The 72,089-nt window shown below is 33.0% G+C and overlaps 4 protein-coding genes and 1 pseudogene across 8 annotated transcripts; all 5 read left to right on the top strand.

Annotated features, from left to right (window-relative positions):
* Window positions 1-9,823: 9,823 nt before the first annotated feature.
* LOC120124407 lies at window positions 9,824-10,631 on the top strand (annotated as a pseudogene).
* A 1,480-nt stretch (window positions 10,632-12,111) lies between these two features.
* On the top strand, window positions 12,112-14,603 carry LOC120124406 (extensin-2-like). The gene is made up of 2 exons (XM_039143096.1): window positions 12,112-12,323; window positions 13,428-14,603. The coding sequence occupies exons 1-2, from the start codon at window positions 12,112-12,114 to the stop codon at window positions 14,248-14,250; spliced, it is 1,035 nt and encodes a 344-aa protein (XP_038999027.1). The 3' UTR covers window positions 14,251-14,603.
* A 5,834-nt stretch (window positions 14,604-20,437) lies between these two features.
* Window positions 20,438-26,069, top strand: LOC120124476. The gene is made up of 12 exons (XM_039143139.1): window positions 20,438-21,467; window positions 21,765-21,967; window positions 22,064-22,261; window positions 22,893-22,964; window positions 23,189-23,284; window positions 23,468-23,547; window positions 23,735-23,810; window positions 23,976-24,186; window positions 24,336-24,532; window positions 24,739-24,844; window positions 24,971-25,054; window positions 25,149-26,069. Exons 1-12 carry the CDS (start codon window positions 20,954-20,956, stop codon window positions 25,892-25,894), a joined length of 2,583 nt encoding a protein of 860 aa, XP_038999070.1. The 5' UTR covers window positions 20,438-20,953; the 3' UTR covers window positions 25,895-26,069.
* A 17,785-nt stretch (window positions 26,070-43,854) lies between these two features.
* Window positions 43,855-46,440, top strand: LOC120124335 (transcription factor bHLH122-like). 5 transcript variants are annotated; one of them, XM_039143042.1, is made up of 8 exons: window positions 43,855-43,974; window positions 44,102-44,990; window positions 45,110-45,183; window positions 45,265-45,378; window positions 45,480-45,656; window positions 45,805-45,870; window positions 45,954-46,022; window positions 46,261-46,440. In XM_039143042.1, the coding sequence occupies exons 2-8, from the start codon at window positions 44,483-44,485 to the stop codon at window positions 46,312-46,314; spliced, it is 1,062 nt and encodes a 353-aa protein (XP_038998973.1). In that variant the 5' UTR covers window positions 43,855-43,974; window positions 44,102-44,482; the 3' UTR covers window positions 46,315-46,440. The 5 variants fall into 5 exon arrangements, with proteins under 5 accessions (XP_038998973.1, XP_038998972.1, XP_038998971.1 ...); XM_039143041.1 differs by having other exon boundaries at window positions 43,856-43,974; window positions 45,104-45,183; XM_039143038.1 differs by having other exon boundaries at window positions 43,858-43,974; window positions 44,102-44,314; window positions 44,480-44,990; window positions 45,104-45,378.
* Window positions 46,441-62,021: 15,581 nt separating this feature from the next.
* LOC120124332 lies at window positions 62,022-65,776 on the top strand. The gene is made up of 4 exons (XM_039143036.1): window positions 62,022-62,594; window positions 64,501-64,784; window positions 64,901-65,128; window positions 65,207-65,776. The coding sequence occupies exons 1-4, from the start codon at window positions 62,183-62,185 to the stop codon at window positions 65,714-65,716; spliced, it is 1,434 nt and encodes a 477-aa protein (XP_038998967.1). The 5' UTR covers window positions 62,022-62,182; the 3' UTR covers window positions 65,717-65,776.
* The last annotated feature ends 6,313 nt before the right edge of the window (window positions 65,777-72,089 follow it).

Below are 72,089 nucleotides of genomic sequence, written 5' to 3'. Positions count from 1 at the left end.
TACTTCACCGTGGGGAGCTCCAGTTCTATTCGTGAAAAAGAAAGATGGGTCGCTAAGATTATGTATTGACTATCGAAAATTGAACAAGATGACGGTCAAGAATAAATACCCATTACCCAGGATTGATGACTTATTTGATCAATTGCGAGGAGCTACTGTATTCTCTAAGATTGATCTTCGTTCGGGGTATTATCAATTGAAAGTTAAAGGATCTGATGTTGCAAAAACGACCATTCGCACTAGATATGGTCATTATGAATTTTTAGTGATGCCTTTTGGTTTGACGAACGCTCATGCAGCTTTTATGGATTTGATGAATCGGGTGTTCCGACCATATTTGGATCAATTTGTGGTGGTCTTCATTGACGATATTCTGATCTATTCTCGTACTGAGGAAGAGCATGACGAGCATTTGAAGATCGTTCTGCGGACTTTGAGAGAGCATCGTCTATATGCCAAACTAAGCAAGTGTGAGTTTTGGCTTCAAGAAGTGTCCTTTCTGGGGCATATTATTATTGCGCGAGGTGTTCAGGTTGATCCCAGCAAGATAGAGGCTATTATGAATTAGAAACGACCTAAGAACGTATCTGAAATCCGCAGTTTCTTGGGCTTGGCTGGTTATTATCGATGTTTTGTTGAGGGCTTCTCGATCATTGCTTCTCCTTTGACAAAGTTGTTAAGGAAGAATGTGGTGTTTGACTGGGGCGAGGCACAACAGGAGAGCTTTGAGAAATTAAAGGCGGTTTTGACTCAAGCACCGGTGTTGATTCAACCAGAGTCAGGGAAGGATTTTACAGTGTATAGTGATGCTTCACATTCAGGACTTGGTTGTGTTTTAATGCAGGAAAATAAGGTGGTGGCTTATGCATCCCGTCAGCTGCGGCCGCATGAGAGTAACTATCCTACTCATGATTTAGAGTTGGCAGCAGTAATTTTTGCCTTGAAGATTTGGAGACACTATCTTTATGGAGAGAAGTGTTACATTTTCACAGATCATAAGAGCTTAAAGTATCTTCTGACCCAGAAGGAACTTAATTTGAGACAGCGTCACTGGTTAGAGCACCTAAAGGATTATGATTGCGTGATTGATTACCACCCTGGTAAAGCTAACATTGTAGCAGATGCTTTGAGTCGAAAGACGGTATCAGAGTTGAGGTCTTTAATGGCCAAGATGAATTTATATGACGATGGCACTTTGTTAGCAGAATTGCAAGTTAAGCCGACCTTGGTTGATGAGATCAAAGCTAAGCAGCCCCTTGATAGCTCATTGCTTTCCATCTTTGAGCAAGTAGAGCAGGGGACAAACACAGATTACGCAATTGATCAGGATGAAGTTTTATGCTTTAAAGGTAGATATTGTGTGCCTGATGATGCTGAGTTGAGGCAGACTATCCTTTCTGAGGCTCATAGTAGTCCATATGCTATGCACCCCGGAGGAGATAAGATGTACCGGAATTTGAGAGAGAAGTATTATTGGATTGGTATGAAGAAAGACATATCTGACTTTGTGGCTAGGTGTTTGACTTGTCAGAAAGTTAAGGCAGAACATCAACATCCATCAGGTTTGTTACAGCCTATCAAGATTCCTGAATGGAAGTGGGAGCGTATTACTATGGATTTTGTTACTGGCTTGCCGATGACTCCTTCGAAAAAAGATTCAGTTTGGGTGATTGTTGACAGACTTACAAAGTCATCTCACTTCATTCCGGTGCGAGTAAATTATACTTTGGATAAGCTGGCAAGATTGTATATTTCAGGGATTGTCAGATTGCATGGTGTTCCATTGTCTATTATTTCTGATCGAGATCTGAGATTTACTTCGAGATTTTGGAAGGCGTTACATACGGCTTTGGGAACAAGATTGGATTATAGTACATCCTTTCATCCACAAACTGATGGTCAATCTGAGAGAGTAATTCAGATTCTGGAGGATATGTTGCGGGGTTGCGTAATCGATTTTCATGGTAGTTGGGAGAACTTTTTGCCGTTGGCTGAATTTGCTTACAATAACAGTTATCAGACCAGCATTTGTATGGCACCCTATGAAGCGCTCTATGGGCGTAAATGTCGCACTCCAATCTGTTGGACTGAGTTGCGTGATAGGAAAACGTTGGGACCTGAGTTAGTGCGAGAGACGGAGGACACAGTCAGATTAATCCGTGACCGTCTGAAAGAGGCATTTGATAGGCAGAAATCCTATGCAGATCAAAGAAGGAAGGATATACAGTTTGAAGTGGGAGATCGGGTCTTTTTGAAAGTTTCACCCTGGAAGAAAGTATTGAGATTCGGGCGTAAGGGTAAATTGAGTCCAAGATTTATTGGACCATTTCGTATCTTGAAGAGGGTAGGACCTGTTGCATATCAGCTTGAGTTGCCTTCTGAGCTAAGTCGTATTCATGATGTCTTTCATGTATCAATGTTGAGGAGATACCGTCCAGATCCGGGTCACATTATTCAGGTTGAAGAAGTAGAGTTGAGACCTGATTTGTTATATGAAGAGGAGCCCATTCAGATCTTGGAGAGAGATGAACGAGTTCTTCGGAATAGACGAATTCCAATGGTCAAAGTTCAGTGGAGTAATCGAGGCCCCTCAGAAGCTACTTGGGAGACATTGGAGTCAATGGAGGCTCCGTTTCCTCAACTATTCTCATAAGGTAAATTTCGAGGACGAAATTTCTTGTAGAGGGGGAGAATTGTAACAACCCGAATATTTACAAAATAATATTTAATTGAAATTGGAGGTTAATTGTGAAAATTGGTAAATTGTTGGTGACTAAATCAAAATTTATGAGAGTTTATAGGCCATTTTAGAAGTGAAGGAAATCCAAGGACCAAGCCTTGAATTTACCCTAAAACTGTCGGCAGCTTTGATTATAAGCGTACATTTGGTTCTGATTTTCAGAACCAAAATGCTCCCAATTTTCCTTTCCCATACGCAGTTTCCAACTCCGATTCCGACGCCGTCCAAATTCCGATCATCGTTTTAAACCCACCGTTGTGTTCATCATCGAGCGAGGAACAAACCCTTCAAATTAATTGAAGCGAAACGCGGCCAAACGTCGGGAATTTCCAGTCAAAGTAGCGACGGTTTTGTTAGCTCTATCGCCGAGGAAATCTTAAATTCACCGCTGATCGTTGCTCCGTTTACGACACCTCCCGCACCATCGTGTTCCTTGTGCCGTTCCGAGTTCACCGGTGTCAACCTTGTCCGCCGTAGACGGCGGCGCGTGAGGAGGTGGTGCAGTCAAAGATTCGGCCGATTTGAAATCGAGCTCTCCGCCGTTCAAAAATTTGAACCGATCGTTGTAAGTATCTTGAAATCGCTCAAAATAATTTTTAGAAAATTTTCCGGGATTTTTAGGGCCCCGGAGGACGCCTCACGCGCCACACGCGCCGCCGCAGGGCGAGTGGCTGCTGGAAACCGGTTTAACCGGTTTTCAACCGGTTCGAACCGGTTTGACCGGTCTGAACCGGTTTGACCTGTTTGACCCGACCCGGCCGTTGACCCGACCCGACCCGACCGTTGACCGTTGACTTTCTTTGACAAAAACTTAAAATGGCTTTGACCGAGCATTAAACGACCGTTAATCTTTTCCGAGTATACCTATCCTGATAGTTTTCGACGTGCCAAATCCGTTTTCGTGGTCCGTTTTTTCAAATTCGAATCCGAAGGTCTCCAAATCTACGGTCAAAGTGGTTGACTTTGACTTTGACCAAGAATTTGAATTTTCGAAAAGTCATACTTTATGTTTTTTGACGCCCTGATTCCGATTCCGCAATCTGTTTGGCCAAATTCAGACTCGAAATACCTCAAATTGATAGTCAAACCCGAAAAATGCGTATATACTTAAGAAGTTTAGCTTTGAACAATTAAATAGGATTTGAGACTGATAAATATTATTGTTTGAAGGTACAAGAGACTCTCCGGATCGTTCGACAGCTCGACCCAGCTTTTCTAGATCAGTTAAACCACGTGTGCCAGTATTCACCCGTTCGAAAACTGTAGCAGAGCGTGGTGAAACCAGCAATCAGTAGATTTGTTATTTGAATCTATTGTCGAGGTGTGTTCCCTACTTATTATTGAACTGTTTTATTGGTTTTAATATGTGGTACACCGAATTCATTGGTTATTGTTTTATGGATGCACCAATTTAATGTGACAATTTATGGAATATGGCTGCTATCTAATTTTTGTTTTGAAATGGTATATGATTACCATGTTTTTGGATTTATGGAATTTATGTCACGGTGCAATTGAATTTTTGGAATTGAATTACGATGAAATAGCTCTGATCAAGCTAACTGGGCCTAATGTGACTCTTGAGGGCCCCAAGATGTTTCATTAGGTCGGCTTTCCTTTGCTGTGTGCTTAGGGTAAGCTATATGGACTTATTGACTTGGGCTTAAGGATACAAGCTTCAGAGCATATCCTTAAGTCGGCTTTTTTTTTGCTATGTGCATAAAGTAAGCTATATGGAAAATAATTTTGGGAACTACTGATGGTGTACCAGAAAAGGGTTTAAACTATGATTTTCAAAAAGTTAAACTCTTTTACGAATTTGTGAGATTACTGGACTATGATTTGTACCTATTGTGATTTTATGGAAATGTTGGGATACACTGAGCCTAGCTCACCTTTTGAAAATGTTTTCCCCCTTTCAGATACTGTTGGGTAGATACCTTGGTTCGAGCACTTGGAGGATCAACATATCTCTTGAAGTAAATCAGATTGTAATGTTTTTATCTGGCAAGTTGACTTTATTTTGGTGACATGGACCTTATTTTAAAATATCGGATTTTATAATGATAACACTTTTGCTACTACTGCTCGGTTTATTGTGATTTTGAATTTGAAGACATGTTTTAAATTAAATTATTATTTATTTGTACTATATTTACGAGTTGGATTTTGATAGTATAAATTGCTTATAATTTCATGTTATTTATAATGTGATTTTATATTGATGGAATAACGGTTGCGAAAAATGTCTTTAATAATTATAATGTGATCAACTAGACTTAGTCGAAACGCATAGGCCGGGTCTAGGGGGTTACATTTGTAATATTATTGTCGAATGACGCTACTATATCTATACTTGAAAATTACTTCTTTTAATTTGTATTAAAAATTAAGATAATATAGATCAGAGTCTCTTTCTTCGTGACGTGGAATATTTGTAATAATAATTTTAATTAATAATGTCATTCATAAGTAGAAATAGGTATGAGTCGGGTTTTTTTTCCACCCTACCCAAGAATAAGGAGCCATCCATCTAAGACCTGATCCAACCAAAACAAGTTTTCACCTGACCAGAACCGGACCAAAACAAGTTTTCACTCGACCCGATATATAACTTAAAAATCTGACCCGACCCGAAATAAAAAATTATTTTTATTCAATAAAAATAGTGACTTAATTGAAAAAAAATAATATATGAAGGGGCATTATTGTAACTATTCCTAAATATATAAGGTAAAATTATATATTTTTTCGGATCGGGTTGGGTAAACCCGAAACCTAGCCCGACCCGACCCCGATTTTTTTTAAAATCCGGCTCGATCAGATCGGGTCGAAACTCGTCAAGTTCGGGTTCCATGCTCATCCCTATTCATAAGGTTATTATGATTATTTATACGTCAGTAATTTAGATAGATTTAATCTTTATATCTTCAATTTTGCATTGATAAATCACATGTGTATGTCATATGTCATATGTCTTACCTTATGCATTATAGATGCTCTAGGGACTATGATATTAATGTGCTCGAATGACATAAATTTCTTAAATATTTCGATCGAGTGTCAAGAAAGACAACAACAACAAAACCCAATTCCCATATGTAATGGGATAAGGGGGAAGGTAGGGTAGTAGGCTGCCCCCAACGCCAGTTGAGAGTAGCTTCCGTGGAAGACCTCCGGCAATCAGAAAATTAAAAATATAGATAAAATGCAATGCATGTATAAATAAATACGTAAATACATAGTTGAACAATATTCATATGCAGTCATTAATATCATTAATATCATATGCGCGTTTGTAATGGGCAATAATCTCTGTAAATAAATCCCTGCGAAAAAATCTCTGCATATAGACAGAAACGTAAGACCCGACTAAATTTAAAAGTGAAGAGAATGTTACACAGAAGTCAACGATAGCAAGCCCAGTTCTAAGCCTTCATAAATACCAATAACAGAAACGTATAAAAAGTAGAAGTCATGGAAATTACTACAAAGGTATTAAAAGAAGACAGAGATGATACATCCTAAAGATGTGACTCACACTACTCGACTACCCTAGTCTTAAGTCTCTATACTTTCCTATCAGAGGTTATGTCCTCAGTAAGGGCTAAATCCATCAAATCAGATCTCAAGCAGTCTTCTCACTTCCGCTTTGGTCGTCCTCTCCTTCTGGCACCGTCGACTGTAATCGACTCTACCCTCCTGACCGCATCCGACGGTAGTCGCCTAAGGACATGCCCAAACCACCGTAGTCTTCCCTCATTCAATTTTTCGGAAACAAGCACCACCCCCAAGGACATCCTAATAGCAGAGTTTGTTGTCATATCCCACAGAGTCCTACAGTATGTCCATCGAAGAATTCTCATTTATGCGACCTCTATCCTCCTTACATGATCCTTCTTGGTTGCCCAACATTCTGATCCATACAACAGCGCTGGTCTTATTGCCATTCTATAAAATTTCCCCTTAAGTTTTAGAGGCACCTTCTTGTCACACAAAACTCCAGTAGCGGCCCTCCACTTTAGTCATCCCGCCTTTATACGATGTGTAACGTCATCATCTACACTCCCATCTCTCTAAAAATCTCGAATTAAAAAAAATTTTAAAAATAATTTCCGAAAGTTTTTACTAATTTAACATAAATTTTAATTGATATAAATTTATTACTATATCAATTTAATTTTAATTCTTTTGCGTGATTAAATTCAATGAAAGATGACATATCTTTGTTCCAATTTAATTTTCCAAACTAAGATTTTGGACCAAAATTGACCCCAACACCCTTTTTTACAACCACATATATTACTCTTTATTGATAAACATTATTCAATTATTAAAAAATAGAATAAAGTACACAAATGGTCCCTTGATATAGAGTATTGTTTTATTGAGTATTCTAACTATTAAAAGTTACAAAGTTGTCTTCTGACTATATGACGCTGCTTTTTTATGTCCCTTGACTATTAAAAGTTACAGAATGACCACTCGACTATTCATTGTGTTCCAAACTCATCATTTTCTGTTAAAAAATTGATGTCAATTTGAGTTGGACGTTAACCTAATGACTGAAATGTGATATAATATGAACCCATAACCTCAAACGACTACCATATTCCACTCAGCATGTAACGTCTAGTTCAAACAACAATCAATTTTCTAATGAAAAAATACGAGTCTGGAACACAATAAATAGTCATGTGATCGTTTATAACTTTTAATAGTCAGTGAACTTAAAAAGCAACGTCCTATAGTCAGATGATCATTTTGTAACTTTTAATAGGCAGATGACTCAATAAAGCAATACTCTATAGTCATGGAGTCATTTGTGTACTTTACCCTAAAAGATAAAAATATATTAGAAAAGACATAATAACAAAATTACCCCAATATTTGCACAAATAGTTACTTTACCCCCGATCTTTTTTTTTGGAAGCATTAATCGCTAGTAAACTAACGATTTTCTTCCAATCAAGGGTTATTTTATATTAAAATGAAACGTTCAATAAAATGCTTTAAGAAAAAGATGAGGACAAAATAACTATTTATACAAACATTAAGGATACTTCTATTATCATGCCTTGAAAAACCATTAACGTGAGCTTCAACTGTACACTTTACTCCGAGCACTAAATGTTTTCTCGATAATATATGAATTTTCATAGCGTGAATGAAGTGGAAACCGCGTATGCTGCATTGATAATTTCTTTTTAAGAAGCTGAGATTATATCATAGGCTTAACAATTTTTTTTTCTAATTACACTAAATATAATCAGTGATCAAGTTTATTAGTGTAATTTCACAAATAAATTAAATCTTGTTTTATACATTATATTATTTTAACTTATCAATAGAAAATAAAATAAAAGAGATTAAAGACAAAAAAATATGTTCGTTTATTATTTTATCTAAATAATTAAAATTAATAAATGAATGAAAAATAAAATAATTTTGACAAAGTGTGTTTGGCTTAACCATGGGGAAAAGAACAATTATTGTGGATACGTAAAATCTAAAAGGCGGTAAATGATTGTGATTCGTAACGTAAAAAATGGTGAGAAGCACAAATCAAGAAATCTCGATGATAAAATAATTATTATTATTTTTTGAGGTCTTGAATTCGAACATCAACAACGTTAGAGTTGTAAACGTTCAAATGTCAAATTGTAAACGATTCTACCCACGCCATCTCCTACTGGTCCATACTCCCCTGTAAAATATTAAACTACAAAGATTGGGTTTGTTTATTTAAAAAACCTGAACTCGCACTACCACTTCCACTTGCAGTAATTCTAAAATATTAAATCTAATACTATATTAGAAAGTGAATGAAAATATATACAGAAAATGTTTAAATATTAAAAAAACAAGTAGAAACTTATTAAAGAGAGGCATGCTAATGGCATTCACTGTTGTTACCAATGAACTCTTTTTATATTAATACTTGAACCGATTCAATTTCTACTCCACTTGTATAATTAGAGATGATCAAAATATTCGAATCCAGGTCTTGACCCGATCTTATATAATACTTGAACCGATTCAATTTCTACTCCACTTGTATAATTAGAGATGATCAAAATATTCGAACCCGGGTCTTGACCCGATCTTATAGGAGCTTTTTTTTTAATTTCGAGGCTTAGGACATGGCGAGTTATATGATATAAAATTTCGGAACGGGTCGGGTCAAGTTTTATATCATATAACTCGCCATGTCATATAACTCGCCATGTCCTAATACTCACAATTTTTACTGTAACTGCATCACCATAAACCAAAATACTCACATTCGAGCCAACAATCTTTCATATAAATGCAAAATTTGTGGTATTGCTCTAATTTGTCCACTTGCACGTCAAATGCATGTTCTTTTTCCAATACTCTCTAAAGCCCAGCAGTAAGATTATTTCTGGAAGGTAAAGAATCATAGACAAACCTGCTTTCGATGTGAAGAAGAAGCTGTAATCTCCAAAGTTGGGTGAGAAATTGTTGTAGCTCATTGTTTGCAACTTTTAATGACTACTTGCCTTACTACGAGCTTTCCACCAGATGCCTCCAACTCCGAGCCAGATGATCAGATTCTCGATGGATATCAGGAATCCATGACCCCACCATTTGGCTAATGGTACATACCCAGCCCCATAGAAAACTGGTGCGGATCCGATGCCGTAATGAGTAATGCCGCCCTTAAGGTTGGAGAGGAATGATAGAACAAGGGCTCCCAAATACGAAGGAGTACCCAAAGCACTAGCCACAGACAGGAAGGCCTTAAACATCGCACCGATATGAGCGTCTACACAGGCAAAGAAGTAATGTGTGTAGAAATAGAGAAAAACCAGAATGCCAAATGACATTTGCCATGAAAGACCTAATCCACCAACAACCTGCAAAAAGAGCATACCATAGACATTAACGGCAATTCCAAACATCTGGATTTTAATTTTCTTCAAAATTGTGCTACTACCCTTTTTTTTAAAAACTTAGTTTGATAAAAGTATTGTTAAGATTACAGGAAAGATAAGAGGAACTACGATATGTCTGATTCAAATGATTTGAACATATATATGAAATATGCTATAAAAACCAACAAGAATCCTTAAAGGAAAGAATGTTCCACTATTCCATTGCGACTTTCATAGATTTCTGCAGGAATCATTGGCACGTTCTCATGGCTCCCAATGTGGGTTTTGCAGTCCTGGATTTATCATGTCATTGTATGCATTGTTGCGGTCAAGTAAAACACCTCCTACCGAAGAGCTAATTGAAGAATCTCTTGCTGGAAACTTGTGTCGTTACACTGGTTACAGATCAATTGTTGATTCATTTCGAATTTTTTTCTAAAACTAGTGATGCATTATATGCAGATACATCTTTACTTAGCCTTCAGGAAGGTTCGTTTATTTGTCCTTCAACAGGCAAGCCATGTTCCTGTGGGTCGAAAACTGTACATGATGTAGACACCAACGATCAATCTGTCGATGGTACTAGGTATAAACCTTTATTTAACAGTGAGGTAGATGGAAGCACATATACAGATAAAGAACTTATTTTTCCTCCTGAGCTGTTACGAAGGAAATTAACTCCTTTAAATTTGAGTGGACTGGGAGGCCTTAAATGGTATCGTCCCTTAACAATTAGAGATGTGCTTGAGTTGAAGGAGAAATACCCGAATGTAAAATTGCTAGTAGGTAACACTCAAGTTGGTATCGAGATGAGGCTGAAGAGAATTCCATATAAAGTTTTGATCTCTGTTGCACATGTTCCTGAACTCAATATTTTAAATGTTAAGGATGATGGAATAGAGATAGGTTCCGCAGTACGACTGACTGAACTCTTGAATTCATTTAGAGAGGTTGTAACTCAACGTCCTGCTTATGAGAGATTAGCATCGTAGTACTAAATTGCGGCCACAACGCAGCATAATGCCCGTATTGTAACGTTTTTTAAGGTTACCGCGACGCAATATCAGCGCAACGCGATAAGGAAATCGTATCATGATTGTTGCGGTCAAAAACCGTTACCTAACACCGCAACACGCTATAAATTACGCCGCAACAAATTTTAAATTATCTGAAAGATAAAATTACATATATGAAGTGTTCTAATATAATTCTTAAAATTGGATTATAAATATATATCATTAATAATATCGTAATAGTTATGTTTAAAATTAGTTACTTAAATTTGAATTAATTAAATTATTTATTAAAGTTATTTTAAAATTAAATTAATTTAAATTTAAATTAAATTTTTCTCATATCTAAAATTGAAGTGATTAATTTTAAATTAAATTTTTATATTAACATTAAGTATCATAATTATATGTTTATTTATTAATTAATTTAAGTTTTAATAAATAAAATTTTATATTACTGAGCAAAAAACAAAAAAAATTCGAGTTGAGTATTTTGAAATCGAATTGAAAAAATCGATTTTTGAGTCGAGTCGAGTTTTAATCACCGATAATAGTTTAATGGTAACCAGTGTAGTCTACCCTAGAATTAAAGCTAAAATATAGCTCAAGTAGTTGATTTTTTACAAATAATTTTTTATGCCACTAGTGGCTTACCAAAACGCAAGTCTTCTATAATTAAGTATGGCGAAGTTTGATTTAAATAATAAAATACACTTTCAAACAATTTTTAGAGCCTGCACATTCCTACTGCTTCAGTTTTATGTCACTCTTAAATATTATTTTAAACCCAGAAAACTGACGACTTTTATTTTACATTGACTGTGTCTAGGAGCGAACTGGTTCATAAACGTAACACCAAATACAATTAGTTATTAAATAAATTAAGGTCAAGGAGAGAACTGGTTCAGAAATTTTCAGACTGCTTCAAGGTTCAATTACAAAAATCTTACTGAAGCAAGTGGGATGTGACATCCATTCCTCAAATTTCGTATCTCATATTAAAATTCATTTGGTTATCGGATATTGCACTATAAAGATAGGATAAATTATATGTTTAATGCTTAAATTATCCGTTTTTTATTCGTTTTAATACTTAAGTTTTTATTTTTTAAAAGTTATATTTAAAATTTAATTTTTGTTTCGTTTTAGTACACTGTTCAAAATTTAATGTTAATTTTGAAAAAATGGAAGTTTATGTACTAAAACGGATCAAAACTAATAGTTTAGGTACTAAATGGATTAAGTTTTCAACAGTAGGATGCTAAAATGAAACAAATATTAAACGTTAAGTATCGTTTTAAAAAAATTAAAAGTTTGGGATATTAAAAGGGATCAAAATTAATAATTTATGTACTAAATGTGTAGTTTATACTAAAAACCATCAACCTCGCCATTGTTTTGCGCACAATAGAAGTGCAAAGTAGTGAAAATTACATTTAAGTGTCTTGTTCTGCCCTAGATGGAGAAGATTTGGCCATACTTGGCATTTGCTTTGGTAATGTGCTTGATAATCAGCAATGTAGCGGCCGATCACGATTCTTGTGGACGTGATCCACCACCACCGTACTACTATGCATCACCTCCTCCACTTCCATACGTGTATCCATCACCACCTCCTCCACCTCTATACAGGTATAAGTCACCACCGCAAAATTCGATCTGGATTAATCGGTCAATAGATTGGATATCAGTGATTAATTAAAAAAGAAGAAGAAAGAGGGAGATTCTTGTTTGATTAACTATAATAAAAATTTCTCTAGTAATATTGTTGAAATTGTTAAAGACTTCCTGTTGGGTAAATGACTGAAGTTGTTTTAAACTTTTATTCGACGTTTTTGAAATGTTAAACTCTTAATTAAATAGTATATTAAAAAAATTGTTATTTTACGGAATAATTATAGGACGTGACCTATGAAAACCAGTAATACTCTAAATACAATGTAAATTAGTGAGTTGAACCGATCAACAGCTAAGAGTCAATGAATTGTATCTCCAAAGCAAAAGAAATGAAATAAAACAAAGAAGTGCTTAGCTTTTCAATATATCATCTCACACCCAGCTTTGTAATTTTACGAGACATGTAAAATGAGACACTTATATCTCCGAATATGACTTCCATAAATTTTTAAGTTTTCGACAAATATAATCTCTCTATTTATCATAGTCAACAAAAAACTCATATTCTTCGAGCACGGAACCTCACATCGAACATATTATATAAACAAAACATCTGACAAACTCATATAATCTATCAAAATGAAATTTAAGATTTAACGATCATAACTATTTGGTCGTTTGACCTACAAATGACCAAAATAATCCTACATATTAATTCAGTTTTATAAACTCTCTACTTGTATACAAGGATGAGCATGATAATTCAATTAAAGCTAGAATATAACTTCGTTGAATTTTTGCAAATAATTTTTATTCCACTAGTGGCTTACCAAACCGAGAACAAGTCTGGTCTAATTTTTCTTGCATGGTAAAATTTGATTTAAATAATAAAGTACTCTCTTAAACGTTTTTTTGGTTAATCAAGAGCCTGCACTCTCCTACTGCTTCAGTTTTATGTCACTCTTACATATTATTTTAAACCTAGAAAACTGACAACTTTTATTTTACATTTTGACTGTGTCTAGGAGAGAACTGGTTCATAAGTTACCTAACACCAAATACAAGTCAATAATACATTAAGGTCTAGGAGAGAACTTGTTCAAGTACAAAGATTCATTTTAAAATTACTATTATCAATAATACATTAGGGTCATGAAGTTTCGCACGTCATTTTAAAATTCATTTGGTTATTGGGGATTTCACTATAAAAGCTATCAAGCCCACCCGTGTATTGCACACAATAGTAATGGAAATCATCCTTAATTTGTGTAGAGTAGAAGTGCAAAGTGGTGGAAGTTTTAAGTGTCTTGTTCTGCCCAAAATGGCCAAGATTTGGCCACACTTAGCATTTGCTTTGGTATGGTGCTTGATAATCAACATTGTATCGGCCGATGACAAGCCTTATGGTGATCCTCCTCCTCTTCTATCACTACCACCACCTCCGTACTTCTATGCATCACTTGCACCTGCACCATATGAATATGAGTCTCCACCATCTCCTGAGTACTACTCACCACCACCGTACTACTATGCATCACCTGCACCTGCACCATACGAATATGAGTCTCCACCATCTCCCGAGTACTATTCACCTTCTCCTTCTCCTTCATATGTTTACAAATCACAAACACTTATGCCATATGAGTACAAATCGCCAACACCTTCTCCGTACATGTACAAATCGCCTCCTCCCCCTCCATATGAGTACAAGTCACCACCACCTCCTCCATATGTATACAAGTCACCCCCTCCACCTCCTTATAAGTACAAATCACCTCCTCCTCCTCCATATGAGTACAAGTCACCACCTCCTCCTCCGTACATATACAAATCACCTCCTCCACCTCCGTATAAGTACAAATCACCTCCTCCACCTCCGTACGTTTATAAGTCACCTCCACCTCCTCCATATGTTTATGAGTCACCTCCATCACCTCCATACACGTACAAGTCACAGCCACCTCCCCCATATTACAAGTAATCTCTAGTCTCTCCCTCCGTTTACAGGTCCCCACATCTTTCCATCTTGTTTCATCTCCAAGTTTCTACCTCTACCTCCTCAAATTTTCAGGTCTCCGCTCCCACCATCTATATTCCGTATGACAAAATATTACTACAGTAGTTGCTTCTTTACTCGCCTTGCAGTTCCACTTTTATTTGGTTTTATCCAAGATGGAGGCATATGTTTGTTGTTGGTGTAATAAGAGAAAGGCATGCCTTTATTACCACAAGCAATCACCAGTTGGTTTTCAGTAAACCCTAGTGATTACCGAGGGTTGAGGTTTCGCTATGTTCTCCATAAACTTTCATTTATATTAATGATTTAGACTCTCATGTTTTGTTTTATAAGTTTATCTGTGCTTAAATACACAAGATCGCCACTTATATTCTCAATCTCCTTTAAAGATCCATCTTTGTGGGTCGTGGAGGAAAAATAAGAACATATACCGCAAATTCAAAAAATTTAGATGAAAATATTTGCTTCTTAACTGAAAAATTATTTGTAATGGGGATAACTTATGATAATCTGTTAGCCTTACATGACTTAAATGAATTAGGGATGTTGCATGTAATATTGATATATCACCGAGAAGAAACCGAAAGTTGGGATTTCATAAGCAATGGTCTTACAATTAATTGAAGTCGTTTAATGAATAACTTTTCTATATAGACATAAGCTACAAGTAGCACTCTAAACGAGTCAAGTCAAGCTCGAGTATTACTGAGCTCTAGCTCTCGCGAGCCTAAAGTTTTGAAGCTCGACTCAAACTCGAAATCATGAAATGAAGCTCATAAAAGTTCGAAAAGAAAAAATATTAAACTTAACTCAATTAAAGTTTCAAACTCAAACTCGAACATGAACCTTAAGCACATGAAAATCTCATACTATACTTAAAAAAAATCAACACATAAATGTTAATATTATTAATAATTTACTTTTAAAAAAAATAAAATCTTAATATTTTATATTTTAGAGCTGCTCACAAGCTTTCCAAGTCGAGTATCAAGTAGCTCGTTTAGACTCTTTAAGAACTCGAGTCGAGCTTGAGCTCGAGTCCATTCGATTTAAGTATTTATCGAGCTTTGACCGAGTATATCTTGAGAAACTTACGATCTGTCTCGTCTCATTCACAACCCTGACTACAAGATATTCAATATTTATTCCAATAGACATGTAATAATAATTGAAAGTTTAAGATTTGGATTCACCAACATTATCAAGATGAGTTGTATTTATGAAAAAATCTAAAAAATGTACTCATAATTTGATGAACTGAGCAAATAACCTTGCAAACGACAAATTACAAGTTGATAATAGGGATACATGTGATGGGATCAACTAGTCAGCGTAATTATTAAAACCGTAACACATATAAATGGTCCAACAAGAAGGATATATGTGCCTACAAATATCACCCTGTGATCGTTCTAAAAATTTAATAGATTCATATTATATCTTTGCCGGTGATGACTGAATAATTAATTTATATTTAGAGCAAGTCTCGCATGAAAAAAAAATATTTTGAAGAATTTATTTGCATCAATTTTACAACTCGTTTTTGTTTTGTTTGCTTGTGCATGGTGACTAACAATGCGTGAATCATTCGGGAACCATCGTCTCTTTGGCGACTGGCGCGAACAAATCTAGCCTCATGTGTGCTAATTTGTTAGTTGAAAATTGGATTTGGGATCACTGGTGACATGTCCTCGGCCGATGGGAAAAAAAAAACATGCATCACGATCGTTGGATCTTATTTGGATCAAACGGTTAGGGCTTGCCGACGGCTGCTCTCATCTTCTTTGACATCTAGGATTTTCATCTCAACCATTAAATCATCATCAGATCCAATGATTGAGCTCGGTAGCACATCATACTAAGTAGGGGTGAGCAAAACGTAGACTCAAAAAATTAAATTTTTCGACTCGATTCGAAAAAACTCGAATTGACTTCGAGTTGAAATTTTATAAACTAGACTCGACTAGAAAAAAAGTTAAGTTCAAATCGCGAATAACTCGAAATTTTTAGTAATTAATGGATTTATTTTCATTGAACGATAATTTTATATCTAATTTATTTTAAAATGATTTTAATTTTCCCCCAAACACCTCACCACCTCCATTATATTCATGGAACTACCCTTTAAATAGCACCAACCCAAGACGGCTTATTGATCGCCGATGAAATTGTTACCTTGATCGAAGACTACCATGGCGGATGATAGAATCTGCAGTTGATTTTAGAAGCATCGATGCAGTTGATTTCAGAAGCATCGATGCAGTTGATTTCAGAAGCATCGATGCAATTGATTTGCGAGGAAGGAAAATAGTAGAAATCATTGTTCAAATACCTATTTGTTGTTTTATCGTTAGTTTAAGAATAAAATTAAATATTAAGCTTTTTATTACTGTCAATGAAAAATTTATTACTTTTAAAATTTTAATAGAAAACGAAAGTTTATTCAAACATTAGTGACTGTTGTGTAGTTTACCTTTTTAATTTTTTATATTTATTGTGTCAGAATAACAATTTGTTAAATGTTAACGATAATTAACTCTCAGTTACCACATTTTAATTAAAGAAAAATGAAAATAATCAAATATTATATATTTTTAATTCGGTAAAAAAAATTAAAAAATTTAAGGGCTTAATGCAAAAATAAATGCCCAGACTATATTCAAAATTGACTTTTGGTGCTTAAAGAGTTTTTCGTTAAAAATATATGTCTAACGTTTTTTTTGTTACACTTTTTAGTGCCCACCGTAAAAAATTACTAAGTGACACGTCTCATTTTTATTTTTTTAAAAATAAAATATTATATTTAAAAAAAAATTAAACATGAAACGTTTTATTTAACGGGATTTTAACGGTATGTACCTAAAAGTGTAACGAAAACAACGTTAGACACATATTTTTAACGAAAAATTCTTTCGACACCAAAAGTCAACTTTAAATATAGTTCGAACACTTATTTTTATATAAAACCAAGTTTAAGCGAAAGTGATAATTATGTAATTTATTGTATATTTTACTATTTTGACTTGAGAGCACAAGTAATCGGTTGCTTCTACCATGGAAAAAAATAAAATAAAATGGGAAATATATACTTATAGCCCATTCTATGTTCACATCCTTTTCCATTGATGTTCATTTCTTACCTACAATATTGTTGATAATTCAATTAAATGAATGTGTTTCAACAATTTACCCCTTTGTTTTTAGTTGGTAAAAAAGAACATGAAATTAAAGAATTTCTAAGTAGAAATATGAACAATAAATAATTTATTTATACAATTTATACATATTTAGTCACTCAACTATTCATGTAATTCTGTTTTAATCATCCAATTATCTTTTTTTTTCAAAATCATCATTAAATTTAAATATTTGATCCGTTTTGATCACCAGTTTTTTATCTAATTGCTTTAAAAAATGATGATCATGATAAATCGGAATAGCTACTGACATACAGGGACAAAATACGTGGGAAGAGTCCTTGTCCCTCCCAAAATTTATAATATCGTTTTAGGTCTTTATTAATTTAAATTTAAGAAAAAATAAAATTTTTCCCCTTCCTCCCAATTTTTTAGATTAAATACATAATAAATCTTTATTATTTTAAACTTATATACCTTATCCCTTCCGATATATGATCATGACTCCGTCCCTATGACATATATATTTTATTTTATCGATATATATCTTCGACCTACACTTTATAATATATTCTTTTGAATTTACTAATCATATAATTATATTTTGATAAACTCACTCTTCCATATAATCAAAGAAACTTTTAAATATTTATCTTTGAAGTCAACTAAGGCGACAACCCGCTGTTCCATCAAATGAACGACTGACCATTTACGAAAGTGGAGCGATAAGGTTTTGAAGTTAAATCATCAATTATGCACCCTCCAATTTGCTTTTAGGAGTTTACTTGAGTTAAAAGCCTAATAGATTACCAACAACAAGTTGGTGTAGTGGGATGAGACATTAGATTCTTTAAATAAGGTTAGAGGTTCGAATTCAGACGTTTGCGAATGGAGCAAATTAGGTTGGAGCGGTCGCCCTCGGCTCTCAGTATCCGATTTAGATTAGTCGGGTAATAGATCGGATACCAGTGATTAATTTAAAAAAAAATCCTAATAGATTGTCAAAAACATATCTTAATTTGCTTCACTAGAAACACGTCGGTTGAACCACCTAGTTTAAGTTATTTGTTTGCTGCAACACTCAAAATTAATTATCGAAGCATATCTTAATTTCGTGCTACCAATGTGCATTTTCATGGATCACACTTGTAAGGATTGTGTTTTGATTGCGTTTAAGATATTATATATTTATATTTTTGAAATATCTAATTATTTACATTATATATTGTATTTTTTTAACATAAACAAGGTATTTTATTTATTGATTAAAATCGTATCAACAAACGTTTTGATAAGTACAGATTAAATAAATACAATCGTGATTATTGAAATAACATATAATAATGATCGCGTAGAGACAAACTATAAACAAAACCATTAACAAGTAAAGCAACGGCGTATATAAATCCGAACACACTATCGGCTCCTAGCATCAAATATGGTTACAGTTTTGCCCCTGGGTTTTTGCTTCGCCAATTGAAAGCCCCCCGGTGGTCCATCATTTCTCATCTAATATAAACGTTGAAGAAAACCATGGAAACCCAACAACTTTTTCCCTTAACAATTTTATATGGCCACTATTACTTGAGATATTTTTCATGAGATTATATGTGTAATAACTTGATTGTTCATTTAAGATTACGATATTTGATTTTAAAATATTTTTAAATCTTGGTATAGTATTGACATTATAACAATGGTAAGTTGATGATATATGATGGATGACGAAAATGTATATCATACTCATGATAATTCGACTATACATAATTTTGATATAGTCACCATCATCAAAATCAATCAATGCAAGCATTGAAGCTAAAGATATTGACAGCTTTGATCATTTATTTGTTAATCATTCATGTTTTGATTATATAGTAATATATAGGGTAAACTATTTTTATAGTCATCCAACTATTATTTTGATTTCATTTTAATCGCCTAACTATTATTTTTTTCAAAGACATAATTAACGTTACATTTTTGTTTCATTTTGGTCACTAACTATTAAAAAAATAAATAAATTACTGATGTGATAGTTTTATTTTTTTAATGATGATGTGACATTATCTCTTGATGACATGTCAGCATCACCATTAATTTTTAACTACATAATGACTAGAACAGAATCAAAATATAATTTTAGTTATATTTTTGGAAAAAATAGTTAAGTGATTGAAACTGAACCAAAATAATAGTTGAAGGACTAAATACGTAATTTACACACACACATATATATTATATGGGTTAAATTCACTTACACTATGTAAAACTAATAAGTTTTACACCAATTTATAGCCATTAGATTTAAATAAATAAATGGCTTAGATTTAATTAAAATTTATAACTCATAAATAAATATTTCTTTAACTCAATAATCAATATTTTTTTAGAGTATGAGTTTAGGATTTAAGATTTAAGCTTTAAACTTTAGGATTTAGGGTTTATGATTTACGATTTTGGGGTTTAGTATTTAGTGTTCAGTGATTTGGATTTACAATTTTAAGTTTAGTGTAGGGGTTTTAGGATTTAAGATTTTAAGGTTTAGTTTAAGATTTGAGATTGCGGTAAAAATGATATATTGCTTTACTTTAATTTAAAAGATATTTATTTATGATTTATAAAGGACTAGTTTTTTTAGATTAATTTTCTAAAAAGAATTACACATTTGGTCACTTGATTTAAAAAAAATTATTTTGGCCATATAACTTTGGAACTTTCCACCTATAATTTCTAAAAATTTAGATTTTTTTCTTATTATTTTAAATAATAATTATAATAATCTCAAAATCCACTTGATTAACATAAACTCATTTCAAAAATATAAAATTATAAATGTAGTTTACCCTTATTTTTCTACAGCGTGTTATTAAGGTAAATTAGCATATATGGGCATAGCCTAACTAAAATATCATAAATAACAGCCGTGGAAGTTGAAATAAAAGGTAGGCTTTCACTTTAAATAACAGATTTCTCTTCATCTTGCTTCATGAATTCCCTCTTTCACTGCATATATATGTACCCACTCCCTCTCTCTCTGTGTATCAGTCAACAACATACCCAATACCAAACCAAACCCGTTGAAAAATGATTCAGTATCCGTGATTCTTTTCTGTCTCTTCTTCCCCTAGTAAATTTTCCTTGTTTTCCAAGTGTATAAATCCTGTTTTTTCTTTGTTATTTACCATGCAAAGACAAAAAGCATTTCTCATCTTTCACGGGATGGTTCTTTTATTTGTCGTTTGATTGTTTGGTTTTTTTGTATAAATACAGGGAATTGAGAGTCACATGTTGCTCTATCCTTTAAACTATTACATGAAATAGTATTATTCAAGTTTCTGTCTTTGCTGCCTTTTTCTACTCTTGTCCTTCACTGAATTCTTTTATAGCTTTCTGGGTTTTTTTGTTGATAAAGTTGGATTTTTCTTTGTGGGGGAATATCCAATTCTACAAGGTTTTGCTTTCTGGGTTTTGGATAATCATCATTGCTTCTCCTTAAAGTTTGAGAATTTTCGCTCCTGATTCTAAGAAAAATGAAGGGATTTGTTCTGTTTCTAGCCATTGGTATTTTTTTACTACTTGGAGGTAGTGTTGTGAGTAAAGAGTGTACAAACATCCCGACTCAGTTATCATCGCATAGCTTTCGTTACGAGCTGTTGAAATCCAATAACGAAACATGGAGACAGGAGATGTTTTCTCATTACCACTTAGTCCCAACCGATGACTCTGCTTGGTCTGATTTGCTACCGAGGAAGATTTTGAGAGAAGAAGATGAATTGAGGTGGCAAATGATGTATCAGAAAATTAAGCACCCTGGTCGTTTCAACTTGGCTGCAGATTCCTTGAAAGAGGTCTCACTTCATGATGTTCGATTGGATTCGAATTCGATTCACTGGCGAGCACAGCAAACCAACTTAGAGTACTTGTTGATGCTTGATGTGGATAATTTAGTATGGAGTTTTAGGAAAACTGCTGGTTTGCCAACTCCTGGGAAGCCATATGGAGGGTGGGAGGCCCCGGATGTCGAACTCCGGGGTCATTTTGTTGGTAATCATCGCTTTAGTTCGATTTCATTGCTATCCAGTTTCCTTAATTATATTGCCTGTTATTGTGAACTATTGTCATATTTTAGTATGAATTTTAGTTACTTGTTGCTCTTTTAGATGGAGTTACTTTAGAACCTTTAGAAGCTTAATGAATGGATGAAGTTGATTCTATTAAGTATTGTTGTTGTTATAATGTGCTTGAAGTGAGTTCGATTCTCGAGTTTATTGCTACTTTTCGAAGTTTATTTCATGTTGATTGTGAATTTCTAATGCTGAAACTGTCTTTTGAATGTTGAAGGGCATTACTTGAGTGCAACAGCACAGATGTGGGCTAGCACTCACAATGACACTCTCAAAGAGAAGATGACGAATGTCATTTCCGCCTTATCTGCCTGTCAGAAGAAGATGGGGACGGGATATCTTTCGGCATTTCCGTCTGAACTTTTCGATCGTTTCGAAGCAATAAAACCCGTCTGGGCCCCATACTACACCATTCACAAGGTGAATTCTATAGTTCAATGGTTTGGAAATATACTTGTGGGGTTCTGTTTTAAGGAGATGCATAATAATAACTCCGAACTTGGGTCGATTCTGCAGATCTTGGCAGGTCTGCTGGATCAATATACATTTGCTGATAATGCCGAATCTTTAGATATGATGAAATGGATGGTCAAATACTTTTATAGCCGTGTTCAGAATGTGATTACAAAGCACAGTGTGGAGAGACATTGGCTGTCACTAAATGAAGAAACTGGTGGCATGAATGATGTCCTCTATAGGTTGTTTACCATAACGGTGAGGAAACTGTTTCTTATAATTCCTTTAGCTACCTTAGTTCTTTACTTCATCGGCGTGGTTTTAAATTGTCAATCTCCTTGGTTGATTTGACTGCTTTCCAGCATAGCCAGATTTTAACGCATTTGGAACTTCCATTGAGTACAATATTCAGGAAACATAAATTTATTTGTGCATATCGTAATATGCTTCAAATGTTCACTTGCAAATGGCTGATGAGAAGCAAGCTTTGAATGTTAATGGCATGTCAATCGAACTAATCCATGCTTATGAGCTTGATAATCAATTATGAAGAAAATACACAACTTTGGAAAAAGTAGTACCATCGTTGCATAAAATTTTCCTAATATGACCGATGTTCAGTGCCATCTTACCAGATTTTAAGGCTTGTGAACTTGATAGAAATTTTCATGAGGGTCTAATACAAATAGAATTTGCTATTATGCTATGCGTTAACCCTCAAAATTTATTCAAAAGGAGAAAAATTGTTTAATCCAGAATTTTTCTAGGGTGTAAATTTTGTCATCTAGCATTCAGACTTGTCGGCATTCTTAGCACTCTCATTCCCAACGTAGAGTTCTTCGATAATTATGATTTCTATGTGATGAGTTTTTCATGTTACTTTGGGCAGGGAGATCCGCAGCATTTGTTGTTGGCTCACCTTTTTGACAAACCTTGTTTTCTAGGATTGCTTGCAGTTCAGGTAACTTTCATGACTTCTCGTCTAAAACCTCTTGATTTTTATGTCAGTCTGCTGGATTTGTATGTATGCAACCAGATGATTTAGCCCAAACCAACTTTATGATGTTCTGTAATTCATATCTAAACCATTGAGAACTCGGCAATGTCATGGAGCTTCAGTATGTACATGATACTATGTACATTAATTCCTGATCTTTTGAAAATTTCTTTCTTTTTTACTTCTAGGCTGATGATATATCAGGCTTCCACGCTAATACACATATTCCGATTGTTATTGGAGCTCAAATGCGATATGAAGTGATGGGTGATCCACTTTACAAGGTAAATATCTTGATATGCTTTTATTCCATATGATGTACTGTACCGTTTATTATACAACCATAGCATTTGAGGTGCTGTTGGGATTTCTTTTTCCATAGTTTAGTGGTTCTTCATTAAATGACGGTGGTTATCGATGCTTCAGTAAACATTTAATTGCATTTTTTTCATCTTTTTTTATGCCAGACTATAGCAACTTTCTTTTTGGACATTGTTAATTCTTCTCATAGCTATGCAACAGGAGGAACATCTGTCAGCGAGTTCTGGTACTAACTTTCTCATTTTACCGATTTAAGTTGCTGTTTCATATCAAATAATCTTTTTCACGTACTTAGTTCAATGTGCTTTCCCGATGAATGGTTTAAAGCAATTGTCTGTAGTTTAATTTAATCACCTTCGTTTGTTTGTGTTAACTCTACCTTCTTGTGGTTTGCTGCATATACCTACGAGAAGGTCTAACCCAAAACGATTGGCAGACACGTTACAGACAGAGAATGAAGAGTCTTGTACTACTTATAACATGTTGAAGGTATGTTCACCACTCTTCAATCCTTGAAGGTCCTTCGCCGATATCCTCTTATGACCTGACTTCTATTTAACTAATGAGATGTGGCTTATATCTATATCAATTGTATGGCATCAATGTTCCTTTCTTCCTATTTGAAATGAATAACATGTTTTTGTGGCGTTTTAGGTCTCTCGCCACCTGTTTAGATGGACCAAAGAAGTGGCATACGCAGATTACTACGAGCGTGCCCTCACAAATGGTGTACTTGGCATCCAAAGGGGAACAGAGCCCGGAGTGATGATTTACATGCTACCCCAAGGTCGCGGGGTGTCTAAGGCTGTAAGCTACCACAAGTGGGGAACACCATTTGATTCGTTTTGGTGCTGCTATGGCACAGGTTGGGGATCATTTCCCATAATTTAACTACTACTTTCATGATGAAGGAAGTGTGATAAAATTTTCTCCTAACATCATTAATATATCAGTGATATCTCCAGTTCTTCACATCATTAATAGTTTTTTTTTTCTTTCTTTTTATCTTTGCAGGAATTGAATCATTTTCCAAGATAGGCGATTCTATATATTTCGAAGAGGAAGGGGGTTTTCCTAGTCTTTCCATCATCCAGTATGTGTCAAGTACTCTTGATTGGAAATCCGGAAATTTTGTGCTCAACCAGAAAGTTGATGCAGTTGTTTCTTGGGATCCTTACGTCCGCGTCATGTTGACTTCCTCTTCGAAAGAGGTATAAAGCAACTAATTTATTTTATAGTTCAAGCAGCACTTCATTGCATATATACACACCGATATATAAACATATGCGTATTTACATCCATCCATCCATACACAGATATATACATATGCTCAACTCCATGCAAGTGTGCACATACTTGATTACTTATAATATGGAAAGTAAACGTATATCTATCGTTTGGAATCTTATTTATGTAGGGAGCAGCGAAATCATCTACCTTGAATTTAAGGGTACCAATCTGGACTCGATTGAAAGGGGCCAAGGCAACATTAAATGGTCAGAATATAGCCATACCAGCACCAGGTATGAAACATGGTGCTCTTCTTTACTATGAACATAGTCGGTTCCGTTAATATGCCGATGGTTTTTGTGTGTTCTCTTTCTATTTTATACGAACAACGGGAAGTACTACGAATTGCATTGTTTCAGGTACCTTCCTACCAGTAAAATGGAGTGTTGGAGATAAATTAACCCTTCAGTTGCCAATTAGTCTGAGAACCGAACAGATTAAAGGTATTGTAGTTGTATGATAAATTCCCGAATTCCTTATAATCTGTAAGTGGTTCTATAATCTGCAAAATTTTAACTTCTTTAGATAATGTTTCAGATGATAGACCTGAATACGGTTCTGTTCAGGCAATACTCTATGGTCCTTACTTGCTTAGCGGTTATAGCAGTGGTGACTGGGACATTAAAACTGGTTCAACAGTTTCATTTACGGACTGGATAACTCCGGTTCCTGCTGCATATAACAATCATCTTGTTACTTTTTCCCAGAAGTCGGGTGACTCGACTTTTGTCATAACAAACTCAGACCAATCAATCCAAATGGAGAAGGTCCCTGAAGCTGGTACCGATGCTGCTTTGCATGCCACATTCAGGTTCATCTTTGATGATGCACCGGAAAAAATTTCAACCATCGGAGAAGCCATTGGTAAAACTGTTAAGCTTGAGCCATTTGACTTGCCAGGAATGGTTTTAGTGCATCAAGGAACGGAAAACAACCTTGCAGTTACCGGTTCTCCTAACAGCGATGCAACTTCTAGTTTTCGTTTAGTTGCCGGATTGGATGGAAATGGTAATAGCGTGTCCTTGGAATCTGTAAGCCAAGAGGGGTGCTACATATATAGCGGTGTAAACTATAGTTCCAGTCTTGGCATGAAGCTCAGCTGCAATTCAGCACCCTCCGAGTCCGGATTCGAGCAGGCAACCAGCTTTGTAATGAACAGCGGAATAAGCGAATACCATCCGATCAGCTTCGTTACAAAAGGGCAACAGAGGAATTTCCTTATGGCACCATTGCACAGTTTCAGAGATGAATCTTACACCATTTACTTCAACATTCAACCGTAACATAGTCTGATACGTATCGAGCCGGAACAACACGTCAATACTTCCGTTGCCTCGGTCTCGGCGGAGTCCATTGTAACTCTGATGCTGTGCAATTGTGTTTTTCATTCATTTACATTCAGTTGATTGTGTTACAAATGAATCAAACAGCACAGAACGAAGATATTCTTTAATCCAAGTATGTGGTCTCAAAGGTTGAACAAATGATGAAATCTTTGATATTTGGTTGATAAAAGGGAAGATGGCCTTAGAGAAAGGGCAAAGCCCTACAAAAGGGGTTCACATTAGTCATTATGAGCTTTAAATGTACTATTGAAGTGAAAGTGACACGATGCTGACTAGAAAGGACATTGATCCAACTTGGAATAATGGCCCAATATACATGCATTCTCAATTCTCAATCTCACTTCTTTTAATAAGCAATTGAATTATGCACAATCTTAATCAAGAGTATTTAAAACAAATATTATTTTATAATCATTTTAATTTAATAAGAAAACGAGTTTAATTCGAATATCAAAATTCACACTATGTAGTCATGTACATAATAAAATTTTAATTCAAAACATTCGAAAGTATTTTTTTATATATATTTCAAATAATAATTTTAACGTCTGAATCTGTAACATCCCTGAATCATGAATTAGTGGCAAAGAAAGAATGGGGGTTCAAGATTTGATACCAAAAGTGGAAATACTGGGCATTTGGTGGCATTTACATTTAGGGTGAGAATCTGTTCCTGTTGTATTAGTCCATCCAACATTGTGGGAATCTACTTTCCCTACTTCTCTATCTCACAACTTTACATTAAGATTTATCCAAGTTATTTTTTTGATTTTATTCATAAATAAAATAAATTTCGGATTTTGATATGATTTATTATTTTCTAATAAAACTTATTTATATTTTAATCCCAAAATATATTTACCATAATCATGTCTCAAAATATACTTTTTAAATTTAGTTATAAATTTCATCTTTTTACTTGACGAAAATTAATAAGTAAATCATTATTGTACTCCTTAATTAGCAATAAATAGTTTGTTAATCTTGTAAGAAAGTCAATCATTATTGTCCTCCCAACCATTTGTTAGTGACGACAATGAGTGCTTTGGTCTACACGTTAAATTCACCAATTTAGGTCATCAAATTTGAAGCAAAGAAGGAGAAATAAAATGGGAAAGTGTTTTTTTAAAGGTTAAATCTTGACGTTAGTGATTGTATTAGGCACAAGTTATTGATTTAGGCTCGGTATTTAATTTGATTAATTATAGTTATGTATTTTTCAAAAGTTAAGTATCAGTAGGGATGGCAAAAAAACCCGAATCCGACGGGGAAAACCGAAAATCGAATTAAACGGGTCGGGTTTGGGGATGATAAACGGGGACGGGGACGGAGAAAACCTATTTATTTTAAATGGGGACGGGGATGGGGACGGGTTTGGTAATCCCCGCCCGATTACCCGCCCCGATACCCGACCCGATAAATATTAAAAATAATTATATATATATATATATATATATATATATATATAATATTAATAAATTTAATTTAAATAAAAATATATATTTAATTTAAATATATATATATACCCGGCCCGATTCCCGGCCCAATACCGACCCAATACCCGGCCTAATACCCGTTTAAATAACCGTTTATGCTAAACGGGGATACCTGTTTCCCCGCGATTTTCCCCGATTACCTGACGGGTATCCCCGTTTAAATCCCTGCGGTTTTTTAAATGGAGACGGGTACCGGTTTTTTAAACGGGAACGGGGACGGGGGGACCAATACCCGGCCCGAACCCGGCCCGTTGCCATCCCTAAGTATCATTACTAACCCAAATAAAGACAGTTAAATATGTTAAGTCAAATTATGTTATCAACCCCTGTATTATGCATAAGTTATAGATTTAAGTCATATTTTCTAATTTGATTATTTTAAACAAAGATCAAGTTGTAAAGACTGTTAAATGTTCCCAACCATACTATAGTTGTTTATATTTAAGATGTTTTGTTGATTTTTAATTGTACTGAGATATTCTTTAAATAATGTAAAATTAACAAATTAATTTATTATGAATGGTTAAGGTTCCTAATTTTGATCATATGAATAAGAGACGCTTAATGTCAGAGTTAAGTAATATGGTTCTCCTTCTAAATCAAAAGGGATGGACCATTCATTATCGTAACCACCTTAAGATTTTGTTAACTCAAACATATTCACTTAATTTTAAATTTATTGTGTCATTGTATACACTTTCTCACAGGATAAGTGATACATTTTTAATAAATAATTAATATATATGAGACCTATTTGAGTTCTCATTAGTCACTATCAAAAGTCACTATATAACTATCATTATATGTATTGAGAAGTGAATGAGAGGAAATTTTTTTCTCCCTTAATAAAAGAGGACACTCTTCTATTTTCTCATAGAGAGGTCTGAGAACTATTTCTCTTTTCTTTTCCTTCCACACCATAACATTCATACAAAGGATTAATTATATCATCATCATCGATTCTTCGTCAAAAAATGGTCATTCGACGACAATCACCATAAATTGTTATCTCTTTTATTGTATATCAATAAATATTAAAATATATGTTGTGTGTTGTGAGGACTATAAATTGGACGTAAATTATGTGCAAGTATACACAATTGCACAAGTAAAAAGAGTGAGTGAGTATCGTTCCCATGAGGATTGGAGGAAATTTCAAGTTAAGTTGTGCGGATGGGGGTTTAATGGTATTATGGAAATATGATGGCAATGTGGCAGTGTAGCAAATGGAAATGTCGTGACAATTGAATATGTATTTGAAATGCAAACAACTGGATATGTTATGCAAACGAGTTTAGAATTCAGAAATAAATAAGCAAACTTGATAATCCTCAATCAACAAGCTACTATGGGAATGAAGGTGGGGTTACTAAGGAATCCTAAGTTTTCCTCTCAGAATGATTCAAGCTTCTATGATCTATTTGTTCGAAAGAGTTTACTAAGAGTTCCCTTACGCTATCTCTAGTCATGAGACCTGACAGATAAAAATGCTACGACAATACATCTCAGTGTGAACAATAACATCAAACCTATCAAATAAGCACTACTCCTTTTAGTTATTAAAATCTTATCATTATCTCTAAGGTGGATTAGGTCTTAGTTTGTAGCTAAATCCCATTACTCACGTCGATCATCCCTTAGTTTTTCTCAAACACTAAGGATCTTTCACCTAGTTTCTCTCGAACACTAAGTGTTCTACCTAAGAAAACACTACTCTCATAGCTCTTACAATCCTAAGTTATTAAGCACAATGAGCAAAACAAATAGATAAACATAAAAACTCAAGTCATTCATTAAAGAAAATACTTAATCATTTATAAAACATCACACCATACAAGGTTTAGTTCATGGAGGGTTCAAAATATCCATGACAATATTACAAACAATACAACCTAATAAATCAAAAAAAATGAAGCATAAGGGTGGAGAACACTCTCAACGCACGGTATTGGTTGCTTATCGGACCACCACGAACGACACCTTAGCGTGCTAGCTCCTCTCAGACGTCTAGCTCTCCACTAGGTGAAAGATGAAAAGATGAAAGGAGAAAGAAAGTTGAGAACTGTCGATCGTCTATTGCTTAGCTCACTATTTCCCTAAAAGAATTCTCTCCTAATTTATGTGGCCACCTTTTCTATATATACTAGGGAATACCCTAGGTTTTAGTGCAAAAGTTCTCATAGTACCCTAAGGTACATTCCCCTCACGTAAAAATGAGTGCAAATGTGGTTGTGGTCCCCTTCAAGGTGGTTAACAACAAGCAACACGTGAGTGCAAGACAACTGACAGGTCCCATAAAAATATATTCTTCAATTTTGTCTTTTTCTACGCACATGAGTAATCCTGAATTACCTTGGTAATTCACCTTTGTTCACCATTTGGAAATACAACAATTCTCCATGCTCACTCTTTTCTTCACTAACCTACACATCATCAACAAAACACAACAATCCCCATAAAATAGCATCATTTACAAAATAATATGCCACGACAAATATAAACTACCAAATGCAATTATATGCTTCTAAATGCATCTATATGAACTTATATATTCTTTAAGATAAATAATAAATTAAGTGAAAAGACCCTAAAGATAACCTTTTTACTGAGTTATCACACCCCCAAACTTAAGCTATTGTTTGTCCTCAAGCAATGGATAGTATTTAGCAAAAGAAAAATGTCATGGAAAAGTTCAGTTTCAAGACACACATGTGGGAAAGATTTTCAGCCCTCAGAAATGTATTGGCTTCAACAAGTTAGACAAGTGGAGGTTTCAAGAATATTATCCTAGGACAAGGTCTTTTGTGAGTGTGTATGTGTGACTGTATCCAATCTATGCTTTGTCAAGTTAGAAAAATTCTAAAGAAAGTTTATTATTCTGCCATAACATGTTTTCAAATTTAAGCAAAAGTTCATTACTCCCATTTCCTTAACACTTAATGATTTTTTTAGCATTGCTACAAAGGGAGTCAGCATATCACAACTACTATCCCACACTCTAGATGAATGGGAGCATACCTTCCATCCCCGAGCTAGTTAGGTAGAGTCATCCCGTAACTAATTTCATTCACTCATATGCCCATGGCTTCCATTTATTAAAATGCGGTATTCAGGTAATGTCATGGCAAAGAAGAGTGTTCCTCTACAGTTATGTCGAAGCATTTATTCATGATTAACCAAAATTAAAAATATATAAGGGAGTTTAATTTAAGCAATTAAGTTCATTCTCATTAATACACACTAAGGTATTCAAGCTTTCTTTCCTAATTTTTTTAAAAATTCCTAAGAATAGAGATCATACAATCGTGTAACAATTTAAACACACAAACAACCAAGTCCTAAAGCAAATCCTATTCAACTCCAAATTCATGTACATTCAGTTCATAATAACCATAAGAATTCATAATCATCGGGCATCATCAAGTTATTCAAACAATCTATCTTAATTCTTACTAATGCTATGGCAAATTAATTCTACTAACACTATCATGCAAATGACCTAATAAGAACACTACCTCCCCCAAAATTGAGGGATGCATTATCCTCAATACATAAAATAAACTAAGTTAAAACTAATCTACATGTATACAATGCAATGCAAGGTACCTTGACTTATCTAAGATGATGATGGTGTCGTGGTGGTTGTGTTGCCCCTGGTATGCTTCTTCAATTGGGGTAGGCTCAGCTCTGAGTCTGATGCAGGCTCAATGGGTGGGACTTGAACATTCTCAGGTGCCTTAGCAATTGGGTTCCCACTCATCCCGCAGACTTCTTTAGTTTTCACTTGGTTCTGCGCACGGGCAATTATTGTTGTATTTCGGTTTGTATGGGTACTTACCCTTGTGGCTCATCAGCAGTAGCGTGGGTCTCCATGGGTTGTGTAGGCACCTCTTTGGAGAGTTATTTCAGCAGTAATGAGCGGTTGTATGGGCTGGTACGGTTCGGATGGAGCTTGCGGCTGGTGGTCTTGCTCTTGGTTCTCATCCTTAGGCCTCATCGTGGTGTGGTTATTATCTTGTGGTTCTAGCATTAAGACATCTGGAAATGTCGATACATCTTTGTATTCAGGTAAGATGGAATTTGGGAAGACTCTACAACAACATCCAGTCTTGCCGCGACATTTGACCTTGTACCAGTCTTTGGCACTGCCTCAAGCTTGTTCTCATCGAACCCTAATGGTACTGACAACTTCTCGGTAGTGATTCCCTTCAATCTCGGTAGGACTTCATCAAGTTCATTCTCTATGACTTTCTTCTTACAGCAAAGTGTCGTAATGAGATTTGGAAAAAGTAAGCTACTCATCGGTCGCTTCAAGTATGAATGTGCTTGCTTAATGATGATCTTATCGAAGTCCTTAGAGCGGCCTATGAGTATCGCGTGTAGTAGCAACATCATCGGCAATGAGACCATGGTGTTATGGGTAGTTGGTATCAACTTATGCTTCATAAAACGGTTCTATAATTTCGCCCTTGGTTGAAGTCTTTCCGATTCATTGAGCGATAATTAGCTTGTGTTCCATTCCATTTAGAGTTAGCAAAGCACATGTCTTCCATAACTCCCATATAGGTCTCATAATTGACCTCATCCATAAATTTGGTATGACGATTAATAATGCATGCAGTTTAAAGTAACATTTAATGGTGGTAGATGAAAAGTGACGTTTTTACCTCGCACATAAACTTATCTTTGCTCTGGGTCAGAGATGTTGGCATAAAACTCTCTAACAAGAGAGGCATTGATGTTGTCGGGATACCGTGCAAACTTATTTTATTTTTTATTTTTAAAAATATGTTTATCAAATATTTTTAAAACCTTAAAAATATGTGTTATTACTTATTTTATTTTTATCAAATATTTTTGAGTTGATTAAAATGTTTTTAAAGTATTTAAAAATGGTTTTAAAGCTTTTAAAACATACACTATTATGTCACTATTTGGCACTATTTATGACATTGTTCATGAGCGGGTATTGTGTAACACCCCAACCCGTACCCGACCCGGATACGAGTCTGAGATGTCACATTAACTTTTAAAAATGATATTCTTACAAAATAACAAAACTTTTGAACTCTTTTTAAGAAAATACCACAATATTCTATTAAATTATGTTTCGGTATAAAAATTTGAATCAAAATATTATTTTTGAACAGTAAAATATTGTATGAACAGTACCGTGAACAGTACCAAATTCTAAAAATTTTCTAGATTACTTAAGGGGTATCGATTCCCCTGCTACAGGGAACCGACACCCTGCTACAGTACTGCTACAATACCTCGACAAAACATGTATAAAACTCATAAAATGCTAAGCTTTCATTCGTATAAATTTTCCATGTACAAATACACATTTAAATCTTTACAAAATTCAATCATATGATTTTTCGAACCAATAAAAACATATCGAATTCAAATCTTTATTACATGCCAACCACTATCATTATTACAAAATACATACTATTTAATTCTTTTCTGATCTTATCTTTGGAAAGGAGGAACTGACCTGTCTTGCATAACTTTTATCAATCTTCCTCTTCTCAAAACCTACGCGTGAAACAATCACACGTTAAGTCGTTGACTTAGTGAGGCATATAAAACATATTATATTACTCTATTCATATCAATGTATAAACAATTAATACTATCATATCATATAAAAGCATATCTCCCATTGTATAATCAATGCACACATATACATTTATCATGAACATATTTATCAGTAATCATATTATTATCACTAATTCCTTTTTATCATATAAGCATATGTTGAACATTTCCATATACATCATGGAACACATATATCATTTCATAACAAACACACATAACATCATATAATGCATTTCATATCATCAAAAACATATACATAATATATATATATATATATATTGTATTTGATATTATCTCTTTATTAGCCCATGGTACACTGGTGAGAACTAAAGATATGTGAGTACATAGAGGTTGTGCACTATTGTTGTCACCACAGCTCGTATAAGTCCCACTGAGTGACATATGAAATTTGTCCAGAATGACCTATGTATTTGTCCCGAATGACCACTATATATGTCCCGAATGACCGCTTAGACCCTCGACTCTTGGCATGCCAACTATACTTATAGCTCTCGTATCATATTACATGGGCATTTTTCTTTTGCTTCATATATTCATGTACTCATATCATTGCTCTTATGATCACATATCACATGTGCATATAATCACGTAGTTTACTTTCATGTAATTCATGTCACTTTTCATATGAATTTATACTCATATGTCACATAGCTCGTATCACTTTGCATGGATTCACATAAACATGTATATCATTTAATTCATGTCTTATTCTTATATCATCGTATATATATCATTTATGTTTCATCACTTAATCTCATATCATATAACATGTATTCACATACACTATTTATACCAGTTCACATAGCTTATCACACTAACATGTATTCACACCATTCATGTAACATATGCAATAATATATATATATCAAATACACTCATGCCACATAAGTGTCATATCAATCACAAATCGAATAATATTTTAGGAGTCACTTCTTACCACAATAACTCCGTCAATGGCTCATCGCAAGCCAATGTTTGTTCATTAACCTAAGTACAAATTAAATTGCACTCACCTTAGCCTTTCTTGCTTTGACTTGATCCTAATTCTTTGATTGTTCCGGAACTTGTTTAGGCTCAATATCTACATAAACATAATTTTCGAGATGATTATCAAAAACCTAAACCTTATAACTTGATGTTAATAACTTAAGCTAGTTTAATGAACCAAAATTTTATTTTTCCTTTAGGGGGTATCGATACCCCCATAGGGTATCTGTACCCTCTGCATAATCTGTAAAACCCATAATTTTACTGTTTAAACCCAAAAATCATCAACTATTCACTCAATTCTTCTATTTAAGCCCCTATCATACCATTAAACTCAACTACCATTACTTAAACCAACTTATATCCATATAAACCATCTTTATCTTCCATATCTCATTATGATTCTTAAAATTAAAAATCATACCAAATTTTCCACATGTTCTAAATTCAATTCTAAAACTTCATATTTCTTAATTTCACTTATGACAAGTCAAATTTGACTTCCACTTCTAATAATGAACTCTATTCCAATATTTCATTCAAGAACTCAAAATCTTTAATATCTCCTATACCTTTCATCTTGTTGTTTTAGAACAAATTAAGCTTTCCTTAAGCTTAATTATCATCTAATGATCATAACCCAACCTTTAAACCAACAAATAAACAAGAAATCAAAAACTTACCTTTGAGCTTGGAGATACGAGAGGAAGAAGAAGAAGAACAAGAAGAAGAAAAAAGAAAAAAAGAGTTTTAAAATAACTCTTCCCCCACCCCACGTGAATCATATTTATTAAGGAAAGAAAATATATTTCCTCTCAAATGACCATTTTGCCCTTTAATTCCTTGGATAATTACTAACAACTTTCCAGAAATATTCTCAAATAAATCATTGAATTATTCAACTATTCTACTTTAATCACCAAATTTTGAAATTTTATAATTTAGTCATTAACCCGTAATTTGGGATGTTACATACTGTTTATGAATAGTGAGTATCGATACTACTACTTATAGTATCGATATCAGGCTGCCAAAAAGTCAAATTTGAGCTTGTAACGACTATATTTTGAAGAAGTATCAATACACATACTTGAGTATCAATACCACTGAGTGCATGGGCCTAAAATTGCTTGAAAATTCACCTCCAAACATCCTCCAACAGTTATACACAGTTTCAAACTCATTTATTCTTATAAATGCACTTCAATGACACTTCAAGAAGTAAGAGATGAACATCTAAACCTAAAGATCAAGAGGAAAGGGCTTCAAATCTTTATTCTTTTATTTTCTCTTGTATTTTTTAGAGAGCTTCATTGTTAATCTTTAGTGTTCATCTTTTAAGAGCTTAATTGTGCAAACATATTTGCCTTGTGAGATTTTTTCCTTGTTTGCTAAATTTATATTTCTCCAAGGGAGAGTGTAACTCAAAGTTTTGGGGTATAAACTTTGAGGGAAATAATTCACAAGATTTTGGGTATAAATCTTGGTGAATTGTGTAAGGGTACTCTTTGTCCTCAAAGGAAAGATAAATTTGTGAATCTGTGAAAAATCCTTAGTGTGGATAGTTAAGGTAGCCGATGTAGACTTTATTTAGGAAGTCGAACTACTATAAATCATTACATTAATTTTTTATCTTTCGGTTGCTTCCACCACATTATCTTGTTTGTGAATTCAACAATTTCTTGGTGGCTTTCAATTGATCGGTTCGAGTTCAACATACATCTTAGTTTTGGAGGCTCAATGACTCTTAAACAAAAGAATATAATGTATGGTCTTCCTTGCATTGAAGTTTCTTCCCATTATTGTGAAGTATGTGTTGTTGGCAAAAACCATTGGAGCTAATTTTTCACACATAAAATTAACTAGAGCATAGAAGCCTTTGGAGTTGGTTCATTCTGACATTTGTGGATCGATAAATCTAATCTTAGATGAAGGTAAAAGATATTTAATAACATTAATTGATGATTAATATAGGTATACTTTTTGCAGGAAAAATATGAAGCTTTTAAAGCCTTCAAAAATTTTAAGAAGTTGATGCTCCGATTAAAGTTCTTCGAATTGATCGTGAAGGATAATTTAACTCGTATGAATTTGTAAATTTTTGTGAGACACATGGAATCAAGAAACAACTGACGGTAGCTTATACGCCTCAATAAAATAGTGTATGTGAAAGAAACAATCGCACAATTATGAACATGATTCTCAACCTTTTGATGAGGAGTGGAATTCGTAAAGCTTTTTGGCCTGAAGTAGTAAATTGGAGCATTCATATTTTGAATAGAAATCTTACGCTTGTTGTTCAAAATATGACACCTGAAAAGGCTTGGCACGGACTTAGATCAGTCGTATATCATTATTCAAATTTTTGGGTATATAACATATGCCCATATTGCAGATCAAAAGAGGAAAAAGCTAGATGACAAAGATGAAAAGTTCATTTTTCTTGGTGTTAGTGATCAATCAAACAATCAAAGGCCTACACATTGTATAATCCTATCACTAATAAAATTATTAATAATCGTGTCATTGTTTTTGATAAAGACAAATTTTGGACATGGGAAGAAATTTGAGTTGGACATCAAATTCCAACTAGCTTTGATGTAGATAAAGATGATAAAAGTGACCGGCAAGTGGAGCAATAATCAACAGATTTATCGTCCACAAATCCACAAAATCTATCGATCGCAACTGTTGATATTTCACCTAGAGAACAATCTGGTGTAACAAGTAGTTCACGCTCTCAATATGCTAGAAAATAATCAGCTTGGATGAAAGATTATAAGATTCAAAGAATCATCAATAATGAAGATTTACTCAAACTTTATCCTTTTGTCAAATTGTGATCTGTTAACTTCTAATGATGTTATCAAATAATCAAAATGACGGAAAACAATGGATGCTAAGATAGCGACTATTGAACAAAATGACACTGGAGAGTTGGTAGAGCTTTCAACGTGACAAAAGACCATTGCTGTGAAATAGGTAAGCAAGACCAAGCTAAAAGAAATCGGAGACGTTGATAAGTACAAGGCACGTTTAGTTGCTAAAGGCTACATGCAAGAATTTAACATCAACTACAAAGAAGCTTTTGCTTCAGTTGCAAGGTATGACACAATCAAATTGGTGTTTGCATTGATAGTGCAAAACTCATGGCCTATTTTTCAATTGGATGTGAAATCGACATTTTTACATGTCAACTTGGAAGAACATATATTCGTCGATCAACCTCCTGAGCATGTGAAACATGAAAATGAGCATAAGGTTTACAAATTAAAGAAGGTTTTTTTATGGATTAAAGCAATGTCCAAGAACTTGTTATAGTCGAATTGATGCATATTTTTCTAGAGAAGAACTTTAAAAATGTCCATATGAGTATAACTTTTTACAAAAATAGGAGACAAAGGAAAGTTACTTATTGTATGCTGGTATGTGGATGATTTGATCTTTACCGAAAATGATAATATCACAAAAGAAGTATGTCGAAGAAATACTAGACAGTTTTAAAATGAACAATTGCAATGCTGTGAGCACACCAGTTGAGCATGGCGTAAAGATCAATAAAGATCATGAAGGAAGAAAAGGTTATAGCACTTTCTACAAACAAATTTGGATTTAGATATTATGATCTGTTTTTAATATTATAATTATTAATTTCAATTCTATTATATAAATATATTGTTAATAATTACAGCTACAATTATACAAAGTAGTATGTTGTTATAAATACTTTCAACCATTTGACAACAAATATTCAATCACTATACTACAATCGTTGGTGCTCGAACCCATAATCTCTAGGAATAACAATGATTCCTTTAACCATTGAGATAAGCTTATTCGTGGTTTTTATTTAAGTTAATACTCAATTAACCTATAATATCAGGTGATCATAAATTTCATTATAGATATATAACTTTTACTATTGAAGACCCTGGGTTTTATCACGTGGCATGGAATGGCTTAGTGGCATATAAAACAATATTTTTAAGAGAGATAAATAGTGCCTCTGCCTTTACGTCATTTGGACCGTTTCCTTTGAATATGCAACATTATCTGCAAAATGAAAATGTATTCAATGGTGCTTAAATTCCTCTCCACTCAATGATGTTTGTCATTTAGTGGCTTTAATTACATATAAAACAAGATCTAAAACAAAACAAAATTTAATTTTCAATTAACATTTTGAAATCCTAAGAGGTTTTTTTTAAATAAAATTCAGTATTTAATTTATTGATTAATTGATCTATATTGAATATTGTAAAAATTTATTATGAGGATGATCCTTCTAATTTAATTATTCCATTCATAATATTAAAATTTGAGATTCCGAATTCGAGCACCATATATATCAGGAATATAAAAGTCTTTGAACTGAAACTACCTCGTATTTACATCATATTATTAAAAAAATCAAACTCTAAACTTTACTTAAATAACATAATATTTTTATTTACTAAATCAATTGATCATCGGTAAAGTTCTAATAATTAACTTACAAGATTATAATAATCTTAATGAAGAGTACAATTAGAGACATAACATTGAAGGAAAAGACAGGTTGATCTTTAAAAGTATTACTTTTTTAAAAAATTTAAAATTAAAATAGTAGTAAAATTAGTATTTACCTTTAATATAAATAATTTACTACTGGTTCTTATAAATTTAAATATTTAAAAATACTTTAATGAATAATATTAAATTTCGCGACTAGTATAACTTCACCACCTTTACTTTATTTTGGACGTTGAGTATTGAGCAAAACTAAACTTTGAAGGCACTACGAGAGAGGATTAACCAGCTAAGCAAGGATATTTTGATTAATAAGTTTAAAATAATGGGATCGCTGATTGTTTTATTTAATTTCTTCTAAATCTCAAAGACTCTTTTTTCTTCGTACTTATTTAATCAAATGTTTTTCATAATATTTATCCAAAAAAAATGTTTTTCATAATGTAAATGTGACATTCGATTAATCTAGATCGGGTATCGCAGAGGTGAGAGCGACCCTCCTAAATTATTTTGTTATATTCGCAAACGTCAAGATTTTAACCCATAATCTTGCTTAAAAAATCTAATGTCTCATCTCACTAAAATAATTTGTTGTTGGTTGTAATCAAATCTATTAAAATATGAATTGTGATGTAAGGCGTAGATTAGTTTTTATATTTATTTATTTTGCAATCATACTTATATGTAGGGATGGATTGAGAGGCGGACGAGAGCGGTCGTCCCTAAAATTTTAAAATTAATTCATATTTTAAATTTTTTTATGTATTTTTTATAAAATAATTATTTTCACCTCTTAAAATTTTATAAATTTAAATTTATCCTTCTAGAATTTTATAACCTTAAGTTCGCTATATGTGTCTGTCCTGCTTATATGTTCTCTTTTATTTTAATATTTGGGGAAAATGCTGTTTATAGGCTTTGGCATCCAATAACTCTGCTAAAGCTTCAGCAATCAGCATTATTCGTTAAAAATTACTATTTAGTATTTGTACTTAAGCAAAAGCACTTAAATGACAAAATTATCCTTCTGTTCAACATTCATTCAAAGGGTAATACTGTATTTGGCCCATTAAAAATTTATAACACCTTTAAATAAACTAATACCTAGTCCCTCTACGTACGACATATAAATGGACGCGTGGCTGTCAGTGGTCCCCATTAAAGATAAAAGCCAATTGTTTTTAGACAATATTTTTATTAATATATTATGTTATTAAAGAGTTATAAAATTATTCTATTACTATAATTAATTGTTTTGTTAAGTTACTTTGCTATTAAAAATGTATGAAATGATCACACGATTATTCACGTATTTAAAACTTGTCATTTTTTATTAAAAAATTGATGGACGTTTAAGTTAGATGTTAATCTATTGACTCGGATATGATAAAATATAATCTCAAAATCTCAAACGACAATACAATTCAAATGGTTCTGAAATCAGATTTTATCATATCATAATCAATAAGTTAACATCCAACTTAGACAAATGTTAATTTTTTTAACGAAAATTGATGAGTTTCGAACATATAAATAATTAGATGGTTATTTTGTAACTTTTAATAGTCGAGAGACTCAATTAAATAGCATCCTATTGTTGAAGGACCATTTTTAACTTTTAATAACCATAGGACTAAACAAAACAACAATCTATAGTCGATGAATCATTTACATATTTTACCTTTTATTTAATTGAAAGAAGTTTTAAAAAGCTATGCGTAATTTTTTTTAGATATACTTACGTGATTACAATGTGTTTAAACAATTATTTTCATTTCATTTAATTGTTTTTTTTTTTATTTCAATAAAATTTTCAGTCGAAAGAAATCATCAAATGACCTATCTTTTTCTTCTCTTTTTTTTTCTTTCTTTCAATTCAAACTCATTAAAAAATCTATCAAATCTCTTCAAATTCTAATCAAATTTCAATAGAAACTAAAAGTTAAATTTTTTTTATAAGTTAATATACATCGTTAGATCAACTTGAAACTAAGTTATATTGATCTTCTGCCTAAATGAATCCTCATTATTGAGATTTATCGACGATTATCGTTCATAAAAAAATTAACTTTGACAGAGACTGTAAATTTGAAACCTTAAAGTTTTTTTTTCTGTGAAGAAGACTTTAACATATCACTTCATTTTTTACTGGCAATGATCTTAATGAAAGTGAAGTATAGTGATTGTAACGTAAATTTTAAAAAGTTTGGTGAGTAAAGTGAAAGCACTCTAAAAATTAAATTCTTCTAGTGTGGTTTACCCAAAATGTTATTAAGGGGACAGCTCACCGGCACCGGGAGTTTGCTTGTAATTTTTTGTTATTCAATTTTTGTTAATTCTTGAATATATTTTATAGGCTTAATATTAAAATAAGTGCCTAAATTATACCTTAATTTTTAAATAGGTACCTATACTATTCTTTGACTCATCCAGGTGTAGATATGGCAATGGACCTTGGACCCGACCCGAATCCATAGATTCAGATCCATTTTATAGGGTCTGAATCCTAAAATTTTGGATCCGACAAATTCGAACCGGATCTGGATCCTCTAATTAAAGCATGGATCCGAATCTAGATCTAACACTAAAATATCAGATCTGTACTCGTTTACCCGTTTATAAAAAAGTCTATCTTTGATTTTAAAATATATATAAATCACATAATAGGTTTTAAAATATATACAAATATTTCATAGAGGGAGACGCATGAGTTATTATAGGGTTGATTTTTATACCCACTTTCTTTCTGAATTGCATTTACTTTGAGAGATTGTTATATACCCATCGGATAGTTGGAATTGTGTAATTGTGTTGGAGTTTTTTTTAGACTTTAGTTTATCGTTTTTTATTATGTTACTAGTTGTATTGAAATTAATCTTTCTTCCATTGGAAATGTGATGTGAAATTAGTCAATGACAGTTTTATTACGTTAAAAAATAGGTCGAATGATCTTTTTTTAACAGACCCATTTTGGACTCAAATCTATTAAATTCGTTGGATTTAGATCTGGGTCCCAATTTTGTTAAACACGTGGATCTGGGGCGGATTTGGATCCAGGATATGAAAATGAGTCTGACTTACAAACATTACTCATGTAGGTGCCTCAGTTCAAACTACCGTTAAAAAAACTGGTTAAGTGGCACGTGTCATAATCTGATAATTTTAAAAATTTATTTTTAAAAAAACTAAAAAATGTTTTATTTTTGAAAAAGGCTAACTTTTTTAAAAATATAAAAAAAAAACTCAAACTCCCTAAATCTCTTATTTTAGTCCCTTTACTTCAACCGCCAGTCATTTCTGGCCACCCATACGTCGTCGACCACCCAATTATTGGTCATAACCCTTGCTATCATCTCAAAACCCAAAAATTCCAAATCTATAAACTTCAATCCCTAATCCCTTAAATCCAAAATACCCAATCCCTTTGATCGATATGGTAATTAGTTGTTTATCCGACTGTGGCAGCTGACCCCTTGATCATTTGGTCGGCCGTTTGAATTTTGGCCGTTTGGCCATGGAAATAGAAACAACGAAAGGGGAGGGGAGGGAAAGCAGAGAAGGGGAGGGAGAAGGGAGGGGGGAGATTCACGCGGGTTTGTTTTTTGTTTTTTTAATAATATTTTTATTTTTTAAGAAAATAAAAATTTTAAAAATTTAAGATTGAAACACATGTCACTTAACCGGGCTATTTAACGGCCGTTACGACCAAGGCAACTAAATAGGTAACGTTTGTAACATTAGGCACTTGGATGAGTCAAAAAAATAGTTTAGACACCTATTGGGAATCAAGGTATAGGTTAGGAACTTATTTTGGTATTAAGCCATGTTTTATATAATATATTCGGGTATTTCAACGGTTGTTTGGATATAATTGATTAACCTTCTCCCAAATGACCATCAATCCCACGTCCAAACATGTTTTAAGGGATTTAGAGGTTTGTCATACAAATCATACTTAAAAGTTGTTGACTCTTTAAATTTACCATATAAAATTAGTTCAATCAAGTCTCTTTTGTTATTATTTCACATAAACATTCAACTGCTCCCAATTTTATGTTTGGTTTTTTGAAAAATAAAGTTTAAAAATTAATGATAATTTAAGTTTTGTATAAATGAATAAATAAAAATTGCAATTGTGGTCCAACAAGGATGATAAAGCCATTTTTTATTGGTGGGATATTTTATTTTATTAAAAAAAATCATGGTTACCTTCTAAAATAGGGCACATCTATGTTCCTCTCTGCTGGGGTTATCCCCATTAATTGGGTTTAAACTTGTGAAGAAATGACAACCCAGAAAATTTATCATCTTCTAGTTATGCCCATAAGGGATATAGAATTTTATGTCAATAAGTAAACTTTTAAAGTTATAAAGGAGAATGAATTTATAAAATAAAAAATATTGAAAGCATATAATAATTTATTTATTTATTTTATTAGTTTTAGGTGAGTACATGGTAATATATGTTTAAAGATAACTCTCAACCTTTTGACATTAAACGCTTATACCCCTGGTATTCCTGATGCTCGAACACGTGACCTCAAGAAATAACAATAATTCATTTACTACCGAAACCACTTGATTCGTGTATATAATAATTTAAAATGTTCAAAAAGATGATTTTCCTGCCACTTATTCCATCTCTAATTATACCTCCTTTTGTAATGATGCTCAGTAACAACATTATATAAATTAATCATAGCAAATCTGAGTAACCAAATTCTTTTAAGGGAAAAACTCAAATATTCACATAATTATTTCATTTATATTTAATATTTTTGTTTATAAATGCTTAACATTTAAATTAAAAGGGTAAACTATACATTTAGTACCTAAATTATTAGTTTTGATCCGTTTTAGTACCTAATCTTTGAATTTTTTTCAAAACCATACCTAACGTTTAGTTTTTGTTTCATTTTAGTACATCGTCGTTAAAAACTTAACACATTTAGTATCTAAACTAACAGTTTTGGTCCGTTTTAGTACCTAAGTTTTTTATTGTTTTCAAAACTTAATGTTAAATTTTGAACGGGTATCAAAATGAAATAAAAACTAAACTTTAGGTATGATTTTGAAAAGATTAAAAGTTTAAGTATTAAAACGGATCAAAACTGGTAGTTTAGGCAATAAGTGTATAATTTACCCAAATTAAAAAAACTAATTGTGTCCCAGTATCAAGAAATAAGAAAAATAAATAAATACTATTTATAATTTTATTTTAATTAAATATTATATTTTAAAAATTACCAAAATCAATTAAACTAAATCCGAATCAGTTCCTTTTAATCTTTCTCCGTACTCACATGAATCAACAGCACTACACATCCTTCAACCCAGAAATACATGTAAAGTGAAATCTGGAGAAAATAAAAAGATTAAGAGAAAGTGGAGAGACATAGAGGTTGGGAGATTTATTTTGTTCTTCTATATGTTTGTGTGCTGTTGAAATCCAGGAATTCTTTTCATTGGGCAGCTCACTTATTTTTTTATTATTTTTATCATTCACTAATTAATGTCATCTTCTTCAGGTTAGTGCTCTGCTTTTCAAGAATAGAAAATTGGGTTTCCCTCAGATTTGATTATAAGATTTGTTTTGTGGCGAAGAGCTTTGGGGAATCTTTTTCCCAGGCTCCTCTGTTTCTGGAGCTGTTACTGGTAGTACTCGAGTTTCGGGCCAACCAAGTTATCGGAATTCCAGCTTTGAAGTTCAGATCCACGTGAAAGCAGCTCATGTTTTCTGGGTGATCACTTTGTTAAATTTGATGAAGTTTTCCTAGAAAATATTTTTTTCCAAGAGTTACTTTCTTGGGAAACTAACAGAGTTTGTTTCGTAGTGGATCCTTCTAGGCACTTTAATACTAACTACTGATCTGATTGAAAACTTTCCTTTTTTACTGATTGAGAAGGGAATGGAATCAGATCTTCAACGCCGGAATCATTATCATCAACCTCAACAACATCAAAAACAGATGAACTCTGGCTTGACGAGGTACCAATCTGCACCCAGTTCATATTTTTCGAGTATTTTGGACAAAGATTTCTGTCAGGAGATTCTAAACCGGCCGTCGAGTCCCGAAACAGAACGAATTATCGCCCGGTTTCTATCGAGCGGTGACGATGCCGGTGGCGGAACCGGGGATAATCCGGAGAACGTTTCCGACCAGAATCTCGGCTCGATAGTGAAAATCGAGCCGCAGATTATGACGCAAATGAATAATCAAACCGGGGTCATTCATCCGCAACAGCAGCAGGGGAGCTATTCCTCTGTTCCACTGAATTTTTATCAAAGCCAACCAAATTCAACCATGGATTACCGGGTTCCGAGCTCGACGAAAATGGAAAATTGCAATAATTCGAGTCTTATTCGGCATAGCAGCTCCCCTGCAGGGCTATTCTCAAATATCAACATTGAAAATAGTAAGTCTTTTTTGAATGTTTCATGGAAGTACATACAGATCTTCATTTTAGAGTTTGATTAATATGATTACTAGGTTAATTGTATGAATTGAGATCTTCAAAATCTTATGAAGTTGCAGGCTATTATGGAAGCATTAATAGCAGTAACATAGAATCAGCACTTCCTCCGGCAAGCAGGCCGCCTCCCTCTAGGGTAATGAGTCCGAAACCGAGCTCCGACAACGCTGGACTACTGAGTCAAAATCTTCACAACAGTTATTCCTCGGGGTTTCAGGTTTCTTCTTGGGACGACTCGATGATGGTTTCCAATAACATGTCCGGCGAAAAAGGACTCAACAAAGACGATCAATCGATTTCCGGCTTCGATTTCGACAGAACAGAAACTCAGGTAGTACACATTTAATATAACGAGGCCTTTGTCGCATACATCAGAAGTATTCCAAGCTAACAACGGCTCTATGTGCGCATTTTTTGGTTGAACTGTAATAGAACACTATGGGGGTCGGAAACCATCCGCCGCCGCTTTTGTCTCATCATTTGAGTTTACCGAAGAGTTTGCCGGATATGTCGGCCATCGAGAATCTGCTGCAGTATCAGGATTCGGTTCCGTGCAGGATCCGGGCCAAGAGAGGGTTTGCCACTCACCCTAGAAGCATTGCTGAGAGGGTACCGTTTCTCAAGACCTTCGTAACATTATATCCTTTCCCCATTCCAATTGCATTTTTGCATAGAACTTCAACCGGAAACAATAATGCAATTGAAACCTGAAAAATAGACAACTTTTGATCTTTATTTCAAGTTTGTTTCCATTCAGGTTAGAAGAACCAAAATAAGCGAACGCATGAGGAAGCTCCAAGACCTTGTCCCAAACATGGATAAGGTACAAACTTCTTGGTTCATGCATGCATACATACATGGGATTTTCTTTGGGGAAACTGACGTTTTTCTCTTCTATGTTTGAAGCAAACAAACACTGCCGACATGTTAGATTTGGCTGTTGATTATATCAAAGACCTTCAAAAACAAGTGGAGGTATGTTCAGGGATAGATCGAAGGGTTGAAGAGCAATCATCCTTAGAAATTTTTAAATTTTCACATAATTTAATGTTTTTATATTTTTATTCATGATCTGATTTCATTCTAAAATTTTATAATTTATTCTCAACATCCGTTTTTAAATATGTTTAAAGTGGCATCTAAATGAGAACACACCAAACCCTTTTTTGATATTTCCATTTTTGATTCATTCATCTTCTTTTGATGTTTTCAGACACTCTCGGAGAATCGAGCAAGGTGTTCATGTGGTTACAAGCAGCAGCAATAATATTTATCTAAAATCCAAACTCTTGAAATTATGATAGAAACAGATTCCACTGTAGCCACGTGTTTTTTATGTTGTAATTATGATAGGACTTTTAACGTTTAATTGCTCTTTGCTTGCTTTTCTTTAGCCTTTTTTTTCCTTGTATGTGTTTTCATCTTTCGACCGACATAATTCACGTGGAAGAAGGAAGAAAAATATCCGAAGAAAATATCGGACCTTTTTGTCTGATCTCTGCCATCAATGATACCGACTTTGTACAGAAGGGGAAACAAGAATCTGTCAAAAAAAAAAACATATTCCTAATGAGAAAATCACGAGGGTTTCATTATTAGGTGTTAGTCAAACTTTAATTTTTTTTTCAAAAAAGTAATACTCCTTTTTTCTATAAAAAAAAAACTCCTTTGATTGATTCAAATAACTTATTAACTTAAATAATAAAAATGCAATTAACTAATAAAAATGTACATGTTCGTGTTTCATAAATAATTCATTAAGTAATAGTTTGATTGGTGAAATTCAGAGTTTTGCTGGGATCTTGGAGCAGTCGGGGGAAGCCAATTATTTGGCTGCGCACTACGGAACAACCGTGTACGATTAGGTTATTACTAAATATTAATTGCAACAATCTGTGATAAAATTATAAAGGTATAATTCTAAAATACACCCCCAACATTTTACAGCGGTGTCATTTTGACCTCTATCTTTTTTTAGCACATTACCTCTTAATGTTTCATATATGATCAGAAAACCTCTCATTGGATGAAAATTACTAGTTAACTAACGGTCAATATTTGGATCTGACTCAATAAATGTATAGCGAGATGCTGATATGACATATCCACATCAAAATAGGATGACATGATAGTCTATCATATCAATTTTTTTTTAGAAAAAATATTTTAAATAATGTTTGTATTAAATTATTTACAATCAATTAGAAAGTGACACATATTTATATTTTTTATTAAATTCAAAAATAATTATAAATCAAAATATTTATTTCATAATTTAAACAAGGATAAACTATATAAATAATCCACTTTGTTTTTGGTCTGACAGACTTTGTCACCAATTTAAAAATTAAATGTAAATGGTGCTTAACATTATCGATTCATTCGATTTTAGTCTCTCAGTTGTTAACTCATGTTAATCCCTTAACGAATATGTTATGTGGCAACTAATTTTTTATTAAAAAAACTCACATGTTGCATGTCTTATTCACTAGACGAAAACTCACCATTTATTGTAACTCCTCAAAACCTCCCTAAAACCCACCTTTTACAAAAACCCCCATCTTTATCGGAGCAACTCCGGCCACTTTCGACCACCACGCTTTCCAACAAGGACCAAGCTCGTCTCTTATTGAAGCCAAAGTCTACATGGGTGAACCACATCAAGCCTAAAAGATTTGTTCTTTCACTTCAAAGGCAAGAACATTCTCCTTGTGCACACAATCCCAAAGTCATGGAGCTAAAGCTTTTTTGCAAAGAAGCTGAGTGATTGCAGTGAAGATGATTTCCTAAGAGTTCTTGATGAAATTCCACTTGAACATACTCGAGAAACTGCACTTCTGATCCTTAACAGCTTGAAACCGTGGCAAAAGACTCACATTTTCTTTAACTGGATAAAGACCAAGAATTTGTTTCCCATTGAAACCATATTTTACAATGTCACCATGAAGTCTTTGAGGTTTTGGAGGCAATTTGAGCTCATTGAGGAGCTTGCTAATGAAACGATAATCAATAAGATCCTACTTGATAACATTACTTATTCAACCATTATTACTTATGCCAAGAGATGCAATCCCTTTGATAAGGATGTAGAATGGTTTGAGAAAATGTATAAAATTGGTTTGATGTTTGATTAAGTCACTTATTCTATCACAACCTCGATGCCTCATTCCACAATGCACATACTCTAGATACGATAATTCTATATTATAACCTCTCGCGCTCGCCATAGGTGGTAAAGGTAGCGATCTCCAATAAGACCCTACTTCAAGCCTCCAACTCAATTGATGCAACTAAACTGATGTTACCCTCATTTTCTCATGAGGATCTTTGGATCTCTTGGCCACTTGATTGAGTTAAGTCTATCGGTATCGAAGTCCACCCATTTTAGCCTATCGTTATCGTCTACCAAACTCATCTTTATGTTTTATACCCTATCCACGACCTTAACCTATCATGTCAACTCGGAGAAGACTTTAGATAGGATCGTTACCACTATGTATGAATATCTATACAAGGCCCTTAAGTTACATTCTGCACCTTAAGGAATCGATTGAAAACAAATCTGAAGTATATCAAGTTTAACCAAAGGAAATCTCTCTTGTACTCGAGCATCGTACAATCTCCTTAACCGGCTAGAAGGACTGTAACCTCAAGATGCCCTCAAACGCTTGTCGATATGTTATCCCTACACCCACTTAGAGACTGATACTGTGTAGGCATCTTAGGTTGTAGAGATATCTCTACAGTCTTCTACCAGTTGATAGCGTCACCCATGAGCACAACAATGACACATCCAAACCTACTCTCAGAGGTAAAGTGAGGTTGTTTCAAAGTCCTCATGGTTTCTCTCAACCACTAGTTGACCAAAATCGAGTCATCATCAACTAAACTGTATAACTTCAATGTCTTAAATCTCATTAGCTCATCTACCAAAGACTCTATTGGTGTTGTCACAATCAGAGCAACCAGTTAAGCAGCCTATGCTTTACAAAAAAGTCCACTACATCCTTGAGTGTTGAAGTAAATCCTCTAAAGAATGATGTCTTAATGACTCTCACTAACATCAGAACCTTGTGATCCCTTACCCTAAGTACGAACTCATCGCTAAAATTATTGGGATGAGAGATACGACTTCTTATTAGTGTTATAAATGAAACGAGACAGATTGCGAGCTACTCGAGATTGACTCGGTCAAGGCTCGATAAATACTCGGATCGAATGGACTCTACTCGAACTCGAGCTCGACTCGAATTCTTAATGAGCCGAAACGAGCTACTTGATACTCGACTCGAAAAGCTCGTGAGCAGCTCAAAAATATAATATATTAAGATTTTGTTTAAAAAAAAATAAATTATTAATAATATTAACATTTATGTGTTGATTTTTTTTAAAATATAATAAGGGTTTCATGTATTTAAGGTTTAGGTTCAAGTTTGAGGATTCAATCTTGTTAAGTTTAAGATTTTTTTTCATTTCGAGCCTTTTCGAGCTGCTCATGAGCTTCAGTTCAGGATTTCGAGTTCGAGTCGAGCTTAAAAATTTTAAGCTCGCGAGTTTTCAAGTCGAGTCGAGCTCAATTTCAGAGTTTTCGAGTCGAGTCGAGCTCAGCAATACTCGAGCTCGACTCGGCTCGTTTACACCCCTACTCCCTATCCTACCACTGAGATTACTCTCAGAAACCATATCCATCACCATTTCGTAAACACGTTTACAAAGAGAAAGCACCATAAGGATTTCAGTCTTATAAGAGAATTTTCAATACCTAAGGACGTGTATTCACTGACACCTTACTATAAATGACCACTAGGTCCTAGGGCTGACTCAGCCTGATTCTCTGGTACCACTAAATGTAACACCCAAATCTGAATCTGACCCGAATTCAGAAATCTAAGTGTTACACATAACCACCAAGGCGGTTAACCGTTAAATTTAAAACCTAAATTTTCTTTTTATTTCAAAATACGATATGATTACCAAAATAGACATCCAAAATAGTATTAAAATCTTTTCATAAATCTAAGCTCCATGACTCATATTTTTAAATCAAATAATACAACGTAAAGTTTTTAACTCCAAATACACAATTAAGGGTCCTATGAATACACATGCCCACTAAATAACCATATAGTACTCTAGAAGAAATGTTGGAAACCCTGTTGCGACGGTGCTCATCAAACAACTCAAGCTAAATAACCTACGAACGAAAACATCCAAACCATGAGCTTATAAAGCTCAGCAGTATAATCGTTAATCTAAAGCAATATATGAATCTCATCAGCGTAATCATGCTAAATGACATGGTAATAAGTTGTAGGTACATGCATAATCTTAATCAAGTGGTACATGCTTAAGGTTTAAATATTTCTATCACTATAGTTTGAGTCTCATGCTTCTCTTTGTCTTCTACTAAGAGCCTCGCCATGAGTGTATATATGTATATTGTGTCTTTAACCACAATACCAAATAATGACATAATGCAATAAGCATGATACATAGCAAAATATTGAATATACAAATATATACATATAGTGGCATTGTCATCGATTAACGAATACGTCATAGCACTGGTACTAAAGTGCCTCAACATTGATACGGAAGTGCAGTAGCACTGATACTAAAGTGCCTTAGCACCGTTGGGAATATATATGGATATTTCACATACATATACTTTAGACGATCGTTATACATACAAGTAGCTCGGGTGTCCTTATCGTTTCCCAAGTTTCAAACAAATGCATAAGACTTATGGAATTTTACTTCATAATATTTTTATGGTTATCACATATATAACATTATTTTTTACCCTTTATATCATAATTATTATCAATTAAAACACAAGTAGGTGAGATTGTTCCCTCACCTGCTACTATCTTGCTCGTTCTCTCACTTAGAACGTTATACAAGAGCTTATTAGAGAAATATTAGTGGTTCTAGACCCCTTCCTAAACCCTTAAATCAAAGTTGGGTTTATTTACCAATTTAGTACGATGGTAGCAATACTAAGTCCTTTAGTATTGATACTCGCCTTTCAATATCGATCTTACCTTAGGTATCGATACCAAATATGGCTACTAGAATTTATAACTCAGCGTTGGTATCAATACCTCATCCTTTGGTATCGATACCTGACGAATAGTATCGATACTTTATGAATAGAATATCGATATTACCCAATAAAACCCTGATATTAGTCATTTATAATATTCTTACTAAGTCTTCATAAACAAGGTTTCATTATAGAGGTAAACGTCTCATATCATTATTTAACCAATATGCAACTCAAACTCTTACTAGTGTAGACTAATTTATTCGTATGATACCTAATTTCTCTATTACATTATTCGTATATTACACCACCTCTCTTATAAGGATATCATTCACAATGATCTGTCGTTCACAAATATTCGATATGCACTTCTTTAAAGGTACTTTAAAGGTTTCTTACTCAAGGGTAGTTTTGTCATTTATGCCACATAGGGGGCGTTTGGGTCATTTCATAATTTAGGACTCTTTTCTAAGCTTAGTTGTACATTTTACAATAATCTATAACCATTCGGATGCAACGAGTGATGTTTTGAATATTTTGGCATTGACAATATTAATACTCTACCAAATAGTACAGGTACTCCATTAATATTGATTTATCTATTGATACGAGTATCGATACTCTAATATTAATATGGATATTAACAAGAACAATGTCAATACTATGACCTAGAGAACCCTAAATAAGGCTTGATAATAGCCCAAAATCCCTCCCAAACACTCTAGCTTTGTCCTAAATCAACAAATAAAGCTTAAAAAAGTCTTATATGGTTATCTAACACCATAATAACATAATCTTTACAACAATAACATCATCTAGGGCATGAATAAATCAAAACCCCCAAATATGCTCAAATCCCCAAATCCCCAACAAATAATCACATTTAGGAAACTCGTAACACAACAAAGGATTAGAAATATACTACATTAACTAGAAAATCTAAAATAAAGCTCCTTTCTTAAACCACACTTGTTTCCTCGTCTTCCACTTGAATTTGAGCATTCAACCCCTACAATCTCTTTCCAAACAATAAATGAATGAGTTTCTAAACAACAAGGATGTTGCTAGAGGATTTAAGGATGAATTTGAAGTTTAAAAGAAGTATAAAAAGGCTAAATAAACTTACTCTTAACTATAGCACGAAATGGAAAGAAAAAAAAATGAAAGAGGATATAAAACTCACTTTTTTCACAAATGGAAGAATCACACTATTGGTCCTTCACATTTTGTCTTACATTCAAAAATCCTCTTTTTATAACCTTTTGAGCCCGATTTCAACCCACTTAAACTCTCACTCAGCCTAACAACTTTATTTACGAACTCCACGAGGTCCACATACCTCTCAAGCAAACTAAAAACTATTAACCTGGAATTTGGGTGTTACAACTTTAACTTCCGTTGCCAAGATGTATGGAAAGGCGAGGTGGGCGTAAGATGCATTATAGTTATGGGAGGAAATGAATTAACAAGAAACTAAAAAATGAAATGAAGAGCATTAACATTTTGTGTTTTAAAATGGGTGACAACGAAGAAGAAGAAAATGACAAGCGGGTTTTGGATTTTTTTTAATTGTCACCTCAGACTTTCGTTAAGGGGTTAAGGAAAGTCAACGACAGATGAACTTAAATCGGATGAATCGATAACATTATGGACTTAAATTGGATAGACCAATAATGTTAGGGACCGTTTACCTTTAGCTTTTAAATTGATAACCAAAATCAATCAAATCGAAAATAAAGGGGACTATTCACACCTTTAAACAAAACAAAGTAGTTTGGTTTAGTGGTTAGAACTTTTCATTCTAAATGTGTGATTGAGGTTTGAGACCTCCAAATAACAAAGTTTTAATTATTTGTTTATACACACACTAATTAGAGGAAAATATGTCTCTCATCTCTTTAAAAGATATTATTTTTTATAAATAATTTTTTAGGGTGTTGTTTTTGTAATTAAGTTAAAAATCGGTATATATGGATTATAAAATAGTTAATAAAAAGGTTTGTAGAGTGACGGTGTTATTAATCTTGGGAAAGACTCACGTGTGACAGCCTTAATATACGGTTAAAGAAAGGCGTTATCGGTTTTGTTATTATTTTTTAACAAAAAAGGTAAAAAATTACCAAAAATATTATTATTTCTACCAATTTTGTTATTATTGGGCGCTTTACCGGTTTTGTTAACATGTCCGGTAAATCGCTACCAATTTTTTTTCTACCGATTTTATTATTATTGGACACTTTACCGAAAATGTTAAAAACAATTAATGTTTTAGGTAGAAATAATAATGTTTTAGATATTTTTTTACAGGTTTTGTTAAAAAATAATAACAAAATCGGTAACACATTTCCTTAAATGTATATTGAGATTGTCGCACTATATAACTTCCCTAGATCTTGTTATCTGGCTTTTACGAGATATTATTGTTAAGGGTTGGTGAGTATTTAATTATTTAGGGTAAAGTATAGTAGTTGTTACTGAACTTTTCTAAAGATTTCATTTAGGTCCCCCAACTTTTAAAACTTACAATACAATCCCTCAATATTTAGTCCGTTTGTAATATGGTCCCTCAACATTTAGTCTGTTTGCAATCTAGTCCCCAACCGTTTGACGTCGTTACACTGTCGTTAGTACGTTTGCAATATGGTCACTGAACTTCTCGGGTGCTTGCATTTAGGTCCCCCAACTTTTAAAATTTTCAACACAATCTTAAATTTTATTATAAACCCCAAATTCCTTTTCGATCTCGAATTTCCTTTTTCGATCTCGAATTTCCTTTTTCGATTTTCTCTTCTCATTTTCAGCGTAACTTTTCAGCCGGGGATGCATGGGACATTCTAATCTAACTTTGAATTATGTGGAGGTGTTGACTTGAATAAGGGTTCATTGAGAGAAGACCCTACCAAGGGACTATCGGGATCATCAACGATTCAAGGTGTAATGTTAGATACAGATCATCTCAGGTGAAGCATAGATGTTTGATGAAATGCTTGTGAGAAAAAAATGGGGTTAGAAATGCAGAGTTGACAAATACTACTAATATGAACTAAGTCTCATTGTTGAAAGTCACCAACAAAGCTGGAATTATTTTGTATAAATGATATATAATAATTTCTTCGTTTAATCCTTGTGCTTAAAGATTTTCCAATAGATGATAAAATATAATAAAATCCCAAACAGCGCATTTACCTCTCGTTTGGTTTTTGTTATTCAATTTTTCGCCATTTAAAATTGTAAACCTAAGCAGTGCTCTGTCTTTCAGCTTTTTATTTACAAAGAAAAAATGGATGAAGAATTGTTGGAACGCAACACCGATTGCGTTTATTTCTTAGCGTTTCCCCTCACTTGCAAAAATGTATTTATTTTCTCTTTTGGGCTATCCGGAAGTAAGCTTTTCCTCTTTCGTACTTTCCCATTTTCAGCTCGCATTGTGTTTTTTGTTGAATTTTTTATGTTTATGGAATTGCATGTCAATGATCTGGATATTCAGTGTTAGTTTTGAACCAAAACCATCTAATTTTCTTTATTTCTTCTTAATCAAAACTTTTAGTATTCCTTATGAAAGATATTCAGTCCATCAGAATAGAAGTGAAATAGGGTCTTATGCTGATTTTTTTTATATTCTTGTTTGGTTTTTCTTTAAATCATGGAATTGGTTGTGAGTATCGACATAGTGAAATCGCCAGGCTCAATCCGAGAGACTGTTGATACTAGTTTACTGGGAATTGTATTGATCATACCTGTGGTTTTCGGCGTCCTGTGAGGTCGTATTCTTTTTAATAAGTTCATGTTGATTATGGGATTGATATAACGTGAACAAATTAATTTTTTTTACATGTTTTGGAAATTTTACAGTTGAATTGTATTGAATTATAGCTTTAGAAGACAATTCTACATGCACACAACTCGAAAGGCATCATGACAGGGTGGTATATTTGAAGCAGCTACTTGACCCTGTCATGATGCCCTTTCGAGTTGCGAAAGAGACTGAGAGGTGAATGTGCTGTTTGGGATTTCATTATATTTGATCATCTATTGGAAAATCTTTAAGCACAAGTATTAAACAAAGAAATTATTATATGCCATTTATACAAAATAATTACAGCTTTGTTGGTGACTTTCAACAATAATACTTAGTTCATCTTAGTAGTATATGACAACTCTGCATTTCTAACCCCATTTTTTTCTCACAAGAATTTAATCGAACATCTATGATTCACCTGAGATGACATGTATCTAACATTACACCTTGAATCGTTGATGGTCTCGATAGTCTCTTGGTCGGGTCTTCTCTCAATGAACCCTTATTCAGGTCAACACCTCCACATAATTCAAAGTTAGATTAAAATGTCACATGCATCCCCGACTGAAAAGTTACACTGGAAATGAGAAAAGAGAAGCGAAAAAAGAAATTCGAGATTGAAAAGAAATTTGGGGTTTAGAATAAAATTTAAGAATGTGTTGCAAGTTTTAAAAGTTGGAGGACCTAAATGCAAGCGCCTGAAAAGTTCAGTGATCATATTGCAAGCGTAGTAACAACAGTGTAATGCATGTCAAACGATCGGAGACCATATTGCAAATAGACTAAATGTTGGGGGACCATATTGCAAACGGACTAAATGTTAGGGACTGTATTGCAAGTTTTAAAAGTTGGAAGACCTAAATGAAAGCTTTAGAAAAGTTCAGTGACTATTACTATAGTTTACCCAATTATTTATTATTTAATCATTAGGTGTATGCCCAATTTTCGTCGGACGTAGCCTTCTGTGACTTTGGGTTCCTTTAGGCTTTAGATCAAAGACTTGTTTATTGGACCGGTGACTTTTATGGGATTAATTACATACCTAATATTTTAGAAAATTGTTTAAATTTAATTTATTCATAAAAAAAAGTTTGCATACTTATTTTTCATAAAAATATAAAATTAAAATTTTGAACCGTATTCTTTAATTTCTATATCTTTATCACTGGGTAACAATAATCTGAAATTTCAAATTTAGAACCGAAACTAAAATTATAAAAAGAAAATCATATAAACATGACCTTTTCTTATTACAGAGAATAGGAAAAATATAGAATTTAACGGAGTATATAGAACACAACTGGTCCATATAAAGCATCAACCGAATGATGTCTGAATGTCACCGAGTCAGCTGCGTTGTTTGGACCGAACCAAGTCCAATCTTTAATCTTCTTATTTATGTTCAGATTTGGGATGGTTCGGAATTGGGATAGCTTTTTGTTTGGTTCTTTTTAAAGTAATAATAATTTAGTTAACCAATAAGTGTATTGTTCACACATGAACGAACAATGTTGTGTTATTTCCCTATTTAAATTAAGGTTTGAGTTTAGAGATAACGAACTATTTAATTTGGAGATCATTGATTATTGTTGAGTGTAATGCTAGTGATTTGTTTATTAATATAGATTAAATAATGATAAATATTTGTTTGAAATAATAAATTATATTATCATTGAATGAAAAGACGATGCACGATAAAAATAACACAATTCCGACATGAAAATTCAAATAATGTGAACAAAATTAAAATTAAAATTTTATCTTAGGTACAAATTTCATCCTCCAAAAATTGTAGTAGTTATCAATAATCTCATTATCTATATTTAAGATTAGAGTTAATATTAATATATGCGTGAAGATTAAGAGAACTACTCAGACATATTAATTCATGAATGATTATAAATGTATTGATAAAATATCGTAAAAGGAGATTTAACCATACGAGGCTATCGGCATTTTTCTGATCAGAAGGAATATCATTTTAAATGTAATACAAAACTCTAAATTTAAATAAAATTATGTCATAAAAATAAAAAATGAAATGAAAATAATATCCAAAAATAAAAAAAATAACGAAACTATACATCAGCTAAGACAATATTTCAAAAGAATAAAACAAAGACACCGCCTCTCAACAAATTATAATAAATAGTTTATTATTTAACTTTTGAATTTTAAATGTATTATGAGAAATATTTATTACGATTGTAATTTTAAAAAAATCCAGTCAAATATAAAAAATAATAATAAAATTTGAAGGTCATTAATTTCATAATATCTAAATATAATATTAGAGTAGACCACCCAACTATAGCCCCTTTTTATTTTGATCACCATTTTTGAATTCTTATCAATCAGACCACCCAATAATTTAAATGCATTCAATTAGGCCACTCGTCGTTAACATTTTAAGAAAGTGCTAACGTGGCAGTTAATAAAATTTGTATAATTACAAATTTGGTCACCATTACTTATATATTATCTCAATTTGGTCCTAAAATTAATAAATTAAAATAAATGTAATCTTCAAATCATATCCCATGTGTCACCACCCGATTAGAGGATTTAATTTATTTTAATTTAATATATTTAGTTTCCACCAATTAGAGGATGAAATGTGTCACCCTCTCGTTGAAAAAAAATTAAGAGTGATAAAGTGGCCTAAGGGATTTGAAACAATAACCATGGGAAAAAGGGAAAAGCTCAACGACTACGCCAAGTTCAATTTTTTTTTAAAGAAGATTACATATTGTATATATCTTGTTTCCTAGTATAATCTTAAATTCTTAACTATAAAAATATATATTTTATTATTTTTTCTTAATTTATAGAATATATATTTTTTGGTTTAAATTATGCCAAGTTTATTTTTTGAGGTAAGAATATATATTTAAAATATTTTAAAATATTTAAATTCTTAACTATAAAAATATATATTTTATTATTTTTTCTTAATTTATCGAATATATATTTTTTGGTTTAAAGTAGGCCAAGTTTATTTTTTGAGGTAAGAATATATATATATATATATATATATATATATATTTTAAAATATTTAAATTCTTAACTATAAAAATATATATTTTTTCTTAATTTATCAAATATATATTTTTTGGTTTAAAGTTGGCCAAATTTATTATTTAAGTTAAGAATATATATTTAAAATATATATATATATTTGGTTTAAAATTCATTTTTTATTTTTTTCTTAATTTATTAAATATATATTTTAAAATATTATAAGAATAAAATTTAAATCTTTAAGTTAAGATAAAAATATATTTTATAGTTAAGTATTTAAGATTATACTAGGAAACAAGATATATACAATATTTAGTCTACTTTAAACCAAAAAATGAACTTGACCTAGTGGCTGGGCTTCTCCCTACTCCCCAATGGTTGTTGATTCGAATCCCTTGTGCCCCCTTTACCACTCTTAGTTTTCTTTCCAATAGAGGGTGACACGTGTCACCCTTTGATTGGTGGAAACTAAAAATATTAAATTAAACTAAATTAAATCCTCTAACCTAGTGGTGACACGTGTCATGATATTTGGTATTAATAACAAGTGGTATGATTTGATTCAAAGATTAAATTTATTTTAATTTACTTAATTTAGGACCAAATTGAGATAAAATATAAGTAACAATGATCAAATATGTAATTATATCAATTTTATTAATTACCACATCAGCACTTTCGTTAAATGTTAACGACAAGTTGCTTGATTGAATGTATTTAAATAGTTGGGTGGCTTGATGACCAAATTGAGATAATATATAAGAACAGTGATCAAATGTGTAATCATACCAATTTTATTAACTGCCACATCATCACTCCCGTTAAATGTTAACGGCAAGTGGCTTGATTGAATGTATTTAAATAGTTAGATGGCTTGATTGATAAGAATTAAAAAATAATGGTCAAAAGTGAAAGAAACTATAGTTAGATGGTATCTGATATAGTTTACTCTATATATATTAATATCTTACATCGAAAGGAGATGACGGAAAGTTCGCAATTTTTATAGTTTTGTTAGTTTGGAAGGTGTGAAAACGGGAACGTCACTCACACCAGGGCATAATCGAGAATGCATCATACTGATGCGCCCAATCGTTACACTTCAGAAATTCTACAACTTATTTTAGAGGATAACAGATTTTTTTTTAGAGGTAAAATGATTGAATATCAGCAATTGTAATAGACTGATTGGACGTTAATTATCAAATGATTAAAAATATTTAAAATATATATTATTATATGATCACCTTAGCTTAATAAAATAAATAAAAGAAAAATTAATCAAAAAATCCTACCAAAAAAGATTGGAAATGCACACCATACTTGTAAAGAATAAAATGAAATGATTTGAATCTTTACATTTAATTTCCATACCAATTACTTTTTTTTGTTAATTCTTATTTTTAATATTTTTTTATCATCATCACTTTTATTTTTATTTTATTTTTTTGGAAAACCCGCCTAATGTTATTAAAGGAATGATGTTTAGGGGTGCTTATCAAGTGAGTCGATTGTGAGTTGAGTAGTGTTCGACTCGTGCTTATTAAAAAAATTATTGTTCAACTCGACTCTTTTCTCGTTAAGCTCGTTAAATTTTTGCTCGACTCGTGCTCATTCAGAAAAGTTGTTAATCGTTAAGCTTGTTGATCATTAAGCTTGATGTTTATTGCTCGTCTCGTTGTTCGTTAAGCTTGCCGAAACTTTTACCTTATTTTTTTAACTATATGTAAAATCTACTAATACTATATAGAACTTAATATAAACATAAATTAATGAATTTAACCCAAAAAATATCAAAAGAATGTATGAAGTAATTTTAAAGTATAAACTCCAAAGTAACATTCCACAAATACATTAAAAGAATAAATAATATTTGATTTTTGAATGTATGAAATAATTTTTAAGGCAAGTACTAAAAAATTATATTAAAAAAATTAATGAGATGTTCACGAACCTACCGAGTCAAGTTAAACTTGTTCGACTTAACTCGTAGAAATGAATATTGGCTTATATTAAATTTATATATATATATATATATATATATATATATATATATATATATATATATATATATATTGGCTTATATTAAATTTATTAATTCAATTTTGCTAGTAGAAAGGAATCTAAAAGAAAATTATATTATAAAGGAAGTACGTTTTAAGAAATCACCACACAAATTCTTTGAAATTACTATTTCGTATCTCAAGTTTATTATGATTTTGTATCTGAATATTATTTTCAAAAAAAATTAATATATTTTATTCTTCCTATAAATTTTGAATTCTCCATCATTCTCCTTGACTTTGCCTTCCTTTAGCCTATTAGTTCATCTCTCTTTCAATTTTCAACTTGCATTGATGCACCATCTTTGCCTTTCTATTTGACACTCTTTTTTCCTCGTATGTTTAACACCTAGTGCTGATTAAGAGAGATTTTTATTGAGACCAATTTTCCTTCAAAAAGTAATTAATTCTATAATATTATATTTTTCCCTTCAAAAAAAATTATCACTCAACAACTTCTTAAATTCATTTATTTGATTTTCTCTTCTCTTGAATATTACGTGTTATATTTTGCAAAGATTGTATAGTGTTTTGCCTGACCCGAAAAATGTCAAGGACCGAACTCTACAATCGGAGAGCATGAGATCGTTGCATGTACTCTCAATCAAGTGTTTAAAGGGGAGCTCAAAGGCCGATAAATGGGCCGAAGATATGCTCCAGACAGACGATCAAGGCTTGATCGAAAAACTTAAGAGAATAGAACACTTTTATTAATATAAAAGATAATTACAATTTTGTACACTTACCCCACTAATTTTATCTTCTTTCTTTACCTCTAAGGTCTCTCTCTCACTCACATTTGTGGCAATATTTTTTCTCTTTTTTCACTCTTAAAGCTATGGTCAAACTCGCCCTTATTTACGGATTTTAATGATCATTGTATTTTTGGCACATATCAATATTTTAACAATTTAACATTACAAATATCTAGATTATTCTAATAGATAATTCTAAATAGACTTAATTATAAAATAAGTTTTTAAACTATATTGCTTTTCACGAATTGGTGCCTAAATTATTATTTTAGATGTTCGGGATGTAACGACTGTTAAAAAAATCATGTTAAGTGACACTTGTATATTTTTAGAATATAGAATTTTTAATTTTTAAAAAATAAAAAATATTATTGAAAAAAATTAAAATTAAAAAAAATTCTTCCCCAACCTATGTCCCCTCCCCTGCCTTGCTTTTCCATGGCCAAACGGAGAAAGGCTAAATGATCGATCAAACGACCAATCAAATGGTCAATGGTTAGCTACCGTAATCGGCTAAACGGCTAATTATCATGACCGGCCAAAGAAATTTAAAGGATTAGATATTTGAGATTTTAGAGATAATGTATTGAAGTGTATGAATTTGTGAATTTTGAGTTTTGAGATAATAGCATGGGTTATGATCGGTCAGTGAGTGGTCGACGACGTAGGTGTGGCAAATCGTCGATAGATGGGTGACCAGAGATGACCGACGATTGGAGTAAAAGAGAATAAAATAAGATATTTTAATAATTTGGAGCTTTTTTATAATTTTAGGAAAAAATTAGAGTTTTTTTTATAAATATAATAATATTTTTAAGTTTTTTATTTAAATAAAAAAATTTAAAATTTTATAAAGTTAACATTGGAATTTAACAGTCATTACATCCCGAACATTATAGGTGTTCGTAAAAACTTATGCGGTGTTTAAATTTGGAGCTTTAAACTTTTATAAAAGTGACACATGTCCTTTAACGGTAAAATTTAAAAATTTTAAGTTTTTTATTTAAATTATTTTTTTGAGCGAAGTGTCTAACATTATAGGTGACACATTATGTGGTTAAAACGTTTATAATATTAGACACTTCGCTCAAAAAAATAATTTAAACACCAATTTATAAAAAATAATATAATTTAGATACTTATTTTATAATTAAGCCTTCTAGATATAATATAGAATATCTAAATTATTTTATAATACTTCTACGCATCTATATTTTTATATTATTCTAAAATATTGTTAATATATAGATTTCTTAGAATATTCATTGACTTTTAAACTATCATCTTTGCCTTCTATAATTGATTCAATAATATTCCCATTTTTTCCCTAAAAATTCTCCTCATCCACTTTCTCTATTCATTTCTTTGATTTTCTCTTCTCTTGAATATTATGCGTTGATCATCAAAAAGATATTTGCAAGAATTTTATAGTGTTTTAGCCGACCCGGAAAATGCCCATGGACCAATCTCTACAATCAGAGAGCATTAGATCACTGCACGTACTCTCGATTGAGTGTCTAAAGGGGAGCTCGAAGGCCGACGAATGGGCAGGAGACATGCTCCAGACGGGCGATATCGTTGAGGAGATTCGTATTGGATCCGGCTCAGGATTGACTCACAAGGCGCCTTTTAAAGGCGGCAAGAGCGGTGTCCTGAGGATCCTTCACAGCTCCTATAAGAACAAGGAGACCTCGATTCTCGTCCGAGTCAGGCGAGGCAACGACAAGTTCGCTCAGCTGCAAGCGTGCATAGTGCCTAATGAGTCAGGCGGGAGAAAGCAGTATATGTTGAGGTCTATAGCGGATCCAAATTACGCTGTCGGGTTCTTAGATCGGACTGAGTCCGAGTGCTTCGAGTTGCAAGGTGAGTTTGTATATTTTTTTCGCCGCCGAGTCGAGTGATGATTTATTTTCTTTTTGTTTGCACTATAGACTTTTCGACCTTCTTGCTTGGATTCTTCCGTGTCTGCTCCGTACCAATGTTGCGTTAGACACGTGTAATAATAAATTCTTTTAATATATTTACTATTCATATTTACAAAAAAATGCTATACCAATTAATGCTGCCTCTTAATTATACAATTTTTAAAAAATATATATAATTCAAATATCTTAAAATTAAAAAAATCATGTAAACTAAGACATAATTTTCTCAAGGAATGATGTATTTTTATGTAAATTGACCTAATTCTTGTCTTTTGCTTCATTGCAACCATTACTTCTCGTCTACTTTCCAACTCTAGTTTTTAATTTATCATGGTGGGCTCTAGTGTTCAGACTGAAAGCATATCAGCTTGAAAAAAGCATGCTCCCCCATCACCTTTGGTCTTCTCTGTGTCTTGGGTTTTGTAATCCACTGATCAATGGCTTTTAGGGGCACATTTCCATATTTGATTGGTCCCGGTAATATTTTATTATCAATAGTAGATTTTTTAGGTTATATTACCGAGAATGTCATTATCTTCCTTTCATTAGGTATTGTAACATTATCGGCGTTTTGGACTAAAATACCCTTAATTTTTTTATTTTTTTTCGAAAATATCCTTCTTCTGTAATTGAATAATAAAAATTTTACGAAGGTTAAATTATAAATTTATCCTTAAATTATTTTAGATTTATAAAAAAAATCTATAATTAAAATTTTATATGAAGTTTAAGGGTTAAAAAAGTTTACCCTTTCATTAAACATTTTTTATATTTTTAATTTTATAAAAAAATTATATAAATATTATGAATTTAATTTTTAAAGAAAATATATAAATATTTTACAATTTGTAATATTATACAAATATATAATTAGGACAATTTGGTCAAATATACATTCCAATAATCTTTTATTCCTTTAACCAAACACGGTAATCTTACATATCTGCTAAACCAACTAAACACAAAATACAACATTCCCAGTAATCCTATTCCCTGGTAATCTTTTATTCCCACTGGTAATCTTACATTCCGTGAACCAAACGCATCCTTAGGGACTTAAACGTACATGTTGTGAAGTGGAATTTATCAAAATAAAAACCAGTCGCTTATTGGCTTAGAATTTCATAACTTGAAATGAAGGCATGATGAGCATAATTTGTTTGGAGTTGGTTGAGAGACTAACTTCGCAAGACAATCCTCTTGAATGTGAATAGGTGGGGATGGAGGGGTAGTGGGATAAGGTCGTATTCCTTAGAATTTTTAAATTCACGTGTAGTTGAAGTATTTTCTTTCATATGTTTTAAATTTTATAATTTTACGTTCTTAAATTTCTGCTATAACTTGGCAAGATTCTGCATTCTTTATCGAACAGGACAACATTCGAGACTTTTTTTAGTTTATGTTAACTTTAAGATAGATTATGTCTTCAAGCTGATGCTATATACTCAAACTAACCGGATTCAGAGGTGAGTGTTGGATATCATTCCTTTACCGGCATCAATGGTGAAAAGGACATTCGAAATCCTAGTGTACTAACATGAATTTAACCTACGAAGTATAGTTGTATAAGCATACATTCTTTGTCTTTGTCCTTGCTTAATGCTCCTTAAAGGTCACTGTTCTCTACTTATCCAGTAATATCTGTTGTTGGGTTTATACTTTTTAATAGAATAATTGACTCAACTGTCTGCTCCTTGGTAATTGGTATTCTTTAATCTCTTCATAGAAGTTGTTCATAAGTGAATGTTCTGCACTGATCCATAACTTGTAGAGAAGAGAAGTTGGATTCGTTTCCTTTAGTTTTCCCCTAGTTTCTGATCTGATGTTAAACAATGAGTTCACAGCTTCAAGGAGCTCCAGGATGGTCAGTGAGCTAGAAAGGTCAAGGCTTCAGGATGGATACATATCATATCCGTGGGAAAGGAGGATGCAGGAGGTGCTATCAGTTCCCAACTCAAGCAGCTTTCTTTCCATTCTCCTCCTTCCCAAGGCTTCGGATCGATTGGCCTCTCGATACAACGACTTGGAGGATACCCTTGCTCGAGCAAATGCTTGGCTTACTGCATCTCAGGCCTCAGGGGTCCCCATTGTTTTCATGAATATCCAGACTGAATCCTTGCTCACTAAGGTACCATGCCAAAGCCTTAATCTTCATTTGAAGTATTTGGAAATTGTTCACCACTGATGTTAGCTAGCGGCGATTTTAGACCCTTGGAACTATTTCTCTCTAATTTTTTTGAGCAGATCTCTGGGGAAACTGCCTCAGCTACTGTGAGCGCTGGGTCATTATCTGATTTATCAAACCTAGCCAATGCAAGTCTTTATGGTTTTGAGGACTACCATGGGGTTGACATCGGAGTCGTTCGAGTGGCTCGCCTGTGGTACGCCCCTCTTGCCGAAGAAATCGCGATCGAGATCAAATTAAAAGAAGACGACACAAAGCTGGGGTTCGCCATAAGCCGCACAGAAGAGGTATGCCATGCCATATGATTCTCCATTATTGTCAAGTTGACACCATTTGCTTACACGTTGTTCTCTCTTTAACAACAGGGATTCATCTACATATCATCCGTCATCGATGGTGATGAAAATGTGCCCTCAACGAGATCAGGACTCGCCACTCTCTACAGAGAAGCACTGAACTCATCCAGGCTGCTGGTAGTCTCAAGATTATCAAACCAGAAGGTTCTTCCATGGATGGTTTCGTCAACCGGAGCCGTCCGATGCTTCGATACCGTCTCGGTAAGTCAAAAGCTGTCGCTACACCGTCATGCCAATGTGCCGATCCTAATGCACATCTTCCTGTGGGATCAACCGTTGGTTTCCCGAGGTTTAAGCAGTGTCAGGCAGTGGTTTCCCTCTCCATCAGCGTTACCATTGCCCCCTGAGGTTAGACTAGCTCACCAACCTAACGACAATCAAATACTGCCTTTGCCACCTGATGAACCACATGGAAGCATACCCTCAAGCGACCAGCCGAACCACAGGTTACAGCGAGACACTGCCGGGGAGGTGTCCTTCAGATTTCATGATTTTTCACTTCCTAACAACTGGGTATGATTCTTCGTTTCATGCTTCACCGTGTATATAGCGGAAACATAATATATATCCCTATAAATACCAATAACAAGAATTAGATAATAAGTTTTTATTTCTTCTAGTAAAATTCTTCTCACATACCCGTAGTCTTTTACCTTTCGAATTTTCTACGTAAATCTAATTTTTATTTGTCTTTCTTTTTTGGACTTAGCAATAAGTATTCAGATGAGATTCGAATATTTTTATATTGAATTATCCTCTTACATATCGATTACCTATTAATTACTTTTCTAATACATATTAAAATACCCCAGCCAAACATTAAGAACTATATATATTAGCTAAGATAAAATATACAAAAAAAAACAAGTTCAATATAAATTTTTAAATCATTATGACTTTTTATATTTTTTATTAATAATTTATAGTTAAATTCAACATATATTTTTTGTTCTTTAAGCAGAATATGTTTTATAAATTTTCCAAATATTTTTCACTTTGATTTTCAATTCGATCAAATTTCCATTCAATCCTACTTGTATTATTGATGGGTGAAAACATTTATTTATCATAGTTTTATAGAAAATGACCATTTCTGATGTGGCAGTATCCATTAATCTATTAATTTCTCATTAAATTAAATCACAAATGTGTGAAAGTAATACACATCTATTAAGTACAACTAAAAAAATTATTGGAAAAAAAGAAAGAAAGAGAGATAGTGATGAATGAGAAAGGACCCACTAGTCATTTTCCTTAAATATATATTTCTCTTTCTTAAAAAATATTGGGTAAAATCTAAATATAATCAATAAATTTTATTGAAATAATTTTGTGATATTTAAACTCTTAAAAGTTTTAAGAGAAATATTTTTTTTATTTTACTATAAAATGAACATTACATCATTTGTTGTTGTTAATTACTATCAAGGAGATTATATGACACATAAATTAATGAGTAATATTTTTGTTATTTTTTCAACTCCAATTAAAATTGTATTTTAATAATTTTTAATTATTTTAATAAACAATTTCAAAAAATGTTCCTTGTTGATCTATATACCATTTAAAATTTATGGCCTATATTTCCAAAAATATTCAGCAAGTTCTTAAATCATGTGTCGTTAATGTAGGAGGATGAAAAATTATGATAAATTTCTTTATGCATTCTATTTGTGGCACTCTTCTCTCTTTGATTTAGTTCTCGAGTTACTTTTTTATTTACTTGATTTTAAACTCGTAATTAACGGTTAATTTTAAAAATATTACTAAAGTAAAATATGTTAATAAATTATCATTGTTGTATGAGACAACTTAATTAATCGTTTATTATTGAATAGGAAGACTCACATTAAATAAATATATATAGGAGTATTATTGTAATTATCTTTAAATATATAAGGTGAAATTATAACCTTTTAAAGATTGAGTCAGGTATTTTTCACTCTAAACCCGAATTTAACTAGAATATAACCTCTAAAAAACATGATTCTACCCAAACATAACATCTAAAAAACTCGACCCAACCGAAACCCCTTTTTTTTAAAAAAAAAACCTGACTCGATCAATCAGGTCGAGTCGAAACCAATCAGGTTCAGGCTCTATGTCAATCCCTAGTTTATATACTAGTTTACAAAAATAATATTACTTTCTAATCATTTAACAAAATAACATAAAAAAATTTAGAAAAATATTTGTGCTTAGACACCTGAAAAATTTAACCCGAACCCAATTACTTGAACTGAGACCCGAAATAGACGAGAACATGATGACCAAAATTTGACCCGAAACCATAAAAATCAAATCGAACTGAAACCGACCCGAATTTTAGCCAAATCGAAAGTAACCCAAACTGAATGTAACCCGAACCGAATCACAATCAACATGAATTTAAGCAAACCGAAAGTAACCCGAACCAAAAGCAACTTAACCAAAAATAACCTAAACCGAAATTAACCTGAATTTAATTTATCCAAACTTGATATTTTTTACAAAAATATATAAATAATTCTATATATATTTGATTTGACATATACCCAACATAACGTGAATTGACATAAAGATCCAAAGTTGACCCAAACCGAAAAATAATTGATCGAATATCGACGTGACCCAAAAATCAACTGATCTAATTTGATTCGACCCAAAATAATTGATCTAATATTGACCCGACCTAATACAAGAATCAACCCGACTTACTATAGACCCGAATAAAATTGAAACTCAAAATGACCCGACCCGGCTTACTATAAACTCGAATAAAACCGAAACCCGAAATGACCCATCTTTGCTTACGTGATAATAGTTTTCAAAAGTTTCTCAAAGTAAGAGCCAAAATGAAAATAAGAGAAAATAGTGTGCCAAAAAATGAAAAAAGGTATGAAATTTGTTCAAAATAAAAAAGTTGTAGTATTCCAATTTTTGACTAGTGACTAAAATATAATTTTTTAAAGTTTAGGGGTAAAAGTATAAACTTGTAAAAGTTTAGAGACAAAAAATGTAATTCTAAAAAGTTATGTATTTTATCATGTAAATGAACAGTTTGGCCTAAAACGAGAATTTTCGTGGGAATTATATTTTTGGTACGAGATTTGTGTTAAAAGCTATAAAGCGATAAAGATCGGCATAGGAATTGGATAATTGGATCGAGTCGGAATTTCATGAAAATTTGAAGGATGTTAGAAAGTGGTTAGAAATATTATTTCCATGTTTTATATCAGATAAATTTAGCTCAGATCAGCGTAATTTTTTCATATTTGTTCGAACAGTGGAATTTTAGTGACTAAAATGCAATTTTCAAAAAAATCATGGCCAAAGTAGAAAGTCAAAGTTAATTTTGTTCATCTTTGACTAAGGAATCTTTTAATGCAGAATATGACAATGGCACTTGGTAATTATCAAGGTTCATCAATGGTAAAAATGGAATTTCCTAAGAATTGAATTTTAAATTCAATTAAATTAGTTAAATGTCAAGTGTATTAGCTATTAAATACTAGAATAATGAAGAGAAATCAACATATTTTCAGCACATATCCAAGCTAGGGCCGAAACTACCATGGAGTTGAGGTAAGAATTTTATTTTTGATTTTTAAGGCTACATGATTGATTTTTGGACTAACTTGTGAAATAGAGAATTAATATACATGAAATTTTCTATCATTTGGTACCAATATTTCATGGTGAATATGATTATGTGTTGAGACTAAAATTTAGGGTTTATGTAGGGTTTAGGGTTGAGACACCAAGGATGGACAAAACGGCATATTTAGGCTTACAAAATCTAGGGAGAATAAGAAAAAGGATCTAGGTAGCATTAGGTTTATTAAGGACAACAATGGTGTTCTTTTAGCGAAAGATCATGATATTAAGATGGTTTGGGGCAGTTACTTCTTTGGCTTATTTAATGACGGTGCCTCTCCCTGTAGAGATAGTACCGTTGATGGGTCAGCCGACCATCATACTACGGCCAATGACTGCCCTACAAGTAGGATTGGGTTTGAGGAAGTCAAAATGGCTCTTAGAAAGATGGGAAGGGACAAAGCTGTCGGTCCTGATCAAATTCCTATCACTGTGTGGTTGGCCCTAGGAGAAGAGGGAGTTAAGTGGTTGACCAACATCTTTAATATTATTTTAGAGACTGCCAAGATGCCAGAGGAGTGGAGAGAGTCCACGGTGATACCAATCTATAAGAATAAAGGAGATCCCCAACGTTGTGGTAACTACAGAGGTATTAAACTACTCAGTCATACCATGAAGCTATGGGAAAGGGTGATAGAGGTTAGGTTGAGACAAGTTACTAGGGTTTCGGAAAATCAATTTGGCTTTATGCCAGGCAGGTCTACCACGAAGGCGATTCATCTACTTCGACGACATATAGAGAAATATAGGGAAAAGTCTAAAGATCTTCACATGGCATTCATTGACCTTGAGAAGGCTTATGATAGCGTTCCCCGAGATACGATCTGGAAGACTTTGGAAACGAGACGGATCTCAACTGCTTATATCCGGGTGATTCGTGATATGTATTGTAGATCTACTACACACGTCAGGACTACAGTTGGCAACACCGAGGCATTCCCAGTGGAAATCGGACTCCACCAGGGGTCAACACTTAGCCCTTACATCTTCGCCTTGATTATGGACGACATCTATTGTGCGACACCTGACGGTGTACCATGGTGTATGCTTTTCGCTGACGACATTGTCCTAGTTGCTGAAACAAAATCTGAGTTGAATAGTAGACTGGCTACCTGGAAGACTGCTTTGGAAGAAAAAGGTCTAAGGATCAATATTGAAAAGACAGAGTATTTATGTTCAAACTTCAGTGGGGACCAAAACAATGAAGATGTAGAAGTATGCATAGAAGGACACGTTATCCCCTCAAAGGATTGTTTCAAGTACCTAGGGTCTATGATACATAAAGATGGGGGTGTAGAAGATGACGTTACACACCGTATAAAGGCGGGATGGCTAAAGTGGAGGGATGCTACTGGAGTTTTGTGTGACAAGAAGGTGCCTCTAAAACTTAAGGGAAAATTTTATAGAATGGCAATAAGACCAGCACTGCTGTATGGATCAGAATGTTGGGCAACCAAGAAGGATCATGTAAGGAGGATAGAGGCCGCAGAAATGAGAATGCTTCGATGGACATGCGGTAGGACTCTGTGGGTTATGACAACAAACTCTGCTATTAGGATGTCCTTGGGGGTGGTGTATGTTTTCGAAAAATTGAGGGAGGGAAGACTACGGTGGTTTGGGCATGTTCTTAGGCGACTACCGTCGGATGCGGTCAGGATGGTAGAGTCAATTACAGTCGACGGTGCCAAAAGGCGAGGACGACCAAGGCGGAAGTGGGAAGACTGCTTGAGATCTGATTTGATGGATTTAGCCCTTACCGAGGACATGACCTCTGATAGGAAAGTATGGAGACTCAAAACTAGGGTAGTCGAGTAGTGTGGGTAACTTCTACTTTTTATACGTTTCTGTTATTGGTATTTATGAAGGCTTAGAACTGGGCTTGCTTTCGTTGACTTCTGTGTAACATTCTCTTCACTTTTAAATTTAGTCGGGTCTTACGTTTCTGTCTATATGCAGAGATTTTTTTCGTATGGATTTATTTGCAGGGATTACTGCCCAAGTACAAACGCGCATATGATATTAATGTCTGCATATGAATACTGTTCAACTCTGTATTTATGTATTTATTTATACATGCATTGCACTTTATCTATATTTTTAATTTTCTGACTGCCGGAGGTCTTCCACGGAAGCTACTCTCAACCTGGCGTTGGGGGCAGCCTACTACCCTACCTCCCCCTTACCCCATTGCATATGGGAATTGGGTTTTGTTGTTGTTGTTGTAGGGTTTAGGGATTTTAAAAGATTGATGAAGGATTTTTTATGTTTTGATGTTAGTGATTAATCCTAAGGCATGTATGATGATTAAAATTAATTGTTCATGCTATATGATATTCGGCCATGCTACGATTTTAGAGAGTGATTGGATTTTGATTTAATTTGATGTTATTATGATTAGAATGGCATGAATATGATGTTAGGAAGTTGAATTCATGCTTGAAATTGAATGAAAATCATGCCTAAAGCTACTTGAAATATTCGGCCATATGAAGAAATTAGGGAAAATTATGGAAAAATTCCCTATGGTCTACAAATTATATTAGAAGTATTTTATGAGACTTGGAGATCAATTTGGATCAAGTTGGAAGATTGAAATAGAAAAAGGGTTAATATACAAGTTTTGAGAATTGTGGGATATTATTGCAAGAATGTGATATTTGGAGGGTTCAATGCTGATTTAATATTTGAAAGGCTGAAAAATTAAGTTATAAAGTTGGTTGGAACCAAATTACAAGTTTGACAAAGTTTAAGGTCAGAATTCAAAAAGTCCCAAAACTTCAAGGACTTGTTTGTTACTTTGAAAACATGTTGGTATTATTTTGAAATAAGAAATAGCAATGCTGGAAATTTTAGTTATATCCTGATTTTTAAGTTTAAATATTGAGTTGTGATCAAATTTCAAGTTTATCAAATTGAGTGGTTGAATTTGAAAAGTTAAGAAAGTTTGGGATGAAATTGCAAGGTTTTGAATGTTAAAGTATTAGTTGAGAATTTTATTAAGGCACTGGAAATTTTATAAATTAAAATGCAATGATCATAATGGTGAAGGATCATTATGAATTTAATGGAAAAATTAAGATAGTTTTAGAAAGAATTTATAATTAGTGACTTCATTGTGTAATTGGCAAAAGTTGAAGGATTGATAATGGAAATAAATATTTATGGAATTTAACGAATACTTTGAGAAGTTTGAAATTTTGAGGGAAGTACGGTTTAGTTTTATATCGATTTAAGTATCGATTTTGTTTCTATCGAA

This window comes from Hibiscus syriacus, unplaced genomic scaffold, assembly GCF_006381635.1.
Source record: "Hibiscus syriacus cultivar Baekdansim isolate YM2019G1 unplaced genomic scaffold, ASM638163v2 tig00110418_pilon, whole genome shotgun sequence".
Taxonomy (NCBI): domain Eukaryota; kingdom Viridiplantae; phylum Streptophyta; class Magnoliopsida; order Malvales; family Malvaceae; genus Hibiscus; species Hibiscus syriacus.
The sequence above is the reverse complement of the archived record's forward strand: the minus strand, read 5'-3'. Positions and strand labels throughout refer to the sequence as shown.

Coding starts and splice junctions, on each gene's coding strand:
- LOC120124332 (XM_039143036.1), top strand. CDS start 62,183: ATGCCCATGGACCAATCTCTACAATCAGAGAGCATTAGATCACTGCAC. Junction 62,595..64,500: donor CGAGTGCTTCGAGTTGCAAG/GTGAGTTTGTAT, acceptor ATGAGTTCACAG/CTTCAAGGAGCTCCAGGATG. Junction 65,129..65,206: donor CCATAAGCCGCACAGAAGAG/GTATGCCATGCC, acceptor CTTTAACAACAG/GGATTCATCTACATATCATC.
- LOC120124406 (XM_039143096.1), top strand. CDS start 12,112: ATGGAGAAGATTTGGCCATACTTGGCATTTGCTTTGGTAATGTGCTTG. Junction 12,324..13,427: donor AATTCGATCTGGATTAATCG/GTCAATAGATTG, acceptor AGGGTCATGAAG/TTTCGCACGTCATTTTAAAA.
- LOC120124476 (XM_039143139.1), top strand. CDS start 20,954: ATGAAGGGATTTGTTCTGTTTCTAGCCATTGGTATTTTTTTACTACTT. Junction 22,965..23,188: donor TAGGATTGCTTGCAGTTCAG/GTAACTTTCATG, acceptor TTTTACTTCTAG/GCTGATGATATATCAGGCTT. Junction 25,055..25,148: donor GAGAACCGAACAGATTAAAG/GTATTGTAGTTG, acceptor ATAATGTTTCAG/ATGATAGACCTGAATACGGT.
- LOC120124335 (XM_039143039.1), top strand. CDS start 44,483: ATGGAATCAGATCTTCAACGCCGGAATCATTATCATCAACCTCAACAA. Junction 44,991..45,103: donor AAATATCAACATTGAAAATA/GTAAGTCTTTTT, acceptor AATCTTATGAAG/TTGCAGGCTATTATGGAAGC. Junction 45,379..45,479: donor TCGACAGAACAGAAACTCAG/GTAGTACACATT, acceptor GAACTGTAATAG/AACACTATGGGGGTCGGAAA.